At 38.3% G+C, this 72,089-nt stretch overlaps 4 protein-coding genes and 1 pseudogene across 16 annotated transcripts in view; 3 read left to right on the top strand and 2 right to left on the bottom strand.

The window, feature by feature from the left end:
- Window positions 1–38,990: 38,990 nt before the first annotated feature.
- Window positions 38,991–49,635, top strand: LOC105042887 (uncharacterized). Of its 13 annotated transcripts, none has more exons than XM_073256417.1 (7): window positions 38,991–41,818; window positions 41,932–42,029; window positions 43,069–43,177; window positions 44,248–44,315; window positions 44,432–44,590; window positions 46,840–46,945; window positions 49,496–49,635. In XM_073256417.1, the coding sequence occupies exon 1, from the start codon at window positions 39,287–39,289 to the stop codon at window positions 41,720–41,722; it is 2,436 nt and encodes an 811-aa protein (XP_073112518.1). In that variant the 5' UTR covers window positions 38,991–39,286; the 3' UTR covers window positions 41,723–41,818; window positions 41,932–42,029; window positions 43,069–43,177; window positions 44,248–44,315; window positions 44,432–44,590; window positions 46,840–46,945; window positions 49,496–49,635. The 13 variants fall into 13 exon arrangements, with proteins under 13 accessions (XP_073112518.1, XP_073112517.1, XP_073112519.1 ...); XM_073256416.1 differs by lacking the exon at window positions 49,496–49,635 and adding an exon at window positions 46,592–46,668 and having other exon boundaries at window positions 44,432–46,490; window positions 46,840–47,065; XM_073256418.1 differs by lacking the exon at window positions 44,432–44,590.
- LOC105042885 (tubulin beta-6 chain) lies at window positions 49,632–52,364 on the top strand. The gene is made up of 3 exons (XM_010920244.4): window positions 49,632–50,253; window positions 50,338–50,607; window positions 51,396–52,364. Exons 1-3 carry the CDS (start codon window positions 49,860–49,862, stop codon window positions 52,061–52,063), a joined length of 1,332 nt encoding a protein of 443 aa, XP_010918546.1. The 5' UTR covers window positions 49,632–49,859; the 3' UTR covers window positions 52,064–52,364.
- Window positions 52,365–54,522: 2,158 nt separating this feature from the next.
- On the top strand, window positions 54,523–55,940 carry LOC140857480 (pentatricopeptide repeat-containing protein CRR2, chloroplastic-like; annotated as a pseudogene).
- A 286-nt stretch (window positions 55,941–56,226) lies between these two features.
- LOC105042884 (uncharacterized) lies at window positions 56,227–60,798 on the bottom strand. The gene is given in 4 exon segments (XM_073256412.1): window positions 56,227–57,041; window positions 57,918–58,930; window positions 58,933–59,935; window positions 60,667–60,798. Coding segments are annotated over 4 exon segments (2,445 nt in total). The 5' UTR covers window positions 60,766–60,798; the 3' UTR covers window positions 56,227–56,711.
- Window positions 60,799–71,534: 10,736 nt separating this feature from the next.
- The window catches only part of LOC105042883 (voltage-dependent chloride channel 1, chloroplastic), an 18,427-nt gene continuing 17,872 nt past the window's right edge, over window positions 71,535–72,089 (bottom strand). The window contains exon 4 of the mRNA XM_010920242.4: window positions 71,535–72,089. This exon is cut by the window's right edge and continues 656 nt beyond it. The gene's annotated coding sequence lies outside the window, so the exon portion shown is untranslated.

The raw sequence follows: 72,089 nt of genomic DNA, 5'->3' as shown, positions 1-72,089 counted from the left end.
ATCTTTGAAAGAGTCCAAATCAAAAAGAAGGAGGCACCTGATCAACCATCAAAGAAGGATTAGCACAGTACTAGCATACTGTGCTGATTTCCTGAAGCAGGACTTCTGATCGAGATTCGTGAGTTCGTGTGGATGACTCCTAGAGGCCGGACGCATGTGCGGCTTGCAACATCATCCTTAAGCTCGGATCAGCGAGGTTAGAGCGTCTAACTTGCAAGGTAATAGATCTGATCTATTGCTTAATACATACATTAGATGTGGTATAGAAACATGTTGATATGATCAACATGTAGTTCATGCTATATTTATATATTTTAATTTTTGATTTAATGCTATGTAATAATTATGTAATAGAATCTTAGATCTAGGGATTCTCTGATTTTAGAAAATAAATTTTGATTTATTTTAGCCTTCCGCTGTATGATCTTTAAAAAGTTTCAAGATCTAACCCTGAAACTCTAGATCTGGTTCCTTCATCCTTCTCATAGTTATAATCGTTCAAAAATGAAGCACCTTCGAGAAATTTGTGACTATTTTTATTTTGAAATGAAGTGTCCTTCTTGTGGTTATTTTTATTCGAAAATGAAGCTTCTTTGAAAAACTTGTGGCTATATTTGTTCCGAAATAAAGCATAATTCTCATGGCTATATGCATCCAGAAATGAAGCACCTTGGAGGAACTTGTAGCTATTTTTATTTAGAAATGAAGCATCCTTTTTATGGCTATATTTGTTCAAAAAATAAAGTGCCTTCGAGAAGCTTATGGCTATCTTCATTTAGAAATGAAGCATCCTTCTCGTAGCTATATTCATTCGAAAATGAAATACCTTCGAGGAACTTATGGCTTGGTCGAGGTTTTCTTCATCCTAGATGGTTTGGTAAAGATAAGCCCTTAATTATCTACAAGATGTGGGTGAGAGAAAAAGAGAGCTTTATATTGAAAGCATTCGTTTACATTTATTGGTAGTACACTTGTAGATTATCTGAATTTCAGGATCACTGCAACAGGGTTCTATCCAATTGCTTTAAGTGAAAGGTTTCGAGTTTGATGATATCACTCACTCGGTATGGGCCCTCCGAGTTGGAGAATAGCTTTTTTCATTCATTTGGTTGAGATACTTCGGCCTGCCCTAGGACCAAGTCGCCGACTTTGAACACTTTGCCACAGACGTGTGAGTTGTAATATTACACAACCTAGTGTTGATAAGTTGCCATCCTTACTCGAATTTTTTCTCAGACTTCTTTGAGTAGATCCAGATTCGCTTAGAATAATTCTAGATTATTTTGGTTGTCATAGCTTTCAACTCATAATAAAGAAAATTTCATCTCACTGAGATGACTGCCTTTGTTCCGATGGAGATGCTGAAAAGAGTCTCTCCGGTGGATATTCTCTGAGTAGTTTTGGTAGGCTCAAAGAACATAGTGAAGCTCATTGGCTCACAATGCTTTCTAGCCTGAATTTCAAATTTTGTAAAAATATCTGATTAGTCACTTCGGCCTCTCTATTGGCTTAGGGGTGTCCTACCGATGTGAGATAGTACGAGATGCCCAGATTCCAATCTCAGCAAATCAGATACCAATAAATTGACGACCATTATCTGTAATTAGTATCTATGGAAGAGCAAATCAGCATATAATGGACTTCAAACGAAGTCCTTTGTCTTAGTTTCGATGATGCAAGCCAGAGGTTTAGTTTTCATCAACTTAGTGAAATAATCGATAGCGATGAGTGGGAACTTCCATTGGTCTAGTACTTGAGGAAACGGTTTGAGGATGTCCATTTTCTATTGCATAAAGGGACAACAGGTGCTGATGAGAGTCAATGGTATAGCAGGTTGGCATTGAATGTTTGTGTTTTATTGGCACCTATCACATTGTTTGGCTAGATCAGCTGCATCTTGTTGCATAGTAGGCTAGCAATACCCTAACTAAAGCACTTTGTATGCTAGCGACTTGCCTACCAAATGATTTTCATATATCCCCTCGTGCACCTCACGTAGGACATAGTTATCCTCAAAGGGATGCATGCACTCAAGGAGTGATCAAGAGAAGGATCTTTTGTATAACTTGCCTTCATATAGGACGTAGTGGGCTTCCTGATTTTTGAGTTTTTGAGCTTCCTTTGGATCCCATAGCAATGTCCCATCTCTGAGGAAGAGGATCAATGGGTCTACCCAACTTGGCTCGCTATTCACCCACAGTACTAAAGTGGGTAGTGATTGTGTAGCAGTGCTGAGCTAGTACATGATCTCCATAGACCTCTCTAATCCCATGCTTAGTCAGAAACTTCATTAGTAGATGATAGGTTGACATAACGGCTCGAAGGATATTCAACCCCGATCACTCAAGGATGCATTGTATGTTTGGGTGCTCTGACGACTAAGAAATTGATGTGGTTGGGGGACTGTCAGAGCTCCCGACCAGCCATGACTGGTAGAGTAATAATCCTTTCGACAAGTATGGCATCTCTAGTGAAGCCTACAAGGGAGGAATCTAGTTTGCCCCAACTGATCTAAGGAAATATCCATTTTGGAGAATGCATTGTAAAATAAAATATCGATCGAGCTTCCATTATTCACTAAGATGCGTCATACATCATAATTTATAATATTTAAAAATATAACTATCACATTATTACGTAGGAACTGGATCCTCTTCACATCTTTCTCGGAGAAAGTCATAACTTCTTTAGATCTTTATCTTTTGGTAGATTCTCTAAGCTCCAATCTATCATGTCCTCTAGAAATGGCATTGATTATGCCAGCCGCAGATCGATTTTCTGCTAGCTCTTCCTACCAAGGCTGTTCCAGATGGCAAGGTGCCCTCGGCGACTCCTCACATTACCCTTATGTGGTAAATGAAATGATCTAGTCGGCCCCATCTAATGAACTTCTTGATTTCATCTTGGAGTTGATGCAGTTCTCGGTGCCATAGCCATATAGTCAAGGTGGTAGAGACAATATTTGCATCGATTGTTGTTTTGATCGAGATTGCATTTTCTCTACCTTAGCTGCTCCTTGATTTTCATAAGCACTTGGATTCAAAATGTATTTAGAGGAGTATAATTAGTAAATCTTCTCTGTGGACAAAGCACCTCGTGTTAGGAATAGTGTCCCAAAGCCAATCGTCAGCCTGTTGACGGTTGTGCTCCTTTTGTATTAGTACATGAATTATAAATAAAAGTTATTTTGACATTTTTTCATCATAAATATTTCATCTTCTAATGAACTCCTGTGTTGTGGTGAAGTCCTTAGGATTATTTAGACTCGACAAAGAAGGATTTGTCGCTTAGTCCTTAAACTTGTTCGCGATCAAATGATACGTTGTTACCAAGGACGACAACGTTTATCGAGCATAGTCGTTGTGTGCCATATGGGTTGGTTATCCTCATAACCAAGGAGTGTGGAGACACTGGTATGGCATACAGGTGAGATATAATGGTACATCTGCACTGAACGTGACCGACTCCGGAGCTATTTCTGCTGTCAAGATTTGCTCCGATGGGATATGGGTATAAATGTCCCTCCGACCTGAGACCGCCACGGTGACTTGCAAGCAACTCACTGCACTTAGGCACTGGACTACCTGAATTTCTAATTCAGTGACGGAAGGCTGCTGGGTGTAGTCAAGTACTTGACTTGTCGGTGCGTGTGTCAAGATGGGATTGACCACTCCAGTTTAGGAGCTGTGTACAGTCGTGTTTCAATTTAGCAAACCTTGACCAGGGTAGTCCTAGTGAGGAGTCACAGAACTAATTGAGTTGAGCACGATTCGGATGATCTCATCAGGGTTGACAGTTTAACCCTGAGTCGTCCTAAACACAGGGATCAAAAGGGATGAATTATACGGTAACCATATTCATGTAGGTTCTGAATGTTGCGATTGCGACTTTTCGACCTATCCGATCTCGGATACCATTGCTAGATGGTCACTTTGATTAGTACAGGAATTGGTTCCTATGCTACCGGCGTAGGTTCGAACTTGCGGGGTCACACACATTAGAGGTTCCTTTCTGATCTGATGGCTGATTATGAGTCTTATGTGTCTGGACTCTATGATTGAGAATTAGGATTCTCTGATCATGAGTTCCACATATTTTGGGTACCGGGGTCAAAATTTTGAATTTCAAATTTTGAATTTGAAATTTGAACTCTTTGATCAGGTTTCATATCGATGGTCTCTGATGCCTAATTGCCCATCGAATTTGGACTCAATAATTATGAGAGATTTTATTAGTGATTTGATCACTAATTAACTCAATTTGATTGAGTAATTATTTTTGGATCAAGTCCAATTGAATTGGATTCAGTTGGGTTTGACCCGATTAGGTTAAGAGTTGACCTAATCGTCGAGATGGTTTGGTCCCTGATTTGATCAGGGATTGGGCTTAGTCAATTTTTGATTTGATTAAGATTTTATTGAGCCTAATTAAGCTAATTAAGTTAGTTTAATTTAGTCTAATTGTGCTTAACCTATTTTGATTAGGTTGGTTCAATTAAGATCAAACCACCATTCGAATTTGAATCCCTGCACCACCTTAAATCTCTGCGCCCATTTGAATTCACGAGAAGAAACTTCTCGTGAAATTTTTCTCACGCAAAGCCCTTCTCACGCCCATTTTGTGCACCATATGGATGGATAAAGCTGATTAGTTAACCATTCAAATTCAAAGCGTGTTTGAATTTGAATGGATAACTTATCTCTTTTGCCTTCAAGCTTATCCATCTTCTGTGCCACATAATTCACACGAGAAAAGTTTCTCATGAAACCTTTCCACGCACAAAGAGTCCACGCCCTTCTCTTCTCACGCCACAAGTGGATAGGGATGAGTTGAGTTTTCATTTGAATTCAAATTTGATTTGAATTCAAATGTGTAACCACTTGTCTTTATCCTCTCACGTGGATAAGACACGTTTTGAACTATTTTAAAAGAGATAGGGAGCTGGGGCATGCGTAGAAAAATTCTGAGAAAGAAAGTGGGGCGTGAGGAAGCCTTGTGCGTGAGGTGAAGGTCCAAAACCTTCCGAGAGAAAAAGAAAGAAAAGAAAAAAAATTGGGCGCAGGGTTTTTGGTGTGTACCCTAGGGTTTCTACCTAGGGTTCGGGAAGTGAGATTGGTGTGCCACGAGTATCGTGAGTCCACCAAATTTTAGGAAGAGATCCATCAGCCTCTCAACCAATCGTGCAGATGATCCGAGCATCCGAGGAGTCGGCACACATCGATCGAAGGAGTTCGATCAACATCAGCCATCAAAAGGGTGAAATCACGAACTAGCATTCGTGAGGAGCCGATCAGATGGGAGCTTCGTGTGGATGATCCAAGAGGCCAGACACTAGTGTGCTGTGACTGATGATCAGAGCCCTCCGACGGTGATCAGATTGCGGTGATCGACACCCACAAAAGGTGATGTGTTCTGAACACAGTACAGTAAAAATTTACTGTTTCAAATTTGAATTTCAAATTTAAATGCATGCTGTTGTATCATATTTAGATATAGTGTAGGGTTAATTAGTATTAATTAATAAGATTAATTAATAATTCTACTATAAAATATAATTTTGAAAAAATTTTAAAATTATCATTTTGCCCCTACACTGAATTTTTGCTTCAAATGGTATCAGAGCATGGTTCTAGAATATGATATACATATGCATGCGTAGATTAAGGTGTAATCTATAAGTTTAAATTTAAAATTTAAAATTTGAAATTTGTTAGAAGTTTCAAATTTAAAATTTAAAATTTAAAATTTAAATTTAAATTTGAATTTTAAATTTGAAATTTGGTTGAAATCTCAAATTTGAAATTTGAAATTTGAAATTCAAAATTTGAAATTTGAAATTCAAAATTTAAAATTCAAAGATTGAAAATTCAAAATTTAAAATTTGGTTGAAATCTCAAATTTGAAATTTGTTAAATTTAAATTTGAAATTTGAAATTTGAAATTTAAAATTCAAAATTTAAATTTTAAAATTGGTATATTTAGATATACTTGATCTAAGTAGCAAGTAATCTAATTGGGTTGGTTGCCATGGCCATCCGGTCATAGGAGAAAAGTAGGGTTTAAAGCCCTCTCTTCCATTCGATGGGGTCTCCTATGGCGGTAGGGGTGCGATGCAATTATATCCCATACCGATGAAGCAGCGAAAGACTTAATTATAAAATTTATCATGAATGTGTTAGATTAGATCTAAAAAAAAATTCATGATTTATTTTGAGTTATTTTCTGTTATGAAATGAGCAATAGGATTGCTGTTTATGAATTGTGCTACCCGTTTGTGAAATGAGTCAACACATTTGGTGAACAGAAAATAAAATCTTTCAAAATTTAAAAATTATTTTCGAAATGCCAAACCCTGACCCATCAGCCCAAGTACTTAATTAAAAGAATTAAGTGTTGTCTAGTAGGTCTAGAATTGTGAATTAAGACCTAAGACAATTGCATAAACTTGTGGGTCAATGGGTTAGATGAATTAGGTCCATAATTGGGTTAGACCTAAGGTTAGCTTAAAAAATGGACTAAATGGAGTAATTGGTCAAATCTAATCAAAAGTTGAATTAGATTAGGTCAAGGATACTCTAGACTCAACTTCAATAGTTGTAGTTGAATGGGTCCATGTCTTTAACTAGACCAAGATGGACTTAATTCATGGCTACGCGGTGGAGCCCTATTTACTAAGTTGATCAAAATTAAAACTAATGAACCGGTTGGTGTCTAAGGTAAGTTCGACAGTTTTGACCAGTGGTTCTTAAGCGGGAGCTACTCGCATTGATTCGATCATTGACGAGTTAATGGCAAATCCCCACCACTGATCTCACTTACCTGGCCAATCTGTAAGTTAGATTTTGATTAGATCACTTGGTGATTAGAGCTCACCCATGTCATTAGGTAAATCAGTGTGACTGATTTAGGTGCTCCTAATGCCAGCTTTAATTAAATCTTTTTTAATCTGACTTGGTGAAGTCAGTGGGAGGATTGAAATTGGCTGGATGATTTCTTCTCTACTATCCTTTAATAAAATCCTCAAAAATTATTAGGTCCCTAAAATGATTAAGTTATAATGATAACTAAGTCAATGCCTCCCATTAAGTGAGTGATAATGAGTCCATTAGTTCAATGATCATTGGAGGCCCAAAGGCCTGGTGCTCATTGGCTAATGGAATTATCATTCATAATATGATAATTTGGTTGAGTCTTTCTGATGGTGGTTAGGTTGGCCGGCCAAAGTCGGGCCTGATCATTTATTGGTCTGATTCACCAAATTAAGTCATGTTAATGGTTGGACCTAACCAGATCTTTTCAGTGGAGGCCAAAGCCTACTGATTAGGTTCTGGGGCAAAATCAATTACTAGAAGTTGTTTAGAGAAACAACTGGTTAAGAACCTACCCATAGATGCACATGGGTTGACCAACCAAAGTTGGGCTCGTGTGTAGTCTGTGTGGATTCTAGTACCCATTAAGGAATTAAAGTAATTCTCGAATTGGAGGTTGAGGCTACCAGTTCGTAAAAATATTGGAAAAAACTTTAGACTAAAGTCCAAGTCTTTAGTATTAATTTATGTACTAATAGAGGTCTGGTTTTTCTTTATACAGCTATGGCCACTACCCTGTCGCTCCGGTCATTATTAGATAATGACAAGCTCATGGGACCTAATTTCGATAGCTGGTATCGAAAATTGAAAATCATCCTTGAGCATGAGCGGATCCTTTATGTAGTAATGGATCCAGCACTGAGGAGCCAGCTCCGAACGCTAGTAAGACGATCCGAGACACTTACCAAAGTGGCTCAATGACCGCACTACCGTCCGATGTATTATGCTGGCAGCAATGAATGACGAGTTCAGCCACAGGTTTGAGAACGCCCAGCCACAGGAGATGCTTCAAATGTTGAACGACTCCTTTGGCACGCCTGACGATGTTGAAAGGCACAAAAATAGTTGTGCCATTTTCAATGCTCGGATGAGGATGGGGCCGCAGTCACTGATCATGTACTGTACATGATCGAGATGATTGAGCGCCTAAGCAAATTGGGTTTTCCTCTGCACGAGCAGCTCGGTAAGGATGCGATCCTTAATTCCTTGCCCAAGTCCTTCCTCCCATTCCTTACTCATTTTCGAATGACAAAGCCTGCAGTAAACTACCACGGATTGTTGGGGTTGCTGCAGAACTTTGAGAATGATCACCAGCTCCATAAGGAGTCGGTGAATGTAGTGGAGGGTCTTCTTCTCGTCGTCGACCCTTTGGGAAGGGGAAGAAGAACAAGAAGAAGAAGAACAAGAAGGTGCAGCCTCACGCTGGGACGGTTGCACAGGGTCAGACCAAGAAGCGCAAGCCCGACCAGAGCCAGGCGGAGTGCTTCTTTTGCAAGAAGCAGGGGCATTGGAAGAGGAATGTCCTCAATACATTGCCTCCCTGGACTCGAACAGGCCGAAGAAGAAGCAAGGTAATTATATGATAACTCCTTGCAACTTTTCCATTTGTGATACTACTGCCTGGGTATTGGATACCGGAAGCCCTTATCATATTTGTAATTCGATGCAGGGTCTGCAGGTCAGTAGGAGATTTGATGAAGGCGAGAGGTTCCTGAACGTTGGAGATGGAAGAAAGTTCTAGTTCTAGCTTTAGGAATCATGAGTCTTATAATCAATTCTCGTAATGTAATTCTGAGTGAATGTCACTCTTGTCCAAGCTTTTTATTAAATATTATTTCTGTAGGCCTTTTGGCCATGTACGGTTATGATTTTTTAATAAAAAGAAATATTTGTAATATCATTTTGAATGGTGTTACAATATTTGTTGGATAATTAAATAATAAAATTTACTTACTATCACAGCTTGTTAATGTGGTTCAAAACTTCGGTAAACGCCCTAGAATAGATAATGTGTCAGAAGTCTACCTTTGGCACTTAGGCTAGGTCATATCAATAAGAACAGGATAAACAGGTTGGCTCAAGAAGGAATTCTTGAACTTGGTGATTGTGAATCACTTCCAACCTGTGAGTCTTGTCTTCTTGGAAAGATGACCAATCACCTTTTACTGGAAAAGGTGAGCGAGCCAGTGAACTCTTGGGTCTGGTACATTCTGATGTATGTGGACCTATGGTCAAGTGCAAGAGGTGGATATTTCTACTTCATAACCTTCACAGACGACCTATCGAGGTATGGGTATGTCTACTTAATGAAGCATAAGTCGGAGTCGTTTGAAATGTTCAAACTATTTGAAATGAGGTAGAAAAATAAACTGAAAAGTGTATTAAAATTCTTCGATCTGATCGAGGAGGTGAATACCTTTCCAATGAGTTTCTGACGTATCTAGGGGAGAATGGGATTCTCTCTCAGTGGACTCCTCCTGGAACACCACAGTATAATGGTGTGTCTGAAAGGAGGAATCAGACCTTATTGGACATGGTTCGATCCACGATGGGGTTTGCTGGTCTGCCAATCTTCCTCTGGAGATATGCGCTCGAATCAGCTTGTTACCTTCTAAATAGAGTTCCGAGTAAGTCTGTAGCCAAAACGCCATATGAGATATGGATAGGACGTAAGCCAGTACTCTCGCACCTTAAGGTTTGGGGGTGTCCGACTTATGTTAAATGTTTAATTATAGACAAGCTTGGACCTAGGTCTGATAATGTAATTTTATAGGGTACCCAAAAGAGACCAAAGGGTATTATTTCTACCTTGCTGATGAGCAAAAGGTGTTTGTCAGCCTTAAGGCAATCTTTTTAGAAAAAGAGTTTCTTAGTGAAGGAACTGTTGCCTCTAAGATCGAACTTGACGAAGTTCGACAGGTGGAAAAACCGACACATATTACTGAACCTGAACCAGATTTGATTAGATCAGATCCGGAGCCCATTGATTATGCACCCTCAAGGCGGTCTGGTAGAGTACCACATCAACCAGACAGATACTATGGTTTCTTGGTCCGGGATGGCGATCTTGTCGAACTTGATGAAAATGATGAGGATCCGATCACCTACATGAATGCAATGCAGAGATCTGACTCTGAGAAATGACTAGAGGCCATAAAATTCGAAATGGAGTCCATGAAGGTCAACGATGTGTGGACATTGGTTGACTCACCCGAAGGAGTGAAACCCATAGGGTGTAAGTGGGTCTTCAAAAGGAAGAGGGGCGCAGACGGTAAGGTGGAGACCTATAAAGTCCATCTGGTTGTCGAGGGATATCATCAACGTTATGGTATAGACTATGACGAGACGTTTTCTCCTGTGGCAATGCTCAAATCTATTCAGATTATGTTTGCGATAGCTGCCCATCTAGACTATGAAATCTGGCAGATGGATGTGAAGACAGCTTTCTTAAACGGAGAGCTGGACGAAGAAGTGTATATGATACAACCTGAAGGGTTCACATCCACAGATGAGTCTAAGGTTTGCAAGCTACAAAGGTCCATTTATGGACTTAAGCAGGCATCTCGGAGTTGGAACATACGTTTTGATAGGACAATCAAAACGTATGGCTTCGTTAAGAACGGAGAAGAGCCCTGCATTTATAAGTGGACTATTGATCCAGTAGTAGTATTTCTTGTATTGTATGTGGATGATATTCTCTTAGTCGAGAATGATGTCCCTGCATTTCAGGGAATAAAGATTTGGCTGTCGTCACAGTTCTCCATGAAGGATCTGGAAGAAGCTTCCTACATCCTAGGGATGAGGATCTATAGGGATAGATCCAAAAGGTTGCTTGGCTTATCCCAGTCCACGTACATTGATACTATGCTGAAAAGGTTCAGCATGAAGAATTTCAAGAAAGACTATCTACCGATAGGCCATGAAATTTCTCTCTCGAAAAGGGATTGTCCGACAACACCTCAAGAGAGAGAGCGTATGGGTAGGATTCCATATGCTTTGGCAGTGGGATCTATCATGTACGCCATGACATGTACACGACCAGATGTGGCATACTCACTAGGGGTAGTGAGTAGATACCAATCTGATCCAGGGGAGAATCACTGGAAGGTTGTTAAAATCATCCTGAAGTATTTAAGAAATACTAAGGACCAGTGGCTTGTATATAGTGAATCAGACTTGAGACTTATAGGGTTTACAGACTCTAATTTTCAGTCTGATCGCGATGACAGCAAGAGTATGTCAGGATTTATTTTTACCCTTAATGGTTGGGCTGTCTGCTGGAACAGTTCCAAGCAGCACACTGTGGCTGATTCAGTATGCGAGGCGAAGTATATTACTGCATCAGATGTTGCTAAAGAAGCGGTGTGGCTGAGAAAATTCATCACCGAGCTCGGAGTAGCACCCTCTCTTGTTGGTCCAGTTTTGCTCTACTGTGACAGCTCTGGAGCCATTGCTCAGGCGAAGGAATCGAAGGCACACCAGCGGACGAAGCATATTCTGTGCCGCTACCATCTCATCCAGGTGATCGTGGATCGAGGTAACATCGACCTTCAGAAGATCGACGGAAAAGAGAATCTGGCCGACCCATTCACTAAAGCCATTACGGTGAAGGAGTTCAACGACTACAAGTCGAAGATGGGTATTAGATACTGCACTGATTGGTTTTAGGCCAAGTGGAAGATTGTTGGGAATAGTGTCCCAAAGCCAATAATCAGCCTGTTGATGGTTGTGCTCTTTTTATATTAGTACATGAATTATAAATAAATAAAAGTTATTTTGGTATTTTTTCATCACAAATGTTTCATCTTCTAATGAACTCCTGTGTTGTGGTGAAGTCCTTAGGACTATTTAGACTCGACAAAAGAGGATTTGTCGCTTAGTCCTTAAACTTGTTCGCGATCAAATGATACGTTGTTACTAAGGATGTCAACGTTTATCGAGCATAGGTCGTTATGTGCCATATGGGTTGGTTGTCCTCATAACCAAAGAGTGTGGAGACACTGGTATGGCATACAGGTGAGATGAATGGTACATCTACACTGAACATGACCGACTCCGGAGCTATTTCTGCTGTCAAGATTTGCTCCGATGGGATATGGGTATAAATGTCCCTCCGACCTGAGACCGCCACGATGACTTGCAAGCAACTCACTGCACTTAGGCACTGGACTACCTGAATTTCTAATTCAGTGACGGAAGGCTGCTGGGTGTAGTCAAGTACTTGACTTGTCGATGTGTGTGTCAAGATGGGATTGATCACTCCAGTTTAGGAGCTGTGTACAGTCGTGTTTCAATTTAGCAAAACCTTAGCCAGGGTAGTCCAAGTGAGGAGTCACAGGACTGTTTGAGTTGAACACGACTCGGATGATCTAATCAGGGTTGACAGTTTAACCCTGAGTCGTCCTAAACACAGGGGTCAAAAGGGATGAATTATATGGTAACCATATTGAATGTTGTGATTGCGACTATTCGACCTATCCGGTCATCGGGTACCATTGCTAGATGGTCACTTCGATTAGTACAGAAATTGGTTCCTGTGCTACCGACTTAGGTTCGAACCTGCGGGGTCACACACATTAGAGGTTCTTTTCTGATCTGATGGCTGATTATGAGTCTTATGTGTCTAAGACTCTATGATTCAAAATTAGAATTCTCTGATCATGAGTTCCACACATTTTGGGTACCGGGGTCAAAATTTTGAATTTCAAATTTTGAATTTGAAATTTGAACTCTTCGATCAAGATTTCATATTGATGGACTTTGATACCCGATTGCCCATCAGATTTGGACTCAATAATTATGAGAGATTTTATTAGTGATTTGATCGCTAATTAACTCAATTTGATTGAGTAATTATTTTTGGATCAAGTCCAATTGAATTGGATTCAGTTGGGTTTGACCCGATTAGGTTAAAAGTTGACCTAATCGTCGAGATGGTTTGATCCCTGATTTGATCAGGAGTTGGACTTAGTCAATTTTTGATTTGATTAAGATTTTATTTAGCCTAATTAAGACTAATTAAGTTGGGTTTAATTTAGTCTAATTGTGCTTAACCTATTTTGATTAGGTTGGTTCAATTAAGATCAAACCACCATTTAAATTTGAATCCCTGCACCACCTTAAATCTCTGCGCCCATTTGAATTCACGAGAAGAAACTTCTCATGAATTTTTTCTCACGCAAAGCCCTTTTCATGCCCACTTTTGTGCACCATATGGATGGATAAAGCTGATTAGTTAACCATTCAAATTCAAAACGTGTTTGAATTTGAATGGATAACTTATCTCTTTTGCCTTCAAGCTTATCCATCTTGTGCGCCACATAATTCACACGAGAAAGAGTTTCTCGTGAAACCTTTCCACACACAAAGAGTCCACGTCCTTCTCTTCTCACACCACAAGTGGATAGGGATGAGTTGGTTTTTATTTGAATTCAAATTTGATTTGAATTCAAATGTGTAACCACTTGTCTTTATCCTCTCACACAGATAAGACACGTTTTGAACTGTTTTAAAAGAGATAGGAAGGTGGGGCGTGCGTAAAAAAAATTCTGAGAAAGAAAGTGGGGCGTGAGGAAGCCTTGTGCATGAGGTGAAGGTCCAAAACCTTCCGAGAGAAAAAGAAAGAAAATTGGGCGCAGGATTTTTTGTGTGTACCCTAGGGTTTCTACCTAGGGTTCGGGAAGTGAGATTTGTGTGCCACGAGTGTCGTGAGTCCACCAAATTTTAGAAAAAGATCCATCAGCCTCTCAACCAATCATGCAGATGATCCAAAGTATCCGAGGAGTCGGCACACATCGATCGAAGGAGTTCGATCAACATCAGCCATCAAAAAGATGAAATCACGAACTAGCATTCGTGAAGAGCCGATCAGATGGGAGCTTCGTGTGGATGATCCGCAGAGGCCAGACACTAGTATGGCTATGACGTGATGATCAGAGCCTCCCGACGGTGATCAGATTACGGTGATCGACTACCCGCAAAAGGTGATGTGTTCTGAACACAGTACAGTAAAAAGTTTACTGTTTTAAATTTAAATTTTAAATTTAAATGCATGCTGTTGTATCATATTTAGATCCTAGTATAGGGTTAATTAGTATTAATTAATGAGATTAATTAATAATTTCACTGTAAAATAGTAATTTTGAAAAAATTTTAAAATAAATATTTTGCCCCTACACTGAATTTTCGCTTCAGACCCACCTCAGGATTCGTGACTTTTTCTCTCCATCCCGCCTCCTCTTGGCTAAGGGGTCCATCGCGATCCAAAATCGATTCTTATCGATGAGGTCCGATGCTGTCATGATGCAAATCGATCGGCAGGGTTTCGCACAGCCTAGGATTGGCCAATCGAAGGACTTCAGCACTGATCAATAGATCGGAATAGCCATAAGATCCCCTCTTTGGGGTTTCGACATCATCTGAAGATTCGATGCGGTGCAAGGCTAGATCAATCGATTGAGCTCAACGTAGTCAGGAACACGTGCAGAGGGAGGTAGGAGCACTGCAACGAGATAGGATGGAGAGAAAGGGGTAATCGCCCACCATTCTCTCTCTCTCCTCTTCCTTTCATTTTTGGGGTTGACTTCGGTATCGGTTGGGACAGAGCGGGGAAGCCATGGGCTCCAACGCCCACAGTAGACATGCGTGCGTGCAGGCGACCATGGTGGCAAGACATGCATGCCAGGACAGCACTCCGTGATTGTCACGTGAATGCATTTTTTTTGCTGAAAGGTATTTTGGTGAGTAACAATCTACAAAGGAACCGAAAGATTCTGAATTCTGGTTATCCATGGGAGCATGCAAAATATTTGATGGAGTTCGCACGCGTAAGGTGCGGCTGACTGCGGGGGATTTGCTTCGGTCATTTCTATTTGGAGATTATTCTGAGGCCGCCCAAGATCGATCCCACCGATGAGGTTCGAAATCACCAAAGGAGGCGATTAGCGTGCCGAATAGGGTGATTGCCCGCTCCTTCCCTTTTTCTTTTCTTTTTTCTTTCTCTATTTTGAGCACCATCTGTGAGGGGATAGGACAGCAGCTCTTATTGCATTTACCAAATATGGGAGAACTGATGAACCATGGCTAGTCCCACATGCGTGCATGATGGATAGGGTACAATCAAAAATTGATTGTATTTGAGGGCAACGTGGTGCATCATCTATTGAGAACTCTTGGCGCACGTAACAAAGACTTCTGTATCTCATATTGTATACTATATCTCATACTGTATATTAGGACCTTTTATGAGGGCCAATCATAAGGGCCATGCATGGGCAACCTTGTCGCCATTCATGGACGTCTTCAGTGCCAGTTGAGGATGTGTATGCGAATAGTGAAAGGCCACCAATGGATGGTTTCGATGTCGTTCAAGACAGGTGTAAGCACAACGGGGTGCGTCAGACCCATGATGGGCGATTGTGGCATTAAAAGAGCCGGATCTACAGGAGGGCCCTGGGGGCATGATGGCTGGCTCCGGCAGGTAAGCCTTGGCACCGTCCAGGGGTGAATAGGTAGATTGGGCCTGGTGCGGCTTGGGATCAACTTTGCCGGTAGGTTTCTATGCTGCCAGGGGTCGGCTAGTCGAAAGGCCTTGGCACTGCCTAAGATTGGATCAGCCATGGGCTTTGGTGCCGATCAAGATGCGTGTGGGGAGTTTTCAAATCTGATGACATATGCAGTTATTGGGGCCACCACAGGTGATTTTGGATATGTGTTCGTGGAGCCATGTACGTATGGAAGAAGAGCTTTGGTGATATGTTATGAAAGTTTGATGACAGCCTAGAACTCAATGTCATCGGTAGGTTCAACATGCATGGAGATTCCAGAGCCGCTCTCAGATAGCTTCGGTGCTTTCAGATCCCCGAGTAAGAAGTTTGGCCACTCGTCAGCCACCTTGGCTCCATCAAGAACGTACGCATAGGGGGTGCCGCATCGTCCATGGGCGATCGTAGCATCAACTATACTGGCTCAATTCATGGTAAGGCAAATGGATATAAGTAGGGTTACAGAGGCTGGTCAAAAAAAGAGGAGACTTCAATCCTCCCATCCTTTCACTGATGTTTCCTTATGGTCTCCCACATGTACTTTTAGTACTGACTAGTGGATGAGTAAATGACCAAGATGTGGTATGACAATAGCAATAGCATAGCTTTTGTTTAGGAAAATACATGTAAGTGCACCAATTAGCCCTAGGGTCACCATGGTGACTGGCCTTATTATTATTCGAGGTGTGCACATGCGGGGGGTGTTAGATATGTGCCCTAGATGTCAGATCGGCTGATACATTCCTGTACAGATCTAAGGATAAATTTATAATTTTGACTATAAATGAATAAAAGGGTTATTCTTCTATCACATTATGTACATTGTGTATGTGATACATCCTTTGAGTTAGTGGGAATGTAAATTCATATTTTTAAGAGTTGAAAATTTAAGGCATAAATTTACATAACTAACTCAAAAACAGCTCCTGACCATAAGATTATCATAAGGATGGTGATCGATCCGAAAAGTTGATGTACGATCGCTTTCTTAGGATAGATGTGTCTTGAGTCTACGGTGTGGAGACACTGGAGTGAGAGTACAGATATTCGTTGAGAACGAGAGTACTGAGCATGACCATATCAAGCAGTCATAAGGAAGTCTACCTTCTCCTCAATGACTAGCTCGATGCTGCAGTTGTGTGTCTAGTTCTTTGATCTGAGGTGCATCGACAGTTCACCTTGAGTGTGTTATAGTTTGACTACACCATAACTCAGTCTCCTAGCTATTCAAAATCTTGAGGTGTATGTTGGCTGTAGCATATTCATTGTAGGAACTAGGTCGCACTAAGATGGGATCTTTCAACCTCGATAGATGAGAAGAGTAGTCCAACGATAATTGAAAGATCGAGTCCTTAAGCCCATGGCCATGGCAGAGTGAAATAATGAAAAAGAGTTTTTCATTAAGGTTTCACATCAGACTCGGATCGATCGATTAACTCATATGACTGATGTTGGATTTGACGAGTTCACCTTAACCCTAATTCAGTCGGAACTCATGATAGAGGAACTCAATCACACAGGTAACTGCACCGAGAGGTTCGTCTTCAGTTCTAATGGGTTGCCACCACATACTGCTAGGTATTACTGATAGATTTTGAGAGTAATTAGAATGATATTGATGGTCGATCATTCTAATTATCTGAATCAGAAGAGTTCTGGTCCATCGAAAGAAGTTTCGATGATGTCGATGATGAGATCACGATATATCTCATTACCATATGGAATTAAATCTAACTGGGTCACATAAACAAGGGTTAGGGTCCGGATGTCATCAATTGGGCTAACTCAATTGATTTAGATTAGATCCAATTAGGTTCAAAAAAATTATGCTAGCACACGATTGAGCCTAACTTTCTCCTCGTGTAATCTTTTCTGTCTCTACTGAGCCAAATATGATTTGACTCATCCAGAGAACCTTAGGAAGGTTTCTCTCAGTCTAAATGAAGCTTGTCCAACTCAGAAAAGGCTTGTCTTAATTTATGAGATGAATTTAAGACAACACCTGTTAATTCCTAGTACCTGCCAATTTCATTTTAGGACATCTGTCAGAAGTTGACATATGGGTCTTAAACTGAAGAGGGCTCATTGGAAGATTTTTATGGAGTGTCCACATGTCAAAATCTAATTGAATTGGATATCATAATCAAATTATGGCATGAGCCCAATTAGATTAAAGTGGGTGCCCCAAATGGATAAGAACCAAAGAGTCCTGATAAACATGGACTCCTTGGCGCCACCTTGATTGAGCTTATCCAATATTGGTGCCAACTTAGGAGAGAGGGTAGGGTTCTTATCTGATGTGATCAGATGACATCACTCCATCAATCAAATTTTTTTCAGAATTTATTAGAATTTTTTGATTGGTTGAATGATGTGGCACTGCGCAGCATACAGGGTCTATATAAACCCTACTGTGCCTAGGGTTTCGTGGAAGAAATTATTTTATGCACAAAACCCAATAGCTTCCACCCCCTCCCCTCTTCTCCATATCCTCCCTGCTCTCCTTTCTCTCCTCTTCACGTCCAAAGAGTTGGACGTCCATCTGGCAAAGATCCAAGGCGTGGTGATGCCTGGAACAGAAAGCTGCAGGATATCTTCGATAGGCTACTGCTCTAACTTCAGAAGGAGTTCTGAAGTACTTTCAAATCAGATAAAGATTTGATTTTTGGAGCGTAGATTCACGAGGAGAAGATATTCTAGATCCTACCTGAGTGGATATCGATAGAAGTCAGGCACTTGCGTGGCTACATCAGAATCTCGAACTGTGCAGAGATCATCTACAGGATAATCAGATTATCCTTGAGGTACTTCTTCTTTCATCATAGATTAAGATTTAATTTTAGATTTTAAATATCAGATAATAAAATTAGATCTAGAGAATTAGATCTGAAATATGTAGGATAAATTTTTTAAAAATTATTCCACCTCAAATTTGATGAAATCTGAAAGATCCTACGAGGAAAAGTGGTTTTCCTCCTTCAGGGGGCCCCTCTACTCTGATCATGCCTCTTGGAATGGGGTTTGGATATTTTTCTTATTCTTCTGAAGTTGTGGCCCATCATTTTGAAATCATGTTCGATGGAATAATTATCATCCCCTACGGCTCAAACACTAGTGTCGAATATGCAAATAAATAATGCGAGATCGCTAACTAATGGGTTCGACATTATCCTAAATCAATCGCCCATATGAATACTTTTTGAGACCCACTTTTTTTAGTAGTCTTGGCACTGTCATAGATGACTTCATCATCAGCTAAGGGGCATGCGTAGAGATTTTGTTTTCATATAATTACTTTTGCCATAGCTTGACTTTTTTAATCAAGTAATTAATAAAATATTTTAAATAAAAATTCATAATTTGACTGTGCTGCTTGGGCGAGATGAGGATGGATGGGGCCATAAGAGAAAAATTATCACTTGTGCCAGGCTCAAATGACCCAAAAAAAATCTTGAGGCATGTTCCTTGTGTATGGCCTACTCCATATTAAGCTAGTGGCTTCGGTGCCACCTAGGCGATCTCCCACTAAAAAGTGGGATCTTCTGCCCTCCATTGAAAAGTGAGATCTTCGGCCAGCAGGTGGCTCTGGTCCAGCTCATGGATAAATGTGAGGACACATATGTAGGGACTTTGTGAGGGCTTAACCTGTACTCCTACCATCATGGGGGCTTAACCTGCAGTCCCACCGTCATAGAGCTTAATCTGTACTTCCACCATTGTGGGGGTTTAATCTACACTTCCACTGTCGTGGAGGCTTAATCTGCACTTCCATAATCGTAGGAGCTTTGGCTGCTCTCTCACTGAAGAACTGAGATTTTGCCTGCTCTTTCACTGTATAGTGGGGGCTTTGAATCAGCCTATGTCTGACTTCAGCCTCAACCTTGATTCTAATTTCAACTTCGGCCTTGACTTAGACTTTGGCTTTAGTCTTTGATTTTAATGCTCATAGACTTGTAATTTTTCTAAAAGAAAAGAAAAATGAAGTAAAAGGTGAGGACTTAAAAATCTCTTATCAGAAAATTTTGTGTCTTTTGAGGATGGTTTCCTCTTTTGATCTGGATTGCATGCTCTCCCTTTATTGAACTCAATCGGGAGTATTCAGGGGGTATCAATCGATCCATTTTATTCATGGCCATGATCGGCTCATTTGACGTGCAGTCCCAATCGAGTTCGACACCAATCATAAATTCATAAATATCTTCATGACGTCCTTTAAAAAGCCTTCCCTATTCTGATAAGAAAGAGGGATGAGCATTTATGTTAAACAAATAGCAAGACATATACAGATCCTCTTGAAAGAAAGGTGGGGATAAAAGAGACAACATCGGGATGGATCGGTCTGGCCATGGGCATTAGCTAATCTCACATCAAAGTTGGTCCGGAGTTAGTGGAGACCAAATAAGCCGGCAGGTCTCAGTATCGCTCGAAGGATGATTGGGCAACGACTGGCTCCAACAAAAAAAAAGGGGCATGCACATGGAGGCACGCGCGGGGGGCTACTTCGATGGCATCACAGACTCAACACGCGAGAGGCCTAGGGGGCTTTGGATTTGCCAACTCTGATCTCCACATCGACCGCGCACATGCATGCATACATATACAAAAATAAGCGGCAGATGGTCGGAAGGAGCCGACCAAGCCATTTCTTCCCTTCTTTCCCCAGTCTCTCCTTTTCTTATCTTTATTTGATTGTCACTTATGGAGTGACAAGATAAGGGGAGAAATCAATGCTCATGAATAGATAGTATGTAGCCAAGAAGTAAGCGGCAGATGGTCGGAAGGAGCCGATCGAAGCCATTTTTTCCCTTCTTTCCCCAGTCTCTCCCTTTTCTTGTCTTTATTTGATTGTCACTTATGGAGTGACAAGATAAGGGATCAATGCTCATGAATAGACAACGTGTAGCCAAGAAGTAATTAAAATACAGGGATAAGATGACATGTCATCCCTCATGGTTTTAACAAGGCCTGCAGTCCAAGGTTCGGTGCATATGCAGTCGCATACGGATGGCCTCGGCGTCACTCGAGGTTGGAAGTGTGCATGAGATAAAGAGGCCATTCAAAGGCTAAATTAATTTGTAGGACTGCTTGCACACGCACAGACACGCGACTGCCCACATGATTCGAGCATAGAGGACTTCGTTATGGTTCGAAATCAAATGCATAGTCCAAAGTCACATGTCAGGGAGGTCTTTGGCACCCCACTGAAAATTGGGGATTGGTTTGAAACCCCCTGCATATTTCTATTCTCTTTTTTCTTAGTCTCTGGCAGACCTTTTCTCCTCTTTTTTTCTTTCCTCTAGTAGGGCAAGATCATGATGCTCAAAGAGCATGGACTGTTTTTTTTTTTTTTTTGAGAGCTCGTAGAGTAGATTGTGGAGCACCTCCAATAAGTAGCACGAAGCATAGTCTACTGTCAAAATTTCATCGATGAGGAAGCTCTCCGCAGTGGCATAATGGTGGGAAAGTACTCTTTCTCAAAAGCGGACAGTCGCACGGGTGCACGGTGCTAGCACGAGGGAGCCCACCCTTCCTCTAACACCAATATATTGATGCAAAAATCTATTTTGAATCGAAAGCACTGAAGCGAGGTGATCTCTGATGGATTGACGGCAGTCGGATCTACAAGAAAAGTCCCACCAAAGATGGCTTCGGCAGGGATCCTCCGACGCTCAAGTTAGATTTATGCGCAACAGATGGGAAAGAGCATTTACGAGAAGAAGATGAGGCATACCTTATTTTTATAAGGGCGGAACCAAGGAGAGCACAAGAATGTCACAGATATTTTATCTCTCATTTAGTGATCTCGAGAATCGTGCCTGATCAGATTATTTCATGGCATGTGGAGGCCAGGTACATTTTGACAAAAAGGGCCTGAGGGTTGTCTTGTCCATGGCCATTCCTATACTTTGATGGAAGAATGTGATAGGGTCGTAAAAAGACTTCTGACAGTCATCATAACAAACTGTCATCTTTAACGAAAATGATGTGATGGACCAGAGAGAGGCTATAAAAAAGCTCCTTAGGGGTTAATGACTAAAACTAATAGTGGGGGCCGATGTAGGGATCGATCAAGCATAGGAAGCATGAGCACTTGCGAGTGGAAGCCATGCACAAGAGGTTCGGCCTTTACTTGGTCTCCCTCTCTCACCACCTTTTGTCTTTCTCCTTTCTTTTCTTTCTGTCTTATATTGCTGTTCCTGGAGGGATAGGATGAAAAGAAAGTAGGTAATTAATACCTTTGTCAGACTTGGCTTAGGAATCCTCCCCTAATATCTTCGGCCAACACCAAAAATACCTCTAATAGGAGCCTAAGAGAGAAAGAGAGAGAAAGTTTTAAAGTCACTTTTTGTCCCTCATGACACCCTTGGAAACTATGCCTGGCTCTTGGATTTTCTAAGGCTGGCGGTGGTGTCGGGTGGAGAGGGCTGCTACCTATATTAATGATGTGAGTAGGCTATCATGAAAATGACAAGTAGAGAGGGCTGCCTTTGTTATCAAAAGGAATGACATGACCACCTTCTTTAATGGCCTGACACGACAATTGTTTAGAGATTTTGGATTGAGGTTGTTGGACACTTCAGCGAACCAGAAATTGGAGAAAGTTGGCCTCGGCATCCAATATCTTGGTGTCATGCTTGGGCCAATGGTCGTAGATTCAACTGAAGTAAGAATCGATTGTCGGGACCAAAGTGGCCGGCCGAAGTCGAGATCAGTCTCACAATTTATCGCTACTGGGATCATGCTTATTTATCACATTGGATCAATATTATATTAATATTTTTGCATGCCACCAGTCACGAACCCTCTTCTTGTCTGTCTTTGGTGTGACTGGGGTATCACCCCCCAACACTCTATATTATTTTTTTATATTCTTAGCTTCTTGTTGGTTGACTAAAAAGATTGCTTCAATCGGAAAATCTTATATGGTAGTAGTTAAAGAGCTCAATGGAGGATTTGTTCAGTAAACTGCAAAAGTGTTTGTTTGTCCAAAAATCAAGGAGGTTTGTGGGTGAAACCTTCAAGACTTAGATTTGGCCTTGGTAAATTATGGTGGAAGTCATTGTCTAACTTCCCTTCTTTACGGAATGATTTGGTGATGAATTCTTATTGAAAAAGAAAATTTTCTTTGGCATAAAATTTCTATATTTCTTATGCTTCTGCTTTTGAGATGTTGTCTAAAAGGTTAAAGAGCCTTTTGCTTGCAGCATTTCTTTTTCTTTTAGCTTGAGTAATCTCATTTCTTTAGGAGAGTATGAAGCTTCTGGAGTTCATCCGTAGATTGCTTTCCTAAATTGTTTGCTCAATTTTGGATTCTAAATTTAAAAGATCCTGGAGGATTATATAAATTTCCCAAATTATTTGAGGCTGTTACTTGTGATGCAGTTGATTCTATCACCTGGAGATGACAAAAATCAGGTTGTCTCTCAATTAATTATTTTTATAATTTCTTAAACTTTAAGGTGTTTTGGTGGATGGTTGTATAAGCACAGGATATCATCTAAAAAATTTAGTTAGAAGGAAACATTTGAGTTCCTTAGCACTATATAAATATCTAAAATCTATCCAATGCATAGCTGATACATGACTAAACATTGGCCCACATCCTTATGATGGTTTTCACCATAATTAGAATTCAGGAGCTGTAAAAGTCAAAATTTTGGTTCGTTAGTTGTTAAAAATGGATTATCAATGGCTGTAAATCTTCTAGACACCCTTTCAGCTTGTGTTCTTTGCTATTCTTCTCTCGACTCAGCTTTTCACTTCTTTTGCAAGTGCATTTTTTCAAAATATGTGATGCCACTCTATACAGAAAATTATCTCTTATGCTTTCCTTTGGGAATGATTGGAGAAATGGTGCTGTTAAAGGGTGCTTCCAAAAGATGGACATTATTAAGGGGTAGTACCTCGGCCACTCCAAAATAATAGAAGAAGTCGTATTGAAAAATATGTCTCAAAAGCCAACTGTCAACCTGTTGACGGTTGAACAATCTTGTATTGTAATTGATTTGTTAACAAATAAAATATATTTTTTATATTTTTATCATAAGTTTTCATCTTCTAATGAACTCCGTTGTTGTGATGAAGTCCTTAGGACTATTTAGGTTCGATAAAGAGAAAATTTATCGATTAGTCCTTAAAACTGTTCACAATCAAATGATAGGTTGTTAATAAGGACGACAGCTTCTATCGAGCATAGGTCGCTGTAGGCCATATGGGTTGGTTGTCCTCTTAACCAAGGAGTGTGAAGACACTGGTATGACATACAGATGAGATGTAAGGGTACATCATCATTGAACGTGACCAACTCCAGAGCATTCTGCTATCGAGAATATCTTTGATGGAATATAGGTATAAGTATCCCTTAGACCTGAGATCGCCTCAATGACTTGCAAGCAACTCATTGTGCTTTGGTACTGGACTAACTGAATTTCTAATTTAGTGACGGAAGGCTTTTAGGCATAGTCAAGTATTTGCGAAGTCGAAGTGTGATCAAGATGGGATGGACCACTCCAAGAGTTGGAGAAGAATGAGTCGCTGTATTTCAATTTAGCAAAATCTTGGCCAGGGTAATCCATCAGATGGATTTGATATTTTGAAATACAATGTGGACAACTTAATCAGAGTTGACAGTTGAAATCTGAGGTGTCCTATGAGCATTTTGGTTAAGGGAATGAATTATATGGAAACTATATCCACATGGATTCTAAGGATGTTCTACATATTCGACCTATCCGACTGTCGGTATCATTGCTAGATGGTCACTTCGATTGGTATAAAAATTTATTCTTGTACTACCGACTTAGATTCGAACCTATGAGGTCACACACATTAGAGTTTATGATCCGATCAGATGGTTGATCAACGATTAAAAATCATTCTAAGCTTAAACGATCAATACGATTGATATTTAACCTAATGCAAGTATTGCAGGAGGATCGATTAGCAATTCAATTACTAATTGACTTAATTTGATTAAGCCAATGTGCTGAGATTAAGTCTAATTAAATATGATTTAATTAGATTTATTTTGGGCTTGATTGGATCAAGTTCGATTAGTTTATTGGATAAACCAAGTGTAAGAAAAAACTAGTCCTAGTCTAATTAAGACTTGGGCCAACCTAATTTCTAATTCGATTAAAAAATTAAATCAGATTTAAATCTAATTTAATATGATTAAATTAAGTTTTTAATTACATTAAGATCTATTTTAATTGGATTGATTTGATTTTGATTTGATTTAGTTTGAGAAACTAAATTTGAACAAGTCATAGATTGAATCCTAGTAAGACTAGGATTCCACCTTGCGCCACCTTAGCCCCCCACGCCCACTCTCTCTTATTTTGTATGACAAAACTTTCTCTCTCAGGCTTTCATACATGCCCAAAGTATTTCACTCTTTCTCTCTTACATGGTATGTGGTTGTGGACCAAGTCAAAGTAGGAATTAGTTTGGATTTCAAATTCTATGAGATAGAATTTTAGAAAACCAAAACTCTTTCCTTATGGCACTAATTTTATCTAAATTTTTTTTAAAATTTTTGTGACTTTTATGGCACATATTGTGCATCCTTTGCTGGTAGTCCATGGCAGAAAAAGAAAGAGGGGTGCCCATGAGTTGGGCACCCCTTGTCTTGCCCAGTTTGGATTTTTCTTGACTAGATATTTGATCTAGACAAGGATTCTTCATATCTCAATATTTAAAATAATTTTTTTTTTGAAATTTTTGTGGATTATAGAGCATTGAGAGACCTTTGGAGTGTGTGAAAATTAGAGAGAAAGAGTGTTGGGGCGTGGAGATATAATGGACACAAAATTAGGTGTCTAGGTGAGAGCAAAGAGAAGAAGAAGAGGGTCTTCTTCTAGGATTATTGAGTTCACCTCTTTCCTTCCTCCATCTGTGAGTTTTCTGAGAGTATCTCATATCTAAAACTCCTTCTCCTACTTCTCATCTTTGAAAGAGTCTAAATCAAGAAGGAGGCATCTGATCGATCATCGAAGAAGGATTAGCACAGTACTAGCATACTGTGCTGATTTTTTAAACCAAAACTTCTGATCATGATTCGTGAGCTCATGTGGACGACTCCTAGTGGCCAGACGTATGTGTAGCTCGCAACATCATCCTCAAGCTTGGATCAGCAAAGTTAAAATATCTAATTTACAAGGTAATAGATCTGATCTATTATATTTTACATATATTAGATATAGTATAGAAATATGTTGATATGATCAACATGTAGTTCTTGCTCTTTATATTTTAATTTTTGATTTAATACCATGTAATAATCATGTAATAGAATCTTAGATCTAGAGATTTTCTAATTTTATAAGATAAATTTTGATTTATTTTAGTCTTCCGCTACCTGATCTTGAAAAAGTTTCAAGATCTAATCCTGAAATCCTAGATCTGGTTCCTCAAAACTCGCGATCCATCTCCATCGCTAACATCCTCCTCAATGTTACTCTGTTTAGCTTGTTAGGTTCCTCCCTTAAAAGAGAAAATAATGATCTTATAATCAGTGATTGATTGAAAAAAAAAAATCTGTTTCCTCATCTCACGAGTTCTCTTCTTCCTCCCCCCTCTTCGTCTTCCTTTTTTTTTCCCTCTCTTCCTTCTCTTCTCATAAGTCTTGCTCAAGAATGAAGTATCCAACCAATCTGCAGGATTCAACGCATCAACCTGTAGGATCCCAACACATCAACCCTCCTTCCCAACGGCTGCTTCCTTCCTATACTGTAATTCTTCGCATGCTCGGATCGAATCCCTTTGTTCTTAGACAACAGAAAGAATTATCAACAACCGCAGCCTAATTCAATGTCTAAATCCTCCCTCATCTAGAAGTCTTCATCCATGTGTTTGTAAAATCCCTTGCTTCTAAATGAATCTCTAAGTAGATCGTTATTGTAGAAAGTTAATCCTGTATTTTTTTATTAATTAGATCTGAATTTTTTAATTGTGATCTGATGCCCCAATCATGGATGGTTTCTCAATCATCCACGATCTTTTTCTAGATCTAGGAAATTAAACTATTTGCACGTATAACAGTAATCTCTTCCTGATTTTAACATAATCACCTCCGTTATCATTGTTTGCTGGTTATCTGTTGTATTGTTATTAATCTTATTTGCTTGCATCCTCTAGAACTAGCTTCATCCCACATCAGTTTGGTATCAGAGTATGGTTAGATTAGGGCTAAAGTTTTACATTTAGATAGTTTTCTGTATCAAAACCTGCAAACTGGCACCCTATGCAGTCCTCAGTGGAACTGCGATTCTCGATTCCAGAGACCTCAGAAAATTTTCAAATTTTTTGTGTAGATTTTAGGCTTGATTGTTAAATGGGGTTTTAAATTTTACAAAAATATGAAACTAATTGATCCTTGAAGACTCTTCTAAAAATTCTTACACATCCTGATTTTTGCACCTGAAAATTGTTTGTGCATCCTAAGAAGAAATAAACTTTCCCATCTATAGGAGAATCAGAAATTCATGAAATTTGATGATTTGAAAATTAAATTTGATAAGAAAAATTTCTGTAAGTAAAAATTTAAAAAATAGATCTGGGATAGGTGTCAGATTTGTTTGTTAGTGGAAGGTTAGCACACAAAATTCTGTAACCTGTTCTATTTTGCACAACCTAAAGAAAAACAGAGTCTCACACCTCTTGAAACATCCAAAAACTCCAAGACTTGATTTTCTGAAATTCTTACTTGATAAGGAATTTAATTATACTTTGAAGATCATGAAAACTATCTTCTGAACCCTGTAGCAAAATTTCAACCAGAGGGTTCTGCGATCCAAAAACAGAATTTCTGAAAGCTTGAAATTTTTCTGCACTTAGAAATTTTTATGTTTGTTTGAACTTTATATTTTCGTAACTTAGTTTCATTTTCCAATTTGATAACTTTGTTGTTACTATTTATTTCATTTTAAAATCAATATTTACATTTTGTTTGCATCGGTAAACTATTCTAAGGGCACTCCTATCATAAAATAAGGGAAGGATTTCATCACCTTTACTTGGACCAAAATCACCATCCTCATGTGCATTGACCCAAGCCTAAGCTAAAATCAATTAGACATTAAAAGATTAGGATCAAAACAAGTCAAGTTCAGTTGCAATGATGAGTCTTAGTGCGAGTTCGATCTACAGTTGACTCCGTAAGCTGGTGTTTAAGGTTAGAGGTACACAGCAAACATCTAAGTGAATTGTGGTTACTTAATTAGGATCTCACGAGAGCGAGGGAAACCTCTCACAAATTCCACCTCTTACCTGGCCAACCTAAAGATTCAAGTGTTGGTCTACTTGTGCTTCGATTGATTCATAGTGATTTGAGCTTTTAGATTTAAGAAACCCCTAGAGTCAATTATACTAGAGTTGGTTGTACTGCATGTCTACTAGGTCTGGAGCTAGATATCATCCAAAAAATTCAGAGTCAAGTCATAAAATGAATTTTGATTTTGCCACAGCCTTTAAGGATATTACTGAGAGGCTAAATGCCATAAGTGGTTCAGTCCAAGATCTGAATGTGAGAGTAGGGATCCTAGAAGAAGAAAAGATGAATGGCATGAAAGAACATGTTAGGAATATCCCTCCACTAGTTGACTACCCTAGAAAGTGACATGACCATCTTGATTTTGATAGAGGTTGCAATCAAGTGATCCGACCCCATCACGATCATAATGATCAGGATGAGAGAATACTTCAGAGTGTCAAGGTTGAAGCCCCAAGCTTTATGGGCCGTCTAGATTCTAATGAGTATCTTGATTGGAAAGCAGACATGAACCATTATTTTGAATGGTACGATATGTCTGAGGAGAGAAAAATCAGATTTGCTAAAATGAGGCTTTTAGATCAAGCCAAATTATATTGGCAAAATGTGGAGCGATTAACCATGCAATGGAGACAGGAGCCTATAAGTACTTGAGATGAGATGAAAGATAAACTTCGTGAAAAATATCTCCCTACCTCTTATCAGCAATGTCTTCTAGATCAATGGCAAAGATTGACCCAAGGTAGCAAGTCTGTTACTGAGTATATCATCAAATTCAATGAATACCTTATGCGATGTGGTGTTAGCGAAGATCCATCTATCACCTTGTCATGATTTAGAGCTGATTTAAGAGATGACATACAGAAAGAACTATTTATGCATGAGGTCTATAGCTTGGAACAAGCCTATCAATTAGCCCAGGATTATGAGAGATTCCAAAGATTGTCGGTAATCCGACAACTTGAGTCATGTAAACCTAGTATTTTTGATCCTAGACCCAACTTTAATCAGACCCGTAGATCCAGCTATAGTTAGAACTCAACCAATCATACCCTACCAGTTGGTTCCCCACTGAGAAAGGATGATAAAGGCAAAGGAGCCTTTGTGAAAAATTTGAGAGATAGTAATTTGGGAACCCGATGCTTCAAGTGCAATGGGTTATGTCACATCTCTAATCAGTGCCCATCTCGAGCTCTACACATTAAAAAATTCGAAGAAGAGAACCTTGAAAATTCTTTAGGAGATGAACAAGTATACATAGCAGATACTGAGTTAGCCGAAGTTTATGAAGAATCTAGTACTTTGGAAGAAGTTGACCCTGAAGAGAGATTGGGCATAATAAGATGCATTTTAGCTCAGCCAAAAGAAAGTGAAGATTGGCATAGAACTACCATTTTTCACACCTTTATAGGTCAGAAAAGTAAAGTGTGTAAGATCATCATTGATAGTGGTAGTTGTGTCAATGCTATTTCATATGATGCTGTATCAAAACTTGGTCTGACACTCGTAGATTATTTGAAACCATACAAGGTCGCTTGGATAGATACATCATCCATCCCAGTTAGGCACCGTTATCTGATCTCTATTAAATTTCAGTCTTATCAAGAGAAAGTATAGTGTGATGTTATGCCCATGGATGTAGAAAGTATAATCCTAGGAAGGCCTTGGTTATTTGATCAAGATGCAATGCTCTATGGTCGATCCAACTCTTGTACATTCATGAATAGGGGTAAAAAAATTACGATATACCCTTCACCCCCTAGAAGCATAAAAAAGAATGATCCTTTAGAGTCCAAAGAAGAGAAGCAGAACAAAAGCTTACATTTAATCAGTGTAAAATAATTTGAAAAAAATTTAAGAGAAAATTCTTCTATTTGGATTCTAGCTGTTAAGGGAGTTAGCATAAAAGACACAAATCATCACCCTCAGGAGATAGCAAGCCTCCTTGAAAGCTTTAAGGATGTCTTTCCTGAGGATCTTCCAGATCACTTGCCGCCATGAGGAATATCCAACATGCAATAGACCTTATTCCGGGAGCTACCTTACCCATACCCCACTATCGCCTTAATCCCACAGAGCACGCTAAGCTGAAACATCAAGTAGAAGAACTCCTTAGGAAGGGATTTGTTAGAGAAAATTTAAGTCCTTATGCGGTACCTGCACTCTTGACTCCCAAGAAGGATGGAACTTAGAGAATGTGTATGGACAGTCTGGCAATTAACAAGATAATGATAAGGTATCAATTTTCGATTCTCTAGCTTGATGATATGCTAGATATGATAGCTGGATCCACTATTTTCTCCAAGGTTGACTTAAAGAGTGGATACCATCAGGTTAGAATTAGGCCAGGAGATGAGTGAAAAATCGCTTTCAAAACAAAAGATGGTCTTTATGAATGATTGATCATGCCATTTGGTCTGTCTAATGCCCCTAGCACATTTATGAGACTCATGACTCAAGTGCTATGACCATTTATGGACACATTTGTGGTCGTGTATTTTGATGATATTCTTATTTATAGCAAGACTGAGGAAGACCACTTAGAACATCTCCGTCAAGTGTTCTAGACTCTTAGAACCAAAAGCCTATTTGCAAATATCAAAAAATGTAATTTCATGACCACACGCATCATTTTCTTAGGTTTTGTTGTAACTCCCGATGGTATGTTCATGGACCCTGAAAAGATTTGTGCAATTAGGGAATAGCTTGTACCTCAAAATATTCACGATGTCAGAAGTTTTCACGGTTTAGCAGCTTTTTATCGAAAATTCATTAAGAAGTTTAGTACGATTATGGCTCCCATTACGGATTGTATAAGAAAAGAAATCTTTGAATGGACCAAAACTGCTGACCGAGCTTTTCAAGAAATTAAGGATCGTATGATCAGCGCTCCTATGTTACGCCTGTCAGATTTCTCTAAAGTTTTCAAAGTTACTTGTGATGCATCCGGGATAGAAATTGGTGGAGTCCTTAGTCAAGAGGGTCATCCTATGGCTTTCTTTAGTGAAAAGCTAAATGACACTAAGTGTAGGTATTCCACCTATGATAAGAAATTCTATGCAGTGGTCCAAGTTCTTAGATTTTGGAAGCACTACTTGCTTCCACAAGAATTTATCCTATATTCTGACCACGAAGCTCTTAGGTTTCTCAACTTCCAAAGAAAGTTAAATCCTAGACATGAAAAATGGGTTGAGTTTCTTCAGTCTTATACCTTTGTGTTGAAACACTGTGCTGGTGTTGATAATCGTGCTGCTAATGCACTTTCTCGAAAGATCGATATTTTATCGACAGTAGTCATTGATAAGGACCGAACTTCTAATGCACTCCATCAAAGAGTAGATCTTTTATTGACCGTGAGTGTTAAGATCACCAGCTTTGAGAAATTAAAAGAGGATTACGATGACTGTCCAGACTTTAAAAAAATTATGTCTTCACTCCGACAAGGACCATCTAGAGAAATTAGTGAATATACCTTTCAGGATGGATATCTTTTCAAAAACAATAAGTTATGTATCCCACGTACCACTTTCTATGATTTTCTGGTATGAAAATTGCATGTGGGAGGTTTGTCTGGTCATTTCGGTAGGACCAAAACTAGAGAGACCGTAGAATATTAGTTTTATTGATCAAGTTTGAAAAGAAATGTAGCCAAAATTGTTGCCCAATGTTGAACCTGTGCTGTAGCTAAACAGTGTAGACAAAATACTGACTTATATACCCCACTACCTGTTCCTGATTGTCCATGGAAAGATATGAGCATGGATTTTGTTTTAGAATTGCCACGTATAGCCAAAAAAAATGACTCTATTTGTATGGTAGTGGATCAGTCTTTGAAAATAGCTGATTTTCTTCTCTATTCTAAGTCCTCCGATGCCTCTAGAATTGCTCATCTTTACTTTGATGAAATTGTCCGACTGTATGGATTACCTGAATCGATTGTGTCTGATAGGGATGTTAGATTTATTAGCTATTTTTGAAAGACTTTGTGGTACTTAGTGGGAACAAAATTAAAATTTTCATCAGTATATCACCCCCAGACTGATGGTCAAACCGAAGTGGTAAATAGAAGTTTAAAAATTTTGCTTCGATATTTAGTTGGTGAGAATATGAGAAATTGAGACTTGCTATTACCTAGAGCCAAATTTGCATACAATAGTTCCGTTAATAGGACTATTGGTATGAGGCCCTTCGAGGTTGTGCATGGCATCACCCTAGAAAATTGGTTGTCGTACCCTTGCGTACTAGAACATCTGAAATAGTAGAATCATTCGCACAACACATTAAGAATCTACACAAAAAATTTGTAGAGAAAATTAATGTTAGCAATCAAATTTATGAACAATTAGCAGACTCACACTAACGAGCCCATGATTTTACTGAAGGTGATTATATTATGATTCGGATTAGACCAGAATGGTTTCCTTCAGAAATTGTCAAAAAATTTCATGCACGTAGAGCAGGCCCCTTTAAAATCTTAAAAAAAATCAAACCAAATGTATATATTGTAGATTTATTGTCTGATTATGGCATCAGCTCTACTTTTAATGTTTCAAATCTAGTTAAATATAAAGAACCAATAATGATACTTAATGATCCGTTTGAGCCTAACTCATCCATTGAGAGCGAACCCAACCCAAGTGTCCGCGGCTAAAATTTTCTGTAAAACATGATCGTATTGAAAGAATTCTGAATGAGCAGGTAATTTCGTCCACGGCTAAATTTTTGTAAAACATGATCGTATTGAAAGAATTCTGAATGAGCAGGTAATTTCCATCAGGAGGAAAGGATATCAAAGGTACCTGATTCATTGGCAAGACCGGTCTGAGTCTGAGGACACATGGATAACTCGAGAAGAACTGCAAAGAATTGATTATGATCTACTCGAGCACTATCAAAGTCGAGGCTATCTTTATTTGACAGAGTCGAATTCTCTCCAGCCCGGAAGAATTGGTGTGGACACCAGTCATCATAATTTGTTATGGTTTGAATGTTGATAAAGTCTTTTTATTTCTGTAATCTTTTTATTTTGAGTCCTATAATTTTTATTTTGAGTCCTATAATGGGATTATAATTGAGTCCTTAAATTAAATTTGCATTGTAATTGAGTCCTAGTTCGAGTCAGTCATTTGAGGAGTCTCATGATCAACCACTTGGAGGCATACCATTTGAAGACACATGACCAAATGAGTGCTGTCCTCTCACGTGTGCACGTCCTCTTCACGGTGATTTCAGATTTTCATGGCTTCTTCACATGAAAAATCCATCGTCCTCCTCATCGCATGTCATCAGATTATTGCCTTCTCAACGTCTTCCTCAAAACTCGCGATCCATCTCCATCGCTAACACCCTTCTCAATGTTACTCTATTTAGGTTGTTAGGTTCCTCTTTTAAAAGAGAAAATAATGGTCTTGTAATCGGTGATTGATTAAAAAAAAAAATCTGTTTCCTCATCTCACGAGTTCTCTTCTTCCTCCCCCCTCTTAGTCTTCCTTTTTCTTTCCCTCTCTTCCTTCTCTTCTCATAAGTTTTGCTCAAGAATAAAGTATCCAACCAATCTGCAGGATCCCAACACATCAACCCTCCTTCCTAACAGCTGCTTCCTTCCTATGTCGCAATTCTTCGCATGCTCAGATCGAATCCTTTTGTTCTTGGATAACGAAAAAAATTGCCAACAATCATGGCCTGATTCAACGTCCGAATCCTCCCTCATCCAGAAATCTTCATCGATATGTTTGTGAGATCCCTTGCTTCTAAATGAATCTCTGAGTAGATCATTATTGTAGAAAGTTAATCCTGTATTTCTTTATTAATTAGATCTGAATTTTTTAATTATGATCTGATGCCTTAATCATGGATGGTTTCTCAATCATCCACAGTCTTTTTCTAGATCTAGGGGATTAAACTATTTGCATGCATAACAGTAATCTCTTCTTGATTTTAACATAATCACCTTCGTTATCATTGTTTGCTGGTTATCTACTGTATTGTTACTAATCTTGTTTGCTTGCATCCTCTAAAACTAGCCTCGTCCCACATCAGCCCCCTAGTCCAAAGTCAGATTACCAAATCCCTAAATACCAATAAGAGGGATACCCCTAATCCAGGCCTCTTAAAGGTCTTTGGCCAATCCTTACTTCTAATCAACCTCAAAGCCATTTACTATTACAATCCATCATCCTTGGGAGATCGACCTCTGTATAAATATTTTGGGCCACATCCTCTATGCGGGATCGGGCGACATCGACCACTCGGACTTTGATCATCGACTCCTACCCCGATGTTCTTTGCTAGCTACCAGCCCCCGAGATCAGTGCCCTCCAATCCTTGATTCGATTGCCACCAGTTGAGCCTTCTATGTAGCTATTGTTGGGAATAGTATCCCAAAGCCAATCGTCAGCCTGTTGACGGTTGTGCTCCTTTTGTATTAGTACATGAATTATAAATAAATAAAAGTTATTTTGATATTTTTTCATCACAAATGTTTCATCTTCTAATGAACTTCTGTGTTGTGGTGAAGTCCTTAGGACTATTTAGACTCGACAAAGGAGGATTTGTCGCTTAGTCCTTAAACATGTTCGCGACCAAATGATACGTTGTTACCAAGGACGACAATATTTATCGAGCATAGGTCGTTGTGTGCCATATGGGTTGGTTGTCCTCATAACCAAAGAGTGTGGAGACACTGGTATGGCATACATGTGAGATATAATGGTACATCTGCACTGAACGTGACCAATTTCGGAGCTATTTCTGCTGTCAAGATTTGCTCCGATGGGATATGGGTATAAATGTCCCTCCGACCTGAGACCGCCACGGTGACTTGCAAGCAACTCACTGCACTTAGGCACTGGACTACCTGAATTTCTAATTCAGTGACGGAAGGTTGCTGGGTGTAGTCAAGTACTTGACTTGTCGGTGCGTGTGTCAAGATGGGATTGACCACTCCAGTTTAGGAGCTGTGTACAGTCGTGTTTCAATTTAGCAAAACCTTGGCCAGGGTAGTCCTAGTGAGGAGTCACAGGACTAATTGAGTTGAGCACGATTCGGATGATATCATCAGGGTTGACAGTTTAACTCTGAGTCATCCTAAACACAGGGGTCAAAAGGGATGAATTATACGGTAACCATATTCACGTAGGTTCTGAATGTTGTGATTGCGATTATTTGACCTATCCGATCATCGGGTACCATTGCTAGATGGTCACTTCGATTAGTACAGAAATTGGTTCCTGTGCTACCGGCTTAGGTTCGAACCTGCGGGGTCACACACATTAGAGGTTCCTTTCTGATCTGATGGCTGATTATGAGTCTTATCTATCTGGGACTCTATGATTGAGAATTAGGATTCTCTAATCATGAGTTCCACACATTTTGGGTACCGGGGTCAAAATTTTGAATTTTAAATTTTGAATTTGAAATTTGAACTCTTTGATCAGGGTTTCATATCGATGGTCTCTGATGCCTGATTGCCCATCGAATTTGGACTCAATATTTATGAGAGGTTTAATTAGTGATTTAATCACTAATTAACTCAATTTGATTGAGTAATTATTTTTGGATCAAGTCCAATTGAATTGGATTCAGTTTGGATTGACACGATTAGGTTAAATGTTGACCTAATCGCTAAGGTGGTTTAGTCCCTGATTTGATCAGGGGTTAGATTTAGTTAATTCCTGATTTGATTAAGATTTTATTAAGCCTAATTAAGCCTAATTATGTTGGGTTTAATTTGGTCTAATTGTGCTCAACCTATTTTAAACTAGGTTGGCTCAATTTGAATCAAACCACCTTGTTTTAAATTCCCTGCGTCACCCAACTTCCTTGCACCCATTTGAATTCACGAGAAGAAACTTCTCGTGAAATTTTTCTCACGCAAAACCCTTCTCCACGTCTTTATTTGTGCGCCATATGGATGGATAAAATAATTAGTTAGCCATTCAAATTCAAAGCATGTTTGAATTTGAATGGATAACTTATCACTTGCCCTTTCATCCTTATCCATTTTGTGCGCCACATTACTCACACGAGAAAAGGTTTCTCGTGAAACTTTTTTCATGCACAAAGAGCCACGCCCCTTCTCTTCTCACGCCCAAAAGGATAGGGATAAGTTGGTTTTCATTTGAATTCAAATTTGATTTGAATTCAAATGTGTAACCTCTTGTCTTTATCCTCTCACGCGGATAAGACACGTTCGACGTTGTTTTAAAAAGAGGAGAAAGGTGGGACGTGCGTAGAAAAATTAGGAGAGGAACTTTGGGGCGTGAGGAAGGCTTCTGCGCAAGGTGAAGGTCCAAAACCTTCTGAGAGAAAAAGAAAAAAAAGAGAGAAAATTGGGCGCAGGGTTTTTGGTGTGTACCCTAGGGTTTCTACCTAGGGTTCGGGAAGTGAGATTGGTGTGCCACGAGTGTCGTGAGTCCACCAAATTTCAGAGAGAGATCCATCAGCCTCTCAAGTAATTGTGCAAATGATCCAGAGCATCCGAGAAGTCGGCACACATCGATCGAAGGAGTTCGATCAACATCTGCCATCAAAAAGGTGAAATCACGAACTAGCATTCGTGAGGAGCTGATCAGACGGGAGCTTCGTGTGGATGATCCACAGAGGCCAGACAGTTGGGTGGCTACGACGTGACGATCAGAGCCCTCCGACGATGATCAAATTGCGGTGATCAACTACCCGCAAAAGGTGATGTGTTCTGAACACAGTACTGTAAAACGTTTACTGATTCAAATTTGAATTTCAAATTTAAATGCATGCTGTTGTATCATATTTAGATCCTAGTGTAGGGTTAATTAGTATTAATTAATGAGATTAATTAATAATTTCACTGTAAAATAGTAATTTTGAAAAATTTTTAAAATTACCATTTTGCCCCTGCACTAAATTTCCGCTTCAACTATCAAGTTGGATCATTAAAGGCTGCAACTTGTCATGATGGCCTTGGGATGTTTTCTTGCGAATTGATCGCACCCATTCATTAAAGGCTGCAAGTCGTCAAGAGAGAGGTGAGACCATATCATTCTCCAATTCCCTCAAAGTCAACTCATACAATCAATGCAAGCAGCCTCCCCCTGTGCTCCAAGGATTGCTTTGGGTCACCTGAGCCTGACGGAGGCATTGATGCCTCCCCCTCTTGTCCCACTTCCCTATAAGCCATATCAAACAAACAAAAAAGGAACAAGAGAGAGGAGTGGTAGAAGAAGAAGAGCAGAGAGAGGCCAAACCCCTATGCTTGTCTTCCGCCCATGAGTGCTCATGCTTTCTGTGCTTGTCCGATCCTCATTTTGGCCTACGAACCCCATGGCAGCCTTGACCCCTGCTTTGACTGCCAACTTATTCTCAATCGATCAATCCTCGACCACTGATCCCATCATCGACCTCCATTACCAGCTTCGGCCATTAGCCCCCGTGAGGCTTACTCTCTTCGATTCTTGGTTCGACTGAAGCACCTAATAACCTCAGTTTCCAAACGACTGTCGCATCATGTTATTAAAGATAATAGCTTGTTATGATGACTGTAAGAAGCCTTTTTATGGCCCTATCGTATCTTCCCATTAAAATATGAAATTGGCCAGGACAAAACAAAGCCCTCGTGCCTTTGGTTGTCAGTCAATGCCATTAATGAGCGTGGCCTCCATATGTCATGAGGTGACATTGATGGACATAATTCTCGAAGATATTTAATGAGAGATAAAAGATCTCTAACATCCTCTCTTCTTCCTAAGGCTCCAACCTCACTTATAAAAAGATAAACAGAAATCCTCCAGGTACACCTCTTCTCTCTCTAAAAAAAATAATACTCGCTTTTCTCCTCGTATTGCGAGAATTCTGACTTAAGCATCAGAGGATCTCCGCTGGAGCTACCTTCGATGGCACCTTTCTTGTAGGTCCAATTATCGTCGATTTATCGGGTTTTGTCATGCTCCAGTATCTCTGGCTCGGGATGAATTTCATCTGCAAGAGATATGATTCTTCTTACTATCTGGAAGTTGATTTGGCTGGAACAAGGAAAAAGGTTCTTTCTGCGGCTGGTATCATTCTCCAAGGTTAAGATTTTGTAGTCTAATTGGATCCTTTTTTGCTTCCAACTTTTTCCTAAAGCTTGTCACTGACGAGCAAGTTGGCACCAGGCTAGTGACAGGAAACTTTTCATCACTGCTGTTCATCTCGCTTCACTGAATTATTGGTTTTGGAAAAGAAGCTTAATTTTTTTTATTTTCTTTAGAATAATACATATTGAGAGGTCCTTAATTTTATCTTTAAATCTAGGTGCAAGACCGGTAATAATCTAAACAAATATGTAGCACATAATAAAATATGTGGATCGTATATGTAGTAAATATCCACCGGAGGTTCCCTAATCGTGTATGCCTATCTCACATGTAGACTCAAGGACAAAATTTCCCATGGGCTCTTCAATATATATTGTTAAAAAAAAAATTTCTTGTAAAATCTATAATTAAGTAGATTTTTTATTAAAAATTTATAAATTTATATGCATCAGAATTCTAATATCTAACCCAATTCTATGCCGAGTTTAAAAATTCAGGCCTAACTTAGACACAACATAAATTTCAGAGTTATTTCTTGAGCGAAAAAGTTAAATCCAGAAAATTTTTTGTGCACCGCGGGTAATGTAAAAAATTTGATGTGGAGTACACTATTTTGTGTGATTGGTGTAGATAGCTACTGCTCCAATATGTATTTAATATCTATAATTTTATTTTTTTATTTATAAATTTTATATAATAAAAATATTTCTGCTCTTTAAAAAAAATTGTGACATCATATGGCATATTATGATTTCCTACATGCGGGATGTCATAATATGGTCCAAAAAATTATAACATCTTATAGCATATTATGATATCTTACATCAAATTATGATTTTCTGTATACAAGATGTCATAATATAGAAAGAGTATTTTTGTCCAACTACTTTCCAATACACACTTAATACCTGCAGTTCAGCTTTTTTGTTTGAAAATTTTGAATAATAAAAATATTTTTATTTTTTAAAAAATAAATTATAACATCCTATAATATATTACGACGTTCTGTATCAAAATTATGACTTTTTGCACGTAGGACGTCGTCATATTGTGGGCATAGGATGTCATAATTTTTTCAAAAAATAAAAATATTTTTATCTTTAAAATTTTTTTAAAAAATAAAATTATAAATATTATAATTTTTTTAAAAATAATAATTATATAAATTAATTATATAAATAATATATTTAATATCAGATTTCCTGTACTATCCATGGTACGCAAAGAATTTCTCCTGAACCAACCCCTTGCCGCATCGGTCCATTGCAAGCCCTAACATCCTTCCTCTTTTTTTTTTTTCCAAAAAAGGTTGGGTAGGGTTTAGCGGCCGGACGTTTGAACCCCAAAAACCCTCGAAGAAAAACGGCTCTAATTCTCCCTTCTCTTCTCTCTTTCGAGCTGTTAGAATTCTAAAAATCCCCTGCCTTCGTCACAGAATCTATGCCTATATTTCTCCTTTCTATGAACCCAACCCATAGCAACTGAGAAAGTTCCAATCTTTTCTCCCCAGATGTTCCAATACTGGAATCCGAAACCTTTTCCCGGACGTCCATGCGGCGGCTCTCCAAAATCCCATCTTCTCTTCTCAAAAAACAAACCACCACTCCGAATTCCCACCGCTTCTCTTCCTCGGCATCCGCCGCTCTTATTCAAGTAGTCCCGGAGGAGAAAGAGACCTCCAGCACCAATTCAAGCCCCTCTTCAAAAAATTCTTGTGGATTCTCTTCTGTTGAGGTTCTTGAGACCTTGAGCAGTCTTGAGGGGAAGCCCGACGCTGCTTTCGCCTACTTTAACAACACCAAGACCCTCGGTTTTCGGCACGACCAATCCAGCTACTCGGAGATGGTTCGCATCCTAGGCAACTCGGGTCACAAGAAAAAGTTGATATCTTTGTTCTCGGAGCTCGTTTCATCGAACATCAATACGGGTTTCGAAGTGTCAGTTCTCTTTAATGCCCTTTTGCAGAGATTGCGTCGACCGGAGATGTTAATTCTTCTGTTTGATGCATTGATCAAGGCGCATGCCATTTGTGGGAAGCCCAAGGAGGCTGCCCGTGCTTTCTTCCAGCTTCCTGGACTCGGTTTCGTGCCATCAGCAAAGTCTTGCAATTTTCTTATGAATTTCCTGGCTAAAGGTGGCGACTTGGAGATGGTGATGACTGTTTTTAATCAGATGAAGAGGTTTGGAAGGAGCCTGGATGCTTACACATTTACCATTTTGATCAAATCATTCTGCCAAGCTGCGAAAGTAGAAGAGGCGCTTGATGTGTTGAATGAAATGGAGGAGATGGGAATTAAGCCTGATGAGATCACGTACCTGACGATTATAGAAGGGATGTGCAGCAATGGGAAATCAGATTTGGGTTATGTATTTCTTAAGGTGATTGTAAGAGAGGGCCTCCCTTTGAAGCGCATGGCTTATAATAAAGTGATTGGTGGCTTTTGTAGAGAGGTGAAGCTTCAGGAGGCTGAAAAGGTTTTGGAGGACATGGCGAGACAAAATGTGCTCCCCGATATGTTTAGTTACAAATGTCTTATTAGAGGTTATTGTGCAAGCAATAACCTCTTAAGAGTTCTAGATCTTTATGAGGAGATGATCTCAAAGGGTATCAGACCGGATCATGTCATTGTGAGCCTTTTGCTCCAATGTTTCTGTAAAGTGGGCATGGCTTCCGAGGCTTTAGTGTACTTTAAGAGGTTTAAGGACTCAGGACTTTACCTTGACAAGATTTTGTATAATATTGCGATAGATGTTCACTGCAAGCTGGGAAATATGAATGATGCAGTTCAACTGTTTCAAGAGATGAAGTGTCAGGGCTTGATTCCGGATAGAATCCATTTCACGAATTTGATAAATGGGTACTGCCGCAAAGGTGAAATGTATAATGCTCACAAGGTGTTTACTGATATGGTGAAGAGCAATGTGGAGCCCGACCTTGTTACCTACAATATACTTTCTACTGGATTTTGTAGGAATGGGCTTGTGAAGGAGGCATTTGATCTTCTGAAATATATGTTGGACAGAGGTATTGAGCCTGATGCCATCACCTATAGTATGATTATTGTGAGCCTCTGTAGAGGTGGCAAGTTGAAGGAGGCAACTGTACTATTTAAATCCTTAGAGGGGAGGGAGATTGGTCAACGTTTAGTTCTTTTTAGCACTATGGTTTGTGGATACTTAGAATGTGGTAGTACAAAAGAAGCCTACGCACTTTTCATTAGAGTGTCTAAGCAAGGGCATCTTGTGGATGAGATTGCATGCTCCAAACTTATTTCTGAGCTTTGTAGGGAGGGAGATGTAGAGAGAGCTTCCATGGTGTTTGAGTTGATGCTCAAGATGGATGTTACCCCAGATGTAATTTCCTATAGCAAACTTATTGCAGCTTATTCTCAGGTTGGAGATATGAGACATGCTCGGGTTTGGTTTAAGGATCTGATTGAACGAGGGCTTCCCCCTGATGTTGTTTTGTACACTACACTAATGAATGGCTACTGCAAGGTTAATCATTTACAAGAAGCCTGTGAATTGTTTGTTGATATGATCAAAAGAGGGATCAAACCTGATGTGGTTGCATGCACAGTTATGTTGGATGGTCATTTGAAAGAAATCTTGCAACAAAGTTGGTTAAATAATGACAAGGAAAAGGGAAGAGCTGAAATAAGAGCCAAATCTTCGACATTGTTAAATTGCATGACCACAATGGAGATCAAACCTGATGTCATTTTTTACACTGTGTTGATTGATGGACAATGCAAGATGGATCATGTTCACGATGCCCATAAATTATTTGAGGAGATGATGGTAGGTGGGGTGATACCTGATGTAGTCACCTATACTACTTTAGTAAGTGGTTACTGCAGTCAGGGAGAAGTATGTAAGGCTGAAGACCTGTTAGAGGATATGCTACATCAAAGAATACGACCTGATGCTGTCACATTTTTTGTCCTGGATCGGTGGAGCTTGAGGTTCAGACATTTACAGCTCTGATGGTGATGCTTGTTTTGGAAAGTTGTGCAGGAGACAAGCATAACATCTTGTCTTTGAAGGCAATGCAATACCTTTTATTTGTCAGACTGCATAAACGTAAGTTAACAAGCAAAACTAAAATTATCAAAAAAAGAAGCAAAACTAAAAGTTCCTTTTGTGACAAGCTAATTGGTAACACATTGGATGCTAAAAACTTTTGTTATATTCAGGGTGGGCATTGCTGAATGGATGGCGCATTAACATGGTGCAGGCCTTAAAGTGCAGTGGAAGATTCTACCACATGATTGCTAAAGCCCCAATGTAACAGGTGCGAAAAAATCTCTGGTTTTCATGTTGTTATTTTTGAGTTTGTCAGATAGGATCTGAGCTGGCTTCAAGCAGGATTTTTGGGCCTACGATCCGGGTTTTCTATGCTTTCCCTGATCCAATAGTGGAGATATGACACTTTTGGCTTTTCCTTTCTGTCTATGTGACCATATGTTGTGGTTGATTAATGGTTCCTTTTGCACTTCGAACAATGTCCAATTTGAATTACCCATAGTAGTTTAGAGCTCTCCTGTCCATGGTCTAAGTACTTTTTGTGCGTGTGTGTGTGTGTGTGTGTGAATCTAACATATTCGAGATTGTGCATGTCCTAAGTATCCATTCTAACTGAATGACATTAAACATGATCATTAATTTACCCCTCTATGTACTTCTGAGTTGGGAAAGGTTCCTTTTTGAAGTGCATAGAAAACATAAATAACACCAATTGCTTTCAACAGTGTTATTCTGCAAAAACCTTTATGTATGACACAGTGCAGAGAAATGCTACTTCAATATGGTCTTGTGTGACCAGGTAAGATTTAATGCATTAAATACTACTATCTTTATTAGATTGATAAACTTTATCGATATCGAATTTTATATGCATACAGGACCTAAATCATGCATTTGCAACCTAAAATAATATAGTCCAACAACATCTCAATAATGTGCTATCTGTGCATAATGTATTATTGTATTGTAGTATCTGTTATTCTGTATTCTAATTCCTATGCAAGGTTTTAAAATTGTGATTGTCTAGTTAGCATTTACGTGTCTTTTGAGTGTTAAAAAACCTGCAATATTGTCTCAATTAGCATTAGCTTGAAAAATGTATGCAGTACCTAATGACATTCTGCAACATTGATGAAACATTTATAATTGTGGGGAACCTTACAAGAGTTAAGATGTGGTTTTACGTCAGTTTCTAATTTTGACATCGAGTGCTACTTTATTTGTGTTCTTCTTTGATTTGAAAGTTTATTGGAAATCAAACCTTTGGTCAAATTGTCATTGTGCTGAGCTTGTTGTGACTTTTGCAGGCATAAGTTTCTCTGTTTCTGCACATGGTCTGTTGAGCTTCAGCATTGACATTGAATTAGTACAAGAAGCCTTATGCCATGCACTGGGAACATCCACATGTCTGAACTGGTTAGTGTTTCCTTCTATAAATTATGAATAAAGATTCATCCAACTTTTAGAATGAAAATATATATGCCTTTACATGTCAAGTTTTGCATGCTTTTGTTCATTCAGTTTCATGGTATGCCCATCCCAAGTCTTGATGGGATAAATATTCTCATTGGAGGCATCGAATTTCTATATCACATTCCTTGCATTCAGTACTTGTACAACTGATGAGATTCCCTTTCTCATGCTTGTGATGCTTGATTGTGGGTAGCAGTTGTTTTTATGGTTCTCGGATTTTACTACAAGAAATTGCATCTTCAAAGTATTTAATTGTACCCATATAGAATAATTAATGGTGAAAAAGAATTAATAAAGGCAACCCTTAAATAGATGTGATAAAAGCTCGCTGGTTTTGTAATGTCAAATCTTAGTGTAACTTACTTAATGTCTCTTGTTGGATGAGTATTATTTCTTTTTGACTATTAGGCTAAGGCTACCATTGGATGGTAGCCTGTATAAGGAAGGAATATTTACAAATCTACACTGGTAAAGCCATCATTTTCAACATCCTCATTCTTTCTTTCATTCTGCTCAAACAAAAGGCAAATATCTGAGACCATCTTTCTTTCCGTTTGTTTCCCCAATGTTTCCTGGGCACTGGTTTGTAAATGAGTTTGTTAGATCTGCTTAGTTTGTGCACGTAGCTGATCAAGAATGGCTTTTAATTTGTTCTAGTTTGAGCTTTGGCCAATCTCACCAGCGCACCAGCATACTAGCACGAGACTCGATCGGTCCTAGGGTAACATCTATTGATTCACTTTTGAACCACCTGTATGTTTATTATTGATTTGATTATATTAGAAAAAGAGAGTGAATCTTGTATGTTTTTTGTTGCATATCGACTCTGATTTTTCAGCATCATATTCTTACATTGATAGGAAGTAAGGAGAAGATGATTTAAATTGATAGGAAAATGATAATCTGAACATGGCTCTAAAGATGTTGTATGTTGGAAGATTTTTGTTCATTTTAGTGGAAAATCTTTGTTACTTACTCCATGATTAATAGTCACAGCTGTTTCCTTGTTGCAGATTGTGAGTGAAATCCAATGGTCAAAAAAAGTAAGGGATCTACTACCTTACTTGAGGATCTTCCTGAGGTAAGCTGAATTGGAAAAAAAACTGAGGGACCAACTGCGTTTGAATCATTTGATGTTTTAGATGTTATTGAAGACAAATAATGATGGTTAATTCATGTCTATTTTGCACATTGCAGGAAATGTGCTGTTGCATAATATCCTCAATAACATTGAAAGATGCGGATAGAACTTGTATTTTGCCATGGAGATGGGGATACATTTGGACACATATTCCCCACCTGAACTTTGCCAACACTAACATGTTAATGATAACATTGATCACATATAAGAGCAAGGTGCTCCACCGAGGACAAAACAGAGAAATTTGCTTAAGTTCTAGATGCTTTATTAACAGAGAAGTTCGTTGGATATGTTGATCTTGTCTTGCAACAGCACGAAGGAAGTTTGAATTTGTCCTTCATAAAAGGGATGCATGTTGTCTTGATAGATGCGTTTTTTTTTTGCAATTGCATCATTGGCCAAGGAGCTTTTTATGATCATCTCTACAATATATACCTACTGACGATCCATATAGATTTATTGCCAGCCTTTTATCAACCGAAGAGGATTCTGTATAGAGTATTTGCGTCTTGAATCTACATCTTTGAAGCCTCTCCAAAACTTTGATGCTTTCAATAATCTTAAAATGCTCAATTTGAATAAGGTAGATAGCTGTAACTTGTGAAGATATTCAAAACTTCTTGTCCAGCCTTTTGGTATCTAAGTGGTTGAGTGTCAAGCACTCCCACCAACTAGAAGACCTAAAAGTTTCCCAGCTACCATACAGACTGAAATATGTGAATGTTGAATGGCGTATATTGTTAAGGACAGTAGAGTTCAATGCTGTAAATTTCATTACTTTTGAGTATGTAGGGTATGCTGTTCAATGCTGTAAATCTCATCACTTTTGAGTAAGTAGGTTATGTGGCAGATTTTGTACTTAGAGGAGCTCTTCAGCTAGTTAAGTCATATCCTAAAGTGGACACAGGTGTAGGTGGTATGACCTATGCTCTGACCCAAATTTCTGGTGATGTGCCTTGTCTCTGAGAACTCTGTATTTAAGTGTAATGGACAACTTCAAGTTTTGCCCCCACAATCTTTATAGGGTTTGTTTTTGAAAGATTTATAGAGATTCCTTGAGTTTTTCTTTTTTATATTCTGTTTTTCAGGTTGTTGATTTACCAACAAGCCCCAGTGAATTCATTCAATTAAAACATGTAGTGCTGGTCTTTCTCAGTGGCTCGGATGAGGAAGAAAACTTTCTTGGATTAATTTCTCTTCTTAATGCTGTTCCTATACTGGAGAAATTTGAGTTCCATGTATGTCATTTTATCCTGACCATTCTATGTTAACCATATAGAGAATTTGTTATAGATGATTTCTCTATGATAATGGTTTCACCACTTAATTATAAATCTGAATAGTCCATTCCATAGGTGACTTGGAGAGTGTCATAATCTCAAAGCCGAGAAACCATAAAGATCATTTTCTGTTTAGGTCATAATAGCATTATTCAATAGACCAAAATTTAGAAATTAGAACCTTTCAACCAACAATAAGATTCAAAGTTTGGGTTTTAAAGTGCTGAAACCAGTGAACTAATTATTTTTGGACATGAAAAATAGATTGAGCTGATGTTACAATGTTGGCTTTCTAGAAATCTCTGGGAAGTAATAGAATTTTGAGCAACATAAAACTATATATAACAAGATCCTGGGACACAATTCTGCATCTGCTTGAAGCAATTTTGTATATCTTCTTATGGTTCATGGTTCATGTAGTTGAGCTTTCATTTAATTTGAGCAAAATTTGAGTTGCCCAAGAACTCATGTGGGAGATTCGGCGAGGGTAGAAGATTCCTTGAGGTCTGGGGCCACAAATCTATCCCTTAGATTTGGCATATGCAGAAGGGGAGATAAGAGTGTGATTCTTTCAAATTAGTTATCTTATAATTGCTCTTTTTTCAAAACATTTCAAATAACTCTTTTAATAATGTTATCCCATATTGACTGTAGCTTCCTTTTTCCATCTTGTAGTTCTAATGGCATCTAAAACTTTATTATCATCATCGTCATCTTATTTTTATCATTTTCAACATAAGTGATATTTATCAGACAGCATCGACCTGTTAATGGTGGTTGATATTTATCTGAATGGAGCAGTAATTGTAAATGGTATGCTGGTGCCATCTACAAGGTACTCTATTGTTTTGCGTTGTTGAATATGGGGCACCCCCGAAGGGATGCCTTCGAGGTATCAGGCAGTCTTGATATTGGATAATATAATTTTCCTGACAGAGAAGGCATGGTGGCAGAGATTTAATAGTAAAGGCATCTATTACATGTTATGGACTTGCACTCTGATGAGTGCTAATGTGAGTCAAAAGTCTCAGTAATTTCATGTTGATCACCAATCTTGCACTTTCATAAGTTTTTTTACTGGATTGACACTGTGTAGGCAAACAGTTTGCTTTGCTTTTACTAGCTATCAAGTAATCTTCAATAGTAGCAATTCTTTCTAAATCATTCTTCCTTTAACCATGCAGTGTTTGTTGTACGCACATTCAGGAGAAACCTGCCTAGCGACACAGTGAACCATTAGACCAATCGCCGTGTGGAGCTGGTGGCTGGCTCAACACCAACCTCCTAGATGTAAGGGCAGTATTTTGTTCTCTTGGAGTGAATTGGTGAAATTTTTGCATGCCTTTTGTGATGCAATTCACGGAAGATTTCTTTTCCTTTCCCCCCCAATAAGCTATATTGTTGTTGTCATTGTTGTTTGTTGTGATGTAACAAAGGCATGGCTCTAGATTCCAATAAGCTAGATGCACGGTACTACAGTTAATTAAGGTGCAGTTGGTGCATTTTCTGGGTCAATCATGATTTCAATATTGAGAGCTTGCCTGCCAATGAGTTTCTTAAACAAGATAAAGGTTTGGTCATTGACCTAAGCAGTTTATTGTACTTGATTTGTATAGGCCAATGTCATGAAATGAGCATTCATTTTTAATATAGCTTGTGTTGGGTACGGATCATAAGGCAGTCGGTCTGAATCCAATCAAGAAACATAGAAAATCATCTAGTTTGATCTGATGATCAAATAAATGGAATTGCTAAAAGTGATTCTCTGAGCCATCCAAATGCAAATTCCTGAATCTAGTGACTGTCCTACCAATGCTTGACATGCGAGGGAAAAGCATCAATGAGTATGACAAGAGAATGAGGAAGCATTAATGATTATAATCTTTTAGCTAATAAATATTTTTTAAAATCTTTTCAGAAAAAGAGGGGGATTTATAAAACCATACCTAAGTGTAGGTGGGACTCAAACCTAGATCACTACCTTTCTGACTGTTAGTTGGCAACTGCAATTCAATGCAGCTCTCATAAACAGATAGATGACCACAATGGCCATATACTGATCAAATTTAAATGATGAAACTTGAATTCAAATTATCTTGTAAGAAATTAAATTTTTGGTTGTGAGAGCCATGGTTGCGTCATATCACTCTTTTGTCTGAAAAAAAGGAAATTGGAGTTCTGTAGCACTATTTAAAGTATAAGAATTGCAGACTCATAGATTGTATTATTCACATGAAATGTTAAATTGGAGATATATGCTTGGTGGTAGAAATAGACCTATACAGTATATGTCGTCTCCAGTTTACAATTTTCAAATAATTTTTTTTTAATAATTTCTTTCTTTCTTTGGTAGGAACATAGTCAAATAATCTTAATTGCATGGGTCGTATGTTGCTGAAAGGAGAAATTATGCATTGCAATTAAGTTCAAGATGGGTGTATAAAAGAAAATTATTTGATTGTTCGCATGATTTGCTATGCCTTAAAAAATTGGTGTTAGATTTTACAGACAAAGGGAGTAGAACTTCTCCTTGTTTAGGTTGAGTTCGGTTACATGTTGGTGTTGGTGAGATGGAACTAGTTTGTACTTTGTCCGGAGCTGGCTAAGCATGGGCTTGGCTGAACAAGGTTGGAGTCTGGGACCCATGCAAGAGGTGAATCATTTATTGGGGTCCCACGTAAATGGATGGCTTAGCTGCACCGACAGCCTGGCGGAGGATCCAGTGTTGCATCACTCTCCTTTCTGAGAAATTTTTGTCCCAGTGAATCGTTCTCTTTGTTCTTTGTCTATGTCTACAATTCACCTGTCTCTATAAGAGTAGCAAGTTTTAGATATTGCTAAAATAATAATTTTTGTTACCATCATTATTTTTTGAAGAGATAGCGTTGGATTCTGGTAAAATGCCGGGCAATAATTGAATGGATATTTTAGGAACAGTCTCCTGCTTTCAATAATTTGAAAATGCCTGTCAATCTCTCCGCATCTTTCGTCTGTTTATTCTTCTGATGCCCTTCACAAATTCGTTATTGATGCACATATCCTTTTATTAAAATGGATTCAATCATCACAGCTTGTAGATGCCTTGTAGTACAAGAGTTCACTTATATTTTGTCGGCTAGGCATAAAGACAGATAAGTTGGATATATAATTTTAAAATAATATAAAAATATAATCAATATCTTTTATATATATATTTTATTCTTTCTGATTGATTGTTAACAATATAGTTGCGAATGAAAGTAACCTATATTCTCTATTATATGCTCAAATTAAGATTAAAATATAATTTCAGCAGAGCTAAATTAAAATAAATTTTATGTTAGTAAAAATTATAGAGTGTGATGCCTCAACTTTATAAATTTTGTTTAACCAACTTCTCATATTTATTGACAAATTATTGAACTCTTTAAAAGAAAATTAAAAATTTGGTTTTATGTTTTGAAATTTATATTTTGTCGAAACTCCTTGCTTATATGATGCTCCATGCGTTTCGATGTAATTTATAATTAACATTTCTTATTCCTATCCATTTGAAACACATTTCATTATTTATACATAACATCTTATCTCATTCTCAAACAATGATTTCTAACAAGCCGTAATACTACATTCATGTTTTGTGCTACATTTCCTTTTTTTGCAAATGCAATCAAGCAAAATAAGTTGCATTATCTTGAGGTTGTTCTAGCTCCTTGTGAGCTTGTCTATCCTTCAAAAGAAATTTAATAATTCGGGAGAATACACTTAATGCTGAGGTCAGAATGGTCACATTAGCAAATAAGACCAGCGAACAACCCATGAGAGTTTGCTAAGCGTCCCCTTGTCTGCGTCCATCTCCAGCTCACCAGCCTCGCTGTTGTTGGCTAGTCCACCTCGACAACATCCCACATGGACATTAGTGCCTCGCCAGTCCATCTCTCTCTTCCTGTCCTCTCCGCTACCACCCATCCGTTCTTTCCTCCTAAAATTATCACATCCCACCCAACAAATCTTCCCACATCTACAAAAACCCCACTCTTGTATCCCTCTCCTTGCAAGCCTTCTTTCTCCACCAACCTCTTCTATATATCCTCTATTCCTCCTCTATCTTCTATATATTCCATTTCCTCCACTCCATTGATCACACTCATATCCTAAACGCCACTCGTCAGTACTCCTTTGTTCCAATTCATTTGCATCACCTTAAAACAAGCATATATAAGCCATGAGAGAGATCCTCCACATCCAGGCAGGGCAGTGCGGCAACCAGATCGGGAGCAAGTTCTGGGAGGTGGTCTGCGACGAGCACGGCATCGACAAGAAGGGCATCTACGTCGGCACCTCCCCCCTCCAGCTCGAGCGGGTCAACGTCTACTACAATGAAGCCAGCGGCGGGCGGTACGTGCCGAGGGCCGTGCTCATGGACCTCGAACCCGGGACGATGGATGCGCTCCGCACCGGCCCCTATGGCAAGATCTTCCGGCCTGACAACTTCGTCTTCGGCCAGTCTGGGGCGGGGAACAACTGGGCTAAAGGCCACTACACCGAGGGCGCCGAGCTCATCGATTCCGTTCTCGATGTCGTCCGCAAGGAGGCCGAGAACTGTGATTGCCTCCAAGGTATATATAATATAAGCATATATGTATGTGGATCAATTCATTAAGAGACTCATGATGTGTGTGTGTGTGTGTGTGTGGGTACAGGGTTTCAGGTGTGTCACTCACTGGGAGGGGGGACTGGGTCGGGGATGGGGACGCTGCTGATATCCAAGATAAGGGAGGAATATCCGGACAGGATGATGCTGACGTTCTCGGTGTTTCCATCGCCGAAGGTGTCTGACACGGTGGTGGAGCCGTACAACGCGACGCTGTCGGTGCACCAGCTGGTGGAGAACGCCGACGAGTGCATGGTGCTGGACAACGAAGCCTTGTATGATATCTGCTTCAGGACCCTCAAGCTCACCAACCCCAGCTGTAAGTGCTTCTGTATCTTGTTTTATATTCTAAGTTGTTACCCTTGCTCAATCTCAATCAATCTAAGTTGGTCATGGGTTGAAACGGCTATGCTTCAGGTTCAGCAATTATTCGAATTGGATGATGGGTGGTAACTTTGTGTTTAGAGGTTCAGGTGGGTCAAGTAAACTCACAATTGGACTGCTAAATTGGCAGGTTGGGTCAAATTAGCTCCAGTTTCACCAGGTTTGAGTCGAGTCTAAGTTTCGAGGACTTGAACCAAAATTTTGAATGTACCTGGCTAATTTGGTTCATTTAGATCTTGTTGGATCAGGTATAGCTTTTTTTTTTTTTTTTTGCCCTTTTAATTTGAGAAACAAGTTTAACTACGATCAGGCTGATATTGCAAACTTGGATCCACAATATTATATCCGGGTGAAAACAAAAAATCTTGCAACTAATCTAGCTGAATGACTCCAAAGACAAAGAATTATTACTATTTTTTTTAAAAAAAAATTTGCTTGTTCCAAACTCCAACAATCATTTGTACAAATAATGAATCCATATTGTCGCACCTTCTTCATAATAGAAGTGTGTGCGCTTTGCTTTCCTTTTCTTTTCTTTCCTTTCCCCCTTTTCTTTTCTTTTTTCTTTTTTTCTTTTTTTTTTTTTTTTTTTTTGGGTGTGTGGCAAGAGGCTTAGTTTTCTGCTTGACATTTGATAGTAGTGAAGTATTTCATCATATCCTCATCAGAAGGATGATTCATCATCACTGATGATCTGCTCATTGCGCTATGAACTGCGTGCAGTCGGCGACCTGAACCACCTCATATCGACGACGATGAGCGGCGTGACGTGCTGCCTCCGGTTCCCGGGTCAGCTGAACTCGGACCTCCGGAAGCTGGCGGTCAACCTGATCCCCTTCCCCCGTCTCCACTTCTTCATGGTGGGCTTCACCCCTCTCACCTCCCGGGGGTCCCAGCAGTACCGCGCCCTCACCATCCCGGAGCTCACCCAGCAGATGTGGGACGCCCGCAACATGATGTGCGCCGCCGACCCCCGCCACGGCCGCTACCTCACCGCCTCCGCCATGTTCCGCGGCCGCATGAGCACCAAGGAGGTCGACGAGCAGATGATCGCCGTCCAGAACAAGAACTCCTCCTACTTCGTCGAGTGGATCCCCAACAACGTCAAGTCCAGCGTCTGCGACGTCCCCCCCTCCGGCATGACCATGTCCGCCACCTTCATGGGCAATTCCACCTCCATCCAGGAGATGTTCAGGCGCGTCTCCGAGCAGTTCACCGTCATGTTCCGAAGGAAGGCCTTCCTCCATTGGTACACGGGCGAAGGAATGGATGAGATGGAGTTCACCGAGGCGGAGAGCAACATGAACGACCTGGTCTCCGAGTACCAGCAGTACCAGGATGCGGCGGCCGACGAGGAGGAGCACGAGACCGAGGAGGTGGAGGAGGATTAACGAATTGGATTTCCGACGGGATTTGGAAGGAGGCCTGCTGTTCATTACTTCTTGTTTACAGTATATGATTGCTGTCGATTGGGAGAGCTACCTGGTTGATCCCATCTCTCTCTGTTTTATATATTGCGTGATTTGTTTTCTCCAATTCTTGTGATTTATCTCTCTCTGTCATGTTTGTGCACTCGAGAATCTTAATTTGTTCTTTATGTAAGTATACTATGTGAAATCGAATATCGAGTGTTTAAATGTTTGGCAGTGCATGCAAGAAATGAATCGAGTACGGTTTTTATTTGTTGGATCAGATCAAGTCTGATTAGATTCTATATGGCAGGTTCTTTGAAGACTGATTACGTTTCTCATTGTAAATTGCACCAATAAAAATTAGGTAAGCGATCTAAAATCTTGATAAAATTGATTTTAATAATTATAATAAAGTTTGTGTTGGTTTAGAACGAGTACAATTAAGATGATGGATCGGATTGGATCTTGCAGAATAGGCCATAGTTGAGTCACAGTTTAGGAGCCAATTAAAGGATAAGTTTGGATTTAGTAATAGAAAAGCATCTTGTGGCTAGCTTCTGACGATGATTGCCCAAAATATACCAAAAAATGGATGGTTTATACATCACAATGCTTATAAGCATTGTTGTGCTTTTAGAAATGTATTGGGATCTCTGGATGCGGTCGGCCAATTGCCGGTACTTTCGCCTAGTGTCAGCAAGAAAGAGTTGACAGCCTGAAATCGATCCAATTGATCTATTCCTACCACCGGTTGTCATACCAAAATTAATCCTAGTTCAAATATTAGGGTCTAGATAATAACTATTAGGTAACATAAAAACTAGGTAGAATTTAATTGAGGATTCCTTATCCTACCCTGAGTATGAAGCCACAATATCAAGTGTAGAGGTAATACAATTTTACTATATGAACATTTGTGTATATTGCGCCATGAAAAGACTTCCAAAAACACCACGCAATCCACACCTTCAGTATATATCTAGCATTTGAATTGGACCCCCTAAACGCCAATAAAATAGTACCATCCACTTGGACCAACCTAGGTTGGTCTTTTCTGTCTCAACGTATGCCCATTGATACTTGGTCCGTATCTATCAATGTGGGTAGGGGTGGTAATGGGTTCGGCTGGTCAAGATGGACAAGGTTACAATCATGTTGGGTCATAAAAACCTTTTAACCCATGCACAACCCATTTATGTATAACCAGACTGAAATGAGTAAACCTATAAATAAAATTGGCAAGAAAAAAGAGATTTAGGCTCAATATCCAGGAAAAAAAGGTGAAAAAGAGAAGTAAAAAACTTCTAATAGAGAAGAAAATGATAAACTATTCTCTTCGCTTTTTCTATTTTCTTATTCATTTGATATTTAGTTATGCAACCTTTTTTGCAATCATCTAAATTAATCCTTAACCAGGCCACAACCATGATACAATGACTACCATACTAGGGATTTAAGAGTGGATCTTATAAGTTTATTCAATCCATGATAACTCATCAGATCAGAAAGGGCCTAAGCTAGCTATACTTGACTATTTATAATCAAGTTGGTTTTTAACCATTCTATAAACTGTTTTACCAAAAAAAAAAAAAAAAACTATTCTATAAACCCAATTAGAAGAAATTGTCATCCAAATCTATTTATTTTAGGATAGCTTAGGTCAATCCGGCATATGTAAATCCAAGGGTCTAACCACTTATATACATTTTCAATTAGTTATGTCTGAATTTTTGATATAATTGACAGTTTATCCATCACCTAACATCTGCCGCTCTTAAATGATAACTTTGTACTTTAGACATAAAGCGGGTCCGCAGCTCAGTGGTAGAGCATTTGATTGAAGATCATTCAAGTTTTTGAAAAAAAAAAAAATTGGATATTAAATGACATTTTCCAATTATTAAATTATGTTTTCTTATTATTGGACTTTGAATAGATTTTAATATTTTCTTTTATAGTAATTAATTTTGAGATATTACATTATAATTTATATTCCATTAGAATTTTTAATTACTAAATTACATATTTCTTCTTTTATTTCTTAAATTTAAATTTTATGTACTATTTTCTACTATGAATATATTTGCGCCAAAATTTTTATATGACCATGATAGTGCTTTTTTATTGGAATACACTCGTGCCTACTTTTTCCTATTAAAAATTTTGAAATTCTAAAAATTCAACTTTTGGATATTAAATTGAAGAACGTAATTTAATATCTAAAAAAATAATAACAAAATAGAAAAGATTAAAATTCTAGGTGGGCTAAGAAGTGGTTAGGATTGTTTGAATCTTGTTCTCCGTCTCCTCCTTTTCGCCCGGTCCGCAGCCCCGGCGGCGGAGCAGCAGATACCCCAGAAAATGGAGGAACAGCAAGAGATCGAAGGCATGCAGCAGGGCCGCATCCCCATCGAACCTTTGATTCCAAGCTCTTTCCCATGCACGTCCCGTGGAACGGCTGCATCCACTTATCCAACTCATTCAAATCCAACATTGAAAGCATCCCTGGATCACAAGAACCATCACTTGGCTAACATTAGATTCTTCGATAAAGCACGCCGTATCGACCAACATCTTCGTGTTTCCCATGCAAAGCCTGACCGTTTCACATCCACTTTACATGCTCCAGGCCTGCGTCAGCCGATCAGCATTCAGACATGAAGCTGAAGGCGTGTCAATTATTCACACATCGTAAAATGTGGCTTTGAACACGACCCCTTTGTCATGAATTCTTTTATAGAAATATACGTACTAAAGACTTGGTTCTTTAGCCTCTGCTCGAGCTTTCACGTGGAATTTGATGATTTCTTGTTATGGGGCAAATGGTTATACCGAAGCAGCATTAGAGCTTTGTAGTAGCTGCAATCATGGATAAAAAGTACGCAAAATGTGGAGCATTGGATACTGCAGAGCGGCTCTAAAAATGAGATTTTGGACAAAAATGTGGGGAGCTCGAATGCAATAATCACCAGCTATCCTAAAATATGAAAACCTGAACTGGTGCTTAAGCCCAGCATTCCTACAATGTTGCTCTTGTTTCAAGTGTGCACTCATTTATCACCACTTCATGTGGGGAGGACTGTCCATGGCTTTATTATAAAGCTTGGCTTTTGTCCGGATATTTCTGCAAAGGGCCTTGCAATATACATGCACTCAAAATGTGGAGAACTGAGTTCTGCTTGTTGTGTCTTCAGTGAAATATCTGAATGGAATGTTAATTCATGGAGTTCCATGACTAATGGCCTTGGTATGCATTGGATATGGGAAGGAAACGCTAATGGCTTTCCTTGGAATGTTGAAGAGAGGTATTTCTCCGACGATATCTGTTTTCTTCTGTTATTAGCTTCTCGCAGCCATTGTCATTTCTTTAGTGAAGGGGTAACACAGTCTGGGGTTTACAGGACATGTGGATCCTATTGGATGGGCAGTATGTGTTGATGGAACCAGAACGCACTCAGTGCAGTGAGGTGAGGGCTTTGATCATGTAAAATTTGTGGGCACCCGGAGAAGGGGAAGATATTTGGGGATCGCTTGGTGGGATTAGAAAGGACAATTGCAGGATTTTACAAGCTTCTATTGAGTATTTATGCAGGCCAATACCGTTGGGATGAAGTAATGAAGATCAGAAGCATGATGGAGGAAAAGAAAGCAAAAGGTATTGCTGGATGTAGTTTACTTGAGCTGAACACATACGTTTGTGCTGAAGATATGTATTAAGATAAGAAATCCTTGTGACCACAAAACATGATACCTAAGTTATGGCGCTTACAGGCTTTAACAATACATATTCTGCACCAAAAGGTTCTTAGCAGACTCCATTGCAGGCCTTTCCACAGATGGTGGTGAAATACATCCTTAAAAAGGTGTAGAGACTGGCTTCTAGAAGAGCTCTTGACCTGAGATGAATGATCGACCCTCCTTCCTTGGTGTGTACAAAGATTTATCCTGAGCACAGTGAGGTAGAACTTACTGCATTACTTGCATAAGAAATTATATTCCCTGGCTCTGCAATAGAGGAACAAGGATCCCAGAAAAAGAAATGGTTGTGGAGCAATTTTACCTCCTTTAAAATTTGGCAATGCACAAATATTATTTCCAACCAACATTGCCATTGCTTCACTCAAGTCACCTGAACAAAAGGAAATAAGAAATTGGAGTTTTTTGACCTGGTACTGAAACATATCATCAGAAAATGGGACACTTTTTGGGGGAAGGAATATGGGTTTCTGAAAACTATGTTACATGTTACTGTTGATGGATATGTTCTGAAACTAAATTCAATCTACTTTCTCTCTCTTTGCATCTGTCACTACATTCAAACTAGAGAGGTTAAAACCTGTTTCTTATCGACAATAGAAGATATTTCCTGGCATCACTTGTAAATAAATAAGATGAACACTAGTGGGCACACAACATTATGATGAATAACGGTTACAACGAATGGAATACTATTAACCCCACCTTAAGTCCAGTAACTGACCCAAGGATTCCCCAAGCCTGAATTGGTAGCACTTTCTAGCAAGTTGAAATTGTAATGAACAATGAAGTGCTTGACTTTTGAGAAAACAAGCAGTGCTTGATTGGACCTTCAAGGCATCTAGTTCAAATGCCATATGACATTCTCAATCTAGACTCGGCCCATTGGAGAAAAAGGTGGGTCAAGGAAGAAAGATGGAGGGATTTGTTCTACTTTCTTCTTTGCTTTCCTTTTCTCTTCTACTGCAACTGCTTCGATTAAGTGTCTCACTTCTTCCTCAAGTAGTAACTTCAGTGAATCAGAATATAGCCTCTGCTTGCTCTTCTCGTGACCAACAGCTAAAGAGGCTTCTGAAACATGTAATAAGGCAATGCAGACAGAGAATGCCTGTAATGTAGATAACCGTGCATGAAAATCAACTGAATACTGTCCTTTCCCATCAGCCATCATAGATAATGCAGGTAACTTTTCTTTGCTTCCCTGTTAAAGAAAGGAATATGTAGAACACGTGAGGCTGAGATAATGCAATAATGAGACAACAACCAAGAGAGTTACTTCATGCATCAACAGAATAATTGCAGTCTCATATAAGAAGAATTATTTAGATACATGCCACATTTGGTTTAGAACCCCCCAGCCCAATGCTTCTTGCATGACACAAGCAAACAATTATCTAGTGAATGCTCCTTTTACCAATGAAAACAAATAAACTATGATATGCCTTTTTGGTACATTATTGGGGAGAAATGTGAGAAACATGAAATTTGTGAAGTCTGAAACTCATTGTTCATGTCTAAAGGATCTTGATGGCATGGCCTGTCAAACTATAGAAAATTTATAATCAAGCTATCTACTTCAAGCCAGCATCAGAACCATAGATCTAATGACTAGAAGATTTATCGACATGGGTCATGCACTGACACGAATAGCCTATACTTTGCCTCAATAATATGTTATACACCGATAAATGAACAATGTTCTCAACAGGTACCTCTTATTAATTTAAGCTACCATATACTAGTAGCCTAAATTTCAGATCTGACCCATCAAATGGTTTTCCAGGACCAAATATTTCACACTCCATATCTCAAGGCTAGTAGATGGATCTTCTGCTAATTCAAAATCTTACATCTTAAAACTTGTAGAACAATTATTCTCCCCCACATAATAACTAGTTGAAATGACGTGCATGTTATGATTAAGCAAAAAATGTCCAAGGATATCGAAAAGACACCACTATAATTTAGACTTGTTTCCTACCTGTTCAAAGTTAATAACAATAAAATAATGTCACAAATCTATCATATTTCATCAAAGATCAGATATACAACCACATAAATTTACAGATAAAAATACCTCGGCAAATAGAACCATGGGCTTTTGACTTTCCATTGTTGAATAATCTGCCCAATCATCAGCACTGGTATTACCAAAAACAGCAATTGGGCAGGCCATGTCCCAGCCACCACAATCACAGCCTCCACCAAATCTCCATCTATCTAATAATGATGATGGACCACCTTCATCAGTACTTGACAACCCATGTGTCCCACTTGGGATAACCACCTTCATAATTCCAGGATCCAGGCTACCGGCCATTGTCTCCCTATCTTGATCAACTCTAGTAACACTTGATAAATTAGAATTTTCATGGGAACCGACCTCCTCTGTTTTCATATCTTTTGAGGTCTCCTTCTTATTAAAAGGAATTTGAATTACAATAGCAGCAATTTCCAGGTGTGGAAGCAGATCTGCTGGTGACCAAGGGTAAGAAGTCGAGGCATCTGAGTCACAACTACTAAAAGCATGTCTTACATGAAGTTGGCGCTCCAATGAATTACTTCTCTCTAGAGGGCCATCTGCTATTGAGCTTTCAGAAATAATGTTTGTGCGAGGTCGAATGGAATCTGAAGAGCACTGAGATCTTTCTTCAACAGAAAAGCTCCTTCTTGCCTGGGCAACATCATATAGAATGAATTGTGTTACAGCAGAGTTATCCAACAATCCATTTTCTCTCACTTCCGAGCACAGATAACAAGAGACCTGCATCTGTCCAATCACTGGAGATGACTGTCCGTGCCTGTCTTTAGTACCCTTCCCAGTATTATTGATCTTTCTTTTACAACTATGGAAGGTGTAGACCCAGTTAAATGCATTATCTGTTCTCCATGTCTTTGCAGAAAGAACATTTTCTGGATCTTTTATAGAGAACTCAAATGATGGTGTGCCATTCTTAGTCTCCAATTTAAGAATGCCATGTAGGTGAGCAGGTGAAGAAACAGTGGTCAGAACTTGGTCTTTACCACTCAACTGCCCATCATACTCTATTTTTTGATTCACCTTTGAGAAATCATTCAACAACGATTTGCAGATAATCCATTCCTCGTGATTCCTGCAAGATTGTTAGCTGTGCCTTCAGCATTTTCTGTTTCCATGACTGATGGGTTTCGCATAGACTTGGATTTCATGATCGGATCCAACATTCGCTTGAATGGGCTAAACCGATTTTTTGGGCTGGCATTAACAGACTGACAAGATGAGCTAAAATTTCCCGCCTTTGCTGATAAGGACTTTGGGAGGGATTTAATCATCTCTTTCTCATTAATGATGTTTCCATTATTTTCCGGACCAAGCATCCGATTACATTTAGATCTTAGTTCTCCAAATGAACCTGTTTGCAACAGCTTAGGAGCTGCATCAGTATAAAGATGATTGGCATCCTCAGTGTGCAGACAGATCTCCAAGAGATTATCTGCTGAACTATTTTCTTCTGCAACAAAACTTGAGCATGAAGTTTGAGGATTCAAGGGCTCTTCAGGAAGATCACGGAAGGAAAGATCTAGGAACTCCATCGATGTACTTGTAACTGAGTGACTTGTGTCAACACATGGTAATGCTGGCTCAGCATTTAAAAGAACAAGAGGTGATTGGTTTTGCTGCAGAGGCACAACTGCTTCTTTTGACATAGGCTCAGGCAATGAATCAACAATCTCAAAGGACAGGAAAGCATCATCATCATCATTGGCCAATTCTACTTTTCTTCTTCCCTCTCTTAGCTTCCTAATTCTCGTTACCTCTTTGGAGCTCTGATATACAGAACCCCTCTTTAGCACTCCGTTATCATTCACATCTACTCCAAGACACCTGGAAGGCATGCTTTTGCAATGGAGGCTTGGAGTACAGCTGAGGCTCGATTCCTTGAAGTCACCATCCAGACTCTTCAAGTGATAATATCTGCTCGTGGGCTGTCCTTTGGTATCTCTTTCCTCTACTTTTGTACTGCAACGTGAGGGACCAACAATTTTTAGCCTTGATTCCGTTTGCAAATGGTTTTCACATTCCAAGGCTACATCTTGCCCCATAGATGTACTGAACTGATGAATCACAAGAGAATCAGGTTAGCTTTCTGAAATTTCTAATGTAACATTTATAATTTTTGACTATTTTTTTCTTAATCTTATTATTACAATGCATGTACCTGTGCCATAATGTTTCTAAAATTTTTTAGTACTTTTTGGTGAACACATACAAAATTATTAAGCATTTGTATAATGATGGCTTTGATATGTAAGAAAATATTATGCATTAACCATGTATTATGACCATGTATTAATCTGTCAACCTAGATTTTATTACAAAAATCATATAAGAGAAAACTGCACAAATGGTTTCACAGATAGATATGCCAAAACAAGTCAGATGGACAAGGGATTTCCTTGTTCCTTGACTTGATGGAACTTAAATATATAGTGAAGTTTTTGAATACTCATACTGCAAACAAGAATCCTTACACCAAAGATGCATAGGCAGCGATTACTTTTGGCCAGGATTTTCCATACTGTGCCAGACCGGCCGATACACCCCGTACCGTACCGAACCGACGGAGAACCGACACAATTTGGCCAGTTCAAACGGTATACCGACGATGCCGGGAGAGAAAGAGAGGAAAAGTGAGAAAGAGAGAGAGAGGAGGAGGAGAGGGAGGGAGGCTGGAGCAGTCAGAGGTTGGCAGTGGCCCACTACGGCCGTCGCATTATCGCCCGATAGGGCACTTGAAAGAGCGAGAAAGAGAGAGAGAGATCTCGACGGAGGGGGGGCGACGTACCGGATGAATGGTGCTTCCATCACGGGGTCCCCGGTGGCTGACAAGCTGATACCGACGACCTGAGGGTGGTCGAGCGAGCGAGCCCCTCTGCAGCTCCATCCTGTTCTTCTTTTTCCAAACAGCGACGGCCTATTTATATTTTTTTTTTAATTTTAAACTTATGAAGTCGGCAATCCAGTTACCGACTTCAAGATTTAAAAAAAAAAAAATCAGCCGGCTTCATTTAAAATCCGATTTTTTTAAAAAAAATCGTGAAACAGGGGGCGTTGCCCCCATTTCATGCCCGCGGCCTGGACTGCGCCCTCCGACAGCCATGGCAGCTAGCTGAAGGCCGTCCGACAGCCCCGTCGGCTCCTTCCCTCCCTCTCTCTCTCTCGATTTCTCTCTTTTTCTTCTCCTAGTTTGGCTCCAGGTTCCTTCGGTAGTTCACCTCGATTCAGTACGGTGCGGAACTGTACCGTACCGTATTACCGACCGACCGTAACGGCCACCAATACCGGTATGGAAAACCTTGCTTTTGGCTCACTATCATAAATATTAGCTGCCAAAGGCAGAGGATAGCTATACAATAACCACCACAAAAGGGAAAAAAGATACTACCTTGGATAGAACTTCATTTATAAAATTTTAGGCCTGTAGAAGTATATGATATAAATTGAAAACACTTAAATTCTGTGCTACTAGCTTGTTAAGGCTCTTAAATCGATAACCACAGTCAAGAAATGAAAAAACATCCTCATGGATGAGCTCCTCTTGTTTGATACCTTCAACACAAATTTCAAGGTATTGAACTGTCAATACCAGCACATTCCATTCAAATACTTCGATGCTTGGAGTAATTTTGATGTAAAGTCCTTCCTATACATGAGTCGTTACGGCTCTACCTAGCATGCATGATATCTTTTTTCTTCGGTTAAGGATGATTGATGATATCTTGGGAATTGGAAAGACTAAGGAATTAGTAATGTAATAGAATTTTAAAAGCAGATTTAATCTAAAAGAATCATAAAAGCAAAAATAGTACCTTACAACATTTATTCAAATTAGTTGGGATCTGAGCTAGAATCTTAATTCAGGTGATATATAAATGGTCGAATTGTTTTTCTCTGGATACAACAAATTTATGAACTATATAGCCCTTAAAAGGTGGGTGTTCAATTTTTAAGCTGTTTTAGCATTTAGGTAAGTGAAATAGGATTTCAAATGTGGGATTTCAGATGAATTACAACTTGAGTTAGGTAGCATTTAAGTGTTTGTTCCAATTATTAAGCACTTCCGAGAGGTATCGGAAACTAATCATTTACGGCTCTTGAATAAATTAAAGTTTACATTTTTTAAATTCTTCTCTCGGCATGACAAATTCATTATAGCAAAGGGAAGAAGTTAGGATTCATGTGAATAAGACTTCACTAATGTGTCTAAAACACTTGAATACCAACAAGGTTTCTTACAAGACAGCCCTGTGATGTTCCTCAACTTGGATTTTGATAACCAGAAATCACTGTTTTCTCCATTTGATGAATAGAACATGGAATAAAGAAAGCAGATGCAAGTGCAATTCGTCAGCCAGTAAACAGATAATAAGCATACAACATTTTGTGAACACAAAGATGTTGTCTTAATTTTTTCACAGTTTTGGATGTGCTCAACCCTTTAATTCCTTAAACTTTAGAAACAGAAGAAGAAGACCTGAGGTAACATGAAGGAAGTTGCGAAAAAGGATTTGGAAAATCCTACAATAACATCAGAGGCATCCCTTTATAGGAATGATTGGCAAATGAGGATTCATAAAGGTGACCAGATTGTTGGGATAAGGTTTGGTTATTATCTTATGTTCACATTGCAAACTTTGAATGATTACTTATAGTTGCATCAATAAGTGACAAATAAAAAAAAGAGAAAATACAACCTCCTCTAGTCTCTTCTAGAAGTTGTGAAGAAGCTTATTGCTGCATATACATCTAGCTCAGTTGTTTTATGGACTTTTATTAGTACCTTATTGTACAGACTTCCAAACAATAAAAATGTAATAGTCCCTCGAGATGTTTCTTCCTTGTAAAAATATGCAAGAACAGACAATTGTAGGCAAACTGATACTACCTTGTTCACACAGGACATTGACATAATGACTTCTCCAATAAACCTTACAATGCATCACACCAGGGCCCTTTTTTGGAGGTTTTAAATTTCAAAATGATAATGCTGTTTCTCCTGAATTTAAAGTTTTAGTTTTGAGAGTTCAGATTTACCAGGAGTTGTTTTCTTGTTAAAAAGATAAGATTCAAAAATAGAAATACTCAAGATTATAAGGAGATAAAGACATGAAATTTTTATTGATGTCTGGTGCTTTATTGGATTTTCATTGCACAGTCAAACACCTTATCAATAAACACATAACTTGTACTTCCAAAAATATGTAATTTCTCAAAAGATTTAATATAAGTAGAACCAAAAAATATCACCATACAATGATTTGTAGTGCAACCAAATTCACCTAAGAAGGAAGATGAATAGAAACCTATGTGCCTAATGACTTGGTATCTAAGAGATAAGTGCTATTCATTAGTCTAAAAGCATAAATTTGTGGAGTCCAGTGCTATGAAAGATGAAAACCTGACAGTAATACAAAAAAAATAGGAATAAACAATACGTAATACTGATGGTTAAAGACCTAATGGTAAAAATTTAGCAGCGCCAAAGGAAAAACTACTTTGAATTTTAAGATAACTTGTTCAGAATAGCTTATGATAGCTAACCTATTGACTGAGCTCAAATGTGCAAAAGAAGTAATATAGCTGGAGAAGAGTACACGCAAAAGGCAATGAGCATGCAACATGGTGAAAAATGAAGAGAAGATAATCATTAATGAGAAAGCAACACAACAACACACTTAACATTAGTAAAAGAACAAATGCACTATGCAAGGGATTGATCTTCTGACCTTGATAAAACATGCTAATCAAAAAGAAAAATGCAATTCAATACTTAACCATCACAAACACCATTAATGCAAAATTAACTCAAAATATAAAAAGACATGTCAACAGAAAGTCTAAAGAAAATCATTTCAAAGGGGTTATACGACAGCATCTGAAGTCATTTGATGAAGTAGATAAAGCTACTTTGAAACTAAGTTCTGCTGAGAGCAATGCTTTTAACAACTGATAAGCTCTCCGACAAAACAAGCGACAGCAGGAATCTATGAATATTAGCACAAGAAAATGGTAAATAAAGAATCCATGATCTTCACATATCTTGCTTTAGTATTAACCAAAACTATATCTCTAAAAGAAGTAACAATACAATAGGATGGACCTTTCTGTTTCTCCATATCAAAACTGGATGCCCATGCAGGTGTAGGTAACTGTTATTAGTGATGTTTTAAGTCCCAGGAGTTGGAGCATCTAATATCTAACTGAAAAGAAATGAAAATCAGAAAATAAGTACAGATTTCAGAAGGATTGAAATGAGGATGAAATGGAGGCTGAAAGAAAAGATAATGACACATGACCAGAACCCCCAATTCGTATTTTGAAAACCAAAGGAAGAATAAACGATATTATATATGTTAGTCGTATTAATGGGGGATTTTAGGTACTCTATGACATGCCTTGAGCAGCAAACTTAGATCAGGAAGCCTGCTGGCAAGGGTTTGGGTATTAGTTATTTAGTAGGTCAAGGAGAAACATTTAAATTATTTATTAACACATGATTAAGTAATATTTATACAACATGATTTGTAGCATCCTAAAATTTTAGGAAATGTTAAATGTCTAGCTTCTCTATGCTCCTAACTTCTCCTTTATCTCTTTTACTCGAGTTCACTTGCAACTGACTGAGACAGAGAGAGAAAGAGAAAGAGAAAGAGAGAGAGAGAGAGAGAGAGAGTAGAAGCAGAAGAAGAAAAATCAATCTGTTGCCTATTTTTAACTTGCCGATCCTGGGAGCTCTATTACCTATCAGAGAATAGCATATTGAAGAATACCTGTTAATTCTCATATAAATAGGCAAAAGCATCATCTTCCAACTTCCCTACACATTGACTGATTTATGAAAGATGGTTCCACCTTACAACTGAGCAAACAGGTGAAGACATTGTAAACTAAAATTATAGCTAACAGTAACTGTCCAACAAAAAGAAAATTTTGAAAGAAAAAAAATAGAAATTAATGCACCGCAGCCAAGAAAATGGACCCATTTGCTCAGCTAACAGAACCAAGCAGCAGCAGCAGCAGCAGCAGAAATCCAATGACCCAAGACCCTGAAACGGAGGAAGATCTCTCTCCTGCCAACCTCGTACCTCAACAAGTTCGAAAATGTGGATGAAATGGCACCCAGGAACGAAGCCTAAACGACAGTGAATCGATACAATAAATCCCCAAGGAGACAAGTAGATCTTCCCATATCTCCACACCTTAATTACGGACAGAGAATAAAAGAGGGCAAAGAGAGCAACGACAGAACCCAAGTTGAGAATTTACCATCTCGGATCTTACCCCAATCATATAAAACCATAAATTCTGATCAGAATGGTCCTTACCTCCATCAGATCTCAGCAATTCAACCTCAAACATTCACCCAAAAATCTAGAAAAAAAAACCACAAACACAACAAAAAGATGCAATTTTTCTTCTAAACAAACCATCATTTGCATTACCACTCTAATCTGGCTGCAACAAAACACTACCCTCCCTCAAAATCCATCAAGGACACCTCGATCCAACTCCAAGAATCCAAAAAAAATCAGAAAAAAAGAAAAAAAAAACCACCGACGGAAGACTAGAACCAAAAGTAAAGAAAACAAAAACACAGAGAAAGATATGAAGTACCTCCAATCACTCGAGAAACCGCCGGCGAGAGAGAGAGAGAGAGAGGCGTCCAGTGATCACAGTGGAGAAGGAAAAGAACCCATTGAGGAGGAGAGGAGGCGACGCTCGGCGGCATCGGAACTCGCAAACATGTCGCGCTTTTGCTATAAAGAAGAAATGAAAACGGTAATTAGGAGGAATAATAAATTAATAATCAATAATAATGTGAATTAAAATAGGGAAAATTTCTCCAGCTCCCTTGCTCTCTGGCTACTAATTAAAGCGGCTAGTAATTAATTAATATTTCCAATGCGGGATTTGTCCTCACTACAACACTGCTGCCGTGGAGACGTAATGACAGGAGTCTCCTCTCTCTGTCTCTCTCTCCCTTTTATAAAGTTTTCAGCGATAATTTGGTTGGCAGTGAATGACTGATTTACCCCTCACATGTATTGATTTGGACAATGGACTGGCTATGGGACTGGCTGCTAGAATCACGGCCGCTGCTTGAATAAAAATCAAATGGGGCGGGCACTATGAAAAATTATATGGGATGAGCTTTATAATGCATCATATATCTCTTAATATTAATTTTAAAATATAAATTTAAAATTAAAAAAATTATTAATAAAATTATTAATTTTATAATTTAAATATTTTTTTATTTTTAATATATATAATATATATTATATGACTATATGATACATATTAAATATATAATCAGATGATACATGCTATAAACTTTTTGATATACATTTTCAATAATCTAATACATACCTGCAGCTAAATTAATATATAATTTATCGAATTTAGTTTCATCAATATAGAGTATATAACTAATTGATACACAGCTAGTAACATATTCATCTAACGTCCTCGTACATATCTTTAGATAAAGTGATACACAGTTTTCAAAACATAGCATTCATCAATATATAGTTTATCAGCAAATGATACACACTAAATGGTTTATTAATAAATACTGAAAGCTTTTTTGATATACATCCAGCAATGATCCAATACACACTTACAGATAAATTGATACATAGTTTACCAAACTTACTATTCATTAATACATAGTATATGGTCAGTTGATATATATCTAGCAAAATATTCATCTGATATCCCAATACACATCTCTAGATGAAACGATATGCTGTTTCCGTAAATTTTTAGATGCAAAAATCTTGAAAAAGAAGAGGATTTAGAAGAGAAAAAAATACCTCAAAGTGTGAATTGGGTCATTGCTATGTGTGTATCAAAAAAAGCTTACAGTATGTATCAATAAGCTATCTATTATATATCATTTGTTCATATACTGTGTACTGATAGATGTTATGTTTTGAAAACTATATGTTGTTTTATCCAAAAATGTGTATTAAGATGTTGGATGAATATTTTGTTAGATGTGTATCGATTAGTCATATGCCATGTACTGGTGAATACTAAGTTCGATAAACTATATATCAACTTAGTTATAGATGTGTATTAGATAATTGCTAGGTGTGTATCAAAAAAATTACAGTGTATATCATCTGATTATATATTTAGTGTATATCATATGATCATATAGTATGTATCGCTATGTGCTGAAAATGAAGAAGAAAGAGAATACTTTAATTATGGGACTAATAACTCAGTCCATAGAAAAAGCTTTTCATTTTTTAGACTCATATTTTAAGATTAGTATTGAGGGACACATGACATATTGCGAAGCCCGTCCTATATGAATTTTGTTCCTGCTACTTGGCTATTAGTGGAATGGAACAAATGCCCACAAAATGTCCTCTTACATTGTTAGTGTAGCATACAATTATGATTGAAATAATTTCAGGAGATTATATGTTTATTGAGTTTCAACCTTTCCTAGTTGTTATAAGAATATATTTTAAGATTTTAAAGGTCCTATTAATCATAGTTTAAACTGTTCAATTATTTTTCTATTGCTTCATATAGGATAAATCCTAGTTTTTTATCCTTTTTTTAAGCTATTTGGAGATTTGGCACATGCAGCATAATTTGGTTCATTTTAAGATGTATAAGCTAAATTATATCATGATGGATTATATATTTGTGAAGCAAAATAATATTTATAATTTTTTTTATTTTTATAAAAATATGTTTAAAAATTTTAAGTAGAGATAGAACAATGAATAGGATAATGTAAAGTTACCATTCTATCCAAAAATATCCAAATTCAATAATTAGTTACTAATAAGTTGCATGATATAGGCAGCATATCTTCATTTATGATAAGATGCATGCATGTACATAATGCCTTGTTGAATCTTTTATGTTATCCACAATGAATACCATGTAACAAGGAATTGAAGGGAATCATGTTACATCTACAAAATTATTTGAAATCTAACTTGTAGGATAGATAAAGATATGTATTTGAAGTCCAACTTAGCATAAATTATTTGTGTGAATTCTTAATTATCTAATATCAGTCACTACCAACCATAGATCACATCAAAGTATTTTTTTCTCATACAAGCGCATTAAACTAAGAGTTTGAATGTTCTTAGGTCATGATATAAATAAATGATTTACTTATTTAAAATTATTCACTGTACTGATAAACTAGAACCTGCATGATGAATTTTTCGCATTTTTGATTCATATCGATTATTGACCAATGATATAAAGTGAGTAAAGAAATAAATCATCCATTATTTCAAGAATAGAGAGAATTTGATCCCAAGGATTTAGAGATCATTGAAATATAACAGAGTCACTCTTTCATCTCTAAATAATGATTTAAAATCACCATCTTCTTTTATGCCATGCCCAAGACTCCATATTGCAATCATACCATAGGTGCCATTATGGCACAAAATTGAAGTTCTATATTATATGGTATAAGAGGATTGGTGCAATCATGGATTGATGCATCGCGACATTGCGATGGTGTGAAACATGAATCCACATATGACACACGGCAATGGGTGTGAAGGGAATTTCTTTTTTTTTTGTAAAAAAAAAAACTTAAGTTGTAAGAGTATAATAAGTCACTAGCGGTAAACATGGGTGATCATCTTAACAAATGCGTCAACATTCCTTGATATTTTCAATTAATTTTATAAGTTGGCATGTTAAGGTCCAATCAGTCTACATAAGATTTGAAAATGCATGACCATACTTATACAAACGATACATAGGCTCCATGCTCCTAATAAAAATCTAAGAAACATTTATAAATGTGTTCTTTTTAAAAGCATTCAATGGAGTCAATCCCTGAAAAGGTGCTTCATTCTATATATACTTGAAATTGACTATTTAGCCAACGTGGCACACCATGCAAGGGGAGGAATGAGTTATGGTCCCATCTTTTCCAATATCAACATTATGCCAAGTACAACTAATAATAAGATTTATTGGCATAATCTCTCCAACTCATGTGATATTAGGCCTATTGGATTTTCCTTTCTTTTGTTTATTCTCTTCATAGCTGACATAATTTATATAATAGAAAAACCTTCTGGTACAACAAAAAACAATGTGTGTGTTGATGGATGTGGCAACAACTCGGGTAAGGTCACTGACAAATTATAAACAAGATGGCAAACTTTAAAGAAAGGGACTATAGGATGTTGATTAGTAGGGTAGCTTGAATGTTCTCCCCAGTCAGCAACCTTGTTAAGCCATTTAAGAACCATTGATTGGAAAATTCTGAAATAAGCTGAGAAAACTTACTATAAAACACCAAATATTCTACTAATAATGAGGATAGTTAATTAGCCAGATTTTTTCATCTAAACAACAAATTAGAACAATATTATAATTTCTTTTGAGAACCAAAGAGGGCTCAATTTAATATTTCTTCGCGTCAATAAACTCAGTTGTCATTGCAAATTGGTTATGACTCAATTTCACTGCTCATTACGCACTTACAATGGATTAATCATTATCAGCATCACAAGGCAAATTAGTAAAGAGAAATTAGCCGCACACAAGACGAAGTAAAAATATCTTGCTAACCTAACCAACTTAAGATGGCATGAATTTGGTGGTCTCAGTTAAAGAGTTCAACTCTTCCTCCTTGTAAGAATTCCCTGACAGGATATATGGAAGACATTTTTAATTTTGATCAAACTTTTATCACCTCACATTTCATTGGTGAATGAAGCAAGGTGCATGAGAGTGCAACAAGCACCCCATCAAACATCATTCTGAAGCAAGTAGATTACAAAAACATATGAGAAGAGATTATTGTCAACGCTCTTGACAGAAGTATTTTGTCACGGTGTTGGACCAATTTCTATACCCTGTGAAGAGATAAATTATTCAATCAACCTAAACACTGGGAAGCCATCACAATTATCTCTCTAAATTATTAATTATTTTCTAGAGAGAAGATGAGGAGATATCTGTAATTTTCTCGGGTTGTCGGTCGCTCTCCGCATATGGCTCACGGTAACAGTGCAAGACCAGCAGCGAGGTCACTGTCACATGACTTGCATGTGATGTGGGCGAAGATGTCTCGTATAGCGGGCACAGCTTCGTCAGGGTGAAAAAAGTAAAAAAGAAGCAATACTACGGAGCCCAGCCGTATCACTAAATCGTGCCACATGATAGATGATTGGTCTAGACACGTGGGACATTGATAACTCACCACTAAGTCCCTACACGTGGCATGCCAGAAGTGAAGATACGTCTTTGGTAATGATCTTGGGCCTTGTAGCAATAAGTTTAGGAAAAAGCGCAGCTTTGGCGGGGGGCCATACGCAACACCCGCCATCCGACAACCTCATTACGCGTTAGCGTATACTCTAGTCTATCCTTTTATCTAATCCACGAACCACATCAAAAAGGAGAGGAAAAAATAAAATTACATAGGCAGCCTTAAAATTTTCAAGCTTTGTTCTTACATCCAAAGCATTTCAATTTTTTTGTAATGCAATTTTAAAACTTACGGATTGGTCCACTCTAGCACAAACATACATCTAATCTGCTAATACGAAATAATTAATATTTTCTCAATTTTCGTTTTCATCAAAACACAACTTCTCTTCTAATCCGGTTGACAAAAATATTGACAAAATTTTATATCTAAACTTATCTCATGTGACAATCATGTATTAATAGATAAAATATTTTTCAATTAAATTCTAAAAATTACGGATTGATTAAATATAGCACAAACGTCCATCCAAGCTCTAACATAATTAACTGTTATTATGAAATGACTAATATATCCTCGTATTTTCATTTCCGAAAAAATATTACTCTTCTAATTCAGCTAATAATGATGTTGATGGAATTTTATCTCTAAACTTGTCTCATGTGACAATCACGTGTTGATGAATTCTCATGGAGATGGAGATGGATGGTTGGACCCACATTAGGACTAAAACTTAAGTTTTAAAAGCTAATTAAAAAAAAAAAATAGAACTTTAAATATATATTACAAAAAAAAATGAAAAGGTGTCCCAAAAATCTTTCAAAAAAACAAAAGGAAGCCATTACTTTTCTTCTATTTAGTTCGTTTGCTTTGCATCCTGGTCAAACCTATGCGAGGAGGGGGACCAAATCCCTCTTTAGTTTGGCGCCATATAGATATTGGACCACTTTGATGTCATAATCTTGTAGAATGTGGAACATGCTCTAAAGACAAAAGGGTGTTATTACTACCAAAAAAAAGACAAAGGGGGTTGGTGCTTTCCTAAATATTGAAGTCGGCCCCATAAGTTTTTTCATCATTGATTGCCGATTAATCAAGTGCAACCTTTGTTACCAGAGCCAACCGTTTTGGATCTTCTTCTTAAAACTTCCATTTATGTTGTAGTAAATGTTCTTTCCTTCTATCTATATATATATATATATATATATATATATATATATATATATATATATATATATATATATATATATATATATATATATATGGTCCACCATGTCCTTCTTACTGAGATCTAGATTGAATTCCATCCCCAGTTGATCTAGGTAATAGTAGAGCCAAACTTCTGATAAAATCCAATATTTTGACCCGCTTGCACCCTTGCGTTTCATGTACATCTTGGATTTTATCGTGATATAAACAATCCACATATTAACTTTAAAAAAAGGGAAAAAGGGGAAGGTTCCATTAAGTAGATGAAATGAGGTAATAGAGGTGACAGTAAGTACAGGAACAGAAGTACAAGTAAAAACAAAGAAATGCAGCATAGATCTAAGTATCTAACAGTGTATACCGCCCGGCTTTACATCTTCTGAGCTCACTGGTCCACACACCTACTTTTAATACGGACAGTGGAAACTTCAGCTGCAAATAAAGTGCAATGAATGATTGCCTTTGACATGCATGTCTTGTCCATATGCAGACATTTAATGGGTAATTAGGAATCAAACATGCATGAGCCCGTAGTCTCAAAGTTCTCCTCGTACTGCACCCAAGCAAGGAGTAAATAAAGCTTCTTACTTAATGATAACAATCTCATACACGCAACCATACTTATTATATCCGTTTCATATGGTTAAATACCGTTTTCTTTTGTCCAACATTTCGATCCATCAAACGCTACTAGTATCTTCTCTGAACTACTTCTAGGCTAACATGCGTGACGTTCCCACACGCATCACTGCAACGTAAGTCACAAATTTCATGCTACC

Source organism: Elaeis guineensis, chromosome 4 (assembly GCF_000442705.2).
Source record: "Elaeis guineensis isolate ETL-2024a chromosome 4, EG11, whole genome shotgun sequence".
Taxonomy (NCBI): Eukaryota; Viridiplantae; Streptophyta; class Magnoliopsida; order Arecales; family Arecaceae; genus Elaeis; species Elaeis guineensis.
This window is presented reverse-complemented; position numbering and strand designations above follow the sequence as displayed.

Bases quoted from the DNA above. Each gene is read 5' to 3' on its own strand.
- LOC105042885 (XM_010920244.4), top strand. From the start codon at position 49,860: ATGAGAGAGATCCTCCACATCCAGGCAGGGCAGTGCGGCAACCAGATC. The intron at 50,254-50,337 runs GTATATATAATA...GTGTGGGTACAG, and splicing joins GAACTGTGATTGCCTCCAAG to GGTTTCAGGTGTGTCACTCA. The intron at 50,608-51,395 runs GTAAGTGCTTCT...AACTGCGTGCAG, and splicing joins CAAGCTCACCAACCCCAGCT to TCGGCGACCTGAACCACCTC.
- LOC105042887 (XM_073256420.1), top strand. From the start codon at position 39,287: ATGCGGCGGCTCTCCAAAATCCCATCTTCTCTTCTCAAAAAACAAACC.